The following is a 72,089-nucleotide window of genomic DNA, read 5'->3' on the forward strand; positions in this document are numbered from 1 at the left end:
GCAACTCTATGACATAGTCATAAAGTTCAAACCATTCAACTGAGACGGTTTATAAATCCTTCTCGACTACCTTGGAGCTTTTGGTATAGGAACTAGGTTGTTATATTTATTGATTACTTTCTTGTCTCTCAAAGAACCTATTCTTTGAGTTCTATCTCTCGTTCATTTGCTCTTAGGCAAATCACATTGTAGGATTACAATGAACTACCCAACAAAACAACATTTGTTAGTTGGTTTATAGAAGCGATATCCAAAAGTTAATTTAAGGATATCCTACAAGATTGTTATCAAACAAATATTGTTTATTAACACACAACCCCAAATCTTAACATGTTTTAAGATTTGTTTTTCTTTCCAACTACATCTTATGGAGTCATGAAAATATTGGAAGATCTTCTCATTGACAATCATTTTGTTTTAGAAGTATATATCCTATATATGGGTAATAGATAACATCTAACGAACTAAATCTTATTCGAGTTCGTTCTTCTCCTAATGGAGAAATACATTATCTTATGATGCTATTTTCCTTGATATCTTTCAAGGAAACTCATCTAAAGTGTTACCTTTCCTTGGATCAAATCTAAGGAGGTAAATACTTTAGATATCTTACTCATCAACTTACATTTCTTGAATTCTTTGAAACATTTTGCAAAGTATTTGGACTTGTGTTTATTCAAAATAAACTATAGTCCAACCGAGAGTGATCTTCGGTGAATGTTATCCAACATGAGTAGTATTATGTTTGTGGACAAGTGCCACTAACATCTAAGTGAATTAACCTCAACAACTTTGTGATTCTTTCTTCTTTCCAAAAGAATAAAGACTCAAACATTTCGCCTCTATACAATTTTAACAAGAAGGTATTGGATCCGGATCTAACAATCCAAAGCGTCCATCTATGACCAACTCGTAATTTATGTTTTAGAGGTATCATAACTTTAGTTGGGATTAGTCACTACCTTGCAACCTTTTGGGTTTTAAGCATCATTATTTTCTAAACAGTTAACACTACCATATTATCTCTACTATAGAGATAATTAATTAGATTACCATAATCCAATCATTGATTAATAAAGAACATTGTTTTCTCAAACAAAACATTTATCCATTTCACATAGTGACGGAATTTAGTTCCTTAAAATTGGAATATAAAGACAATCTATGTTTTTCCAATTTCTTTGGTAGTTCATATGAGGAAGTAAGTACCATCTGCTTTCGCAGAGATCTACATTTGATTCACGTTTCGAATGTGAAGTACTTTCTCTTCTCTCATTAATCTTCTACTTCTTATTAGTCACACTTTTACAACGGTTGTAAAACATAGTTACTAATACGGAATCAAGCATTCAAGTAGAAGAACCAACTGTTTTGAACTATTCAAGAACAATTTACAACACCTTCGAAAGGTGTGTTCTTGACACTTACAAGATATTTCTTGCAAATACCCTTTCCAATGTCCATCCTTTCATAAAGAAAGTTTGTTCCCTTGGAGTTAATTTAATCTTCTTCATTTGACTTCTCCTTTGACTACAATAGTCATGGTCCCTAAACTCCCACTATCTCTCTTGAAACTTATTTCAATTGTGTTATACACATCAAACATTTTGGAGAGCATGTGATTATTGTTCATTATATAGTTTACAATAAACTTAGTGAACCATAAGGATAGGGACACAAAGGTGAAGTCCTTGCCTAGTTTCCGTCTCATTAAGTGGTTTATCACTTCAACACTTAATGATTCAAAATCATTATAAGTCCATGTTAATGGACTATTTTTGTCAACCAACCATTATGTTCTAAACATAATTACAAACTTTCAAGAGTTGTACAAGGCAACTCTTATTTCTTCATACAACAAATTGTAAGTGAAGAGTCATGGCACATTAAGTGTCCATGCCTTTGTGCTTTCTTCTCAAGTTCTTTGTTCATTTAACAAAGAAACAAGCACTAGTGTTTGCATTGACTAAGGGTTGTTCAAAGCAACTATTATTTCTTCATACAACGATTTGTAAGTGAAGAACTAATAACACTAAAAGTGTCCTTGTCATTATGCTAATCTTCGTAAGTTCCTTTGTTCATTTAACAAAGGATTAAGCATTGGTTGTTTGTGTTGTCCTCTTCATGATAGACTTTTCTAACATGTTCTTCCAATGATACATTATCATTAGGAAGATTGTGAGGATGAGACTACTTAGATACATATGCAATCTTTATAAGACATTCTTTGGGATTGTGGTACTAAGTCCGGAAACTAAAACATTCGGTTTTATTTGTCAAGTGTTGGATAGCGTTTGCAAATATATTGGTAAACAAATACATAACGAATATAAATTGATTGATTTTAAGCCATTTGATCCGGGTCTTTAAATCAAATAGCACCACCCACTATTTTTGGCAAATTCCATATCCCTCAAAGGAATTCGAGAGTTTTGGATGAAACTCCTAGTAGGTTATGGGAGGCTCACTATTACCAAGCCCACCTCACGATGATACGATGTTTGGCTAGCAACAATAATAATGAGAGAGTACGCTTACTCATTTGCAACTAATGCAAGTACCCATCTTATTTGGCCTCTAGAGAATGTAACCTCACAATGATATGATGTTGGCTCCATTGCACTTAGTTAAGTCATTCCCACCATGCTTAGTGCGTGAAGGGGTTCAAGAATAGCCTCACGATGATACGATGTCGGCCATCCTCGTTGCCTACACTCACCTCATCATATGTGTATGGATTCCTCCTGAGTATAAGCATGCACTTTGTACTCCCCCATGATAGGGTGAAGCCGGTGTACAAGTCATAAACGATTGGATCCCACCATGGTGGAAGGCCTACGAAAGAGTGTTCTAAGCACTCTCACGCTTATCAACTTAATAATGGTTTGGTTGAGGGTTTTAGGTCTCATCACATATAAACATACATTTTAATCTCTATTAAAACTATTTTGGTCCTATTACAACTATTGGTCCATATGATTGTTTTTAGTTGTATATAATACTCCCACTATGCTTATAAAACGGTTTTTAAAGCAAGAGTATATGATACTACTAACATAACCTTTGCATTCATTTGATGGACTATATAGTTGCCTTAGGGCCTTAGGATGATTATGAACCTTTGTTTAGATTCAACACGAGCCTTGTGTTGAATCTCAGTCTAGGGATGGAGATTGATTTTAGTTACGCGTTTAATCACATTAAGGCGTGTTGTCTTAGGGGCGTTGGACCCAACTACTTCATTTTCATGCATATCATATAAAGCAAGAAAGAAGTACTTCAAAGTAAAGGTGAGCTTATGCTCATTACAACATTTGCATAAAACAAATTACTTTAAAGTAAAGAAGAGCTTAAGCCCTTTTACAACATTTGATCAAATCAAATTACAACCAAAATCTAATCTACACATTCCCATGGTTCAAACAAATTTGAAACGGCCTTTCACATAGCTCAATTATATTAGGCTTAGGTTCATAATCACCCTTTAATTAATTAACACTTTAACTAATTAAATTGAATGCAACATTTTCATTTGGTTTTTGTATCCATAAAATTGATTTAAATGGAGCTAAACAAAATGAAAATCCAATTCTCATTTAAAGAGACAAAACAATTTTGTTCTCTACCTTATTTGGGCCATAAAGCAATTAACCTCAACTTTTGGGCTATATTGCAAAACTTTTGGGGTCACTTTGTAAAGACACAAAAGTCCACTACTTCATGTAATTACAATAGAACCCAAAATTTAATCAATGCAAAAACTTCATTAAAGGAGCAAAACAATTTGTCCTTTAGCGTTTTTGGACCTAAACGTAAAAACGTAAACTTTTGGGTCAAAGTGCAAATACACAAAAGTATCAAAACTTTATGTAATTGCATAAAAGACCCAAAAGAACCCTAATAATAGGGTGGCCGGTTTTGGAGTGTTAGTCCACAAAATTTTGAAATTTTTTTTTTAACAAATTCATAAAGCCTTGCAAGTGGTTTGTGACATAAATACATGCAAGTGGTTTGTAAGGTGTGTAAGGTGTGTACTTACACACCCATCACAATTTCTATCACCTTTCAAAATTTCAATAAATGTTTTTGATAGATAAGTCACACCCACCAACATAAAACAAAGACTTTATGAAATTAATCAAAACTTTGAATCAAAACACAAACCTTTTTTTGTTCTTGGCAAAAATGTCAAGAACAATGAAGAACATTCATGAAAAATCCAAAATTTTTCCATGAACAATTTTCACCCAAAAACATTCCAAAACCATTTAAACTTAAGGGAAATAACATCTAACCAAACTAGGGTACATAGGGGTTCCAAAAGTCACTTGAAAACACTTTTAACAAGTCAAACAAGAACCCAAAAATCACCCTTTGTATTTGGCCGAAAATTCCCAAAAGCATGGCACCAAATTTTAGCTCCAATATTCATGCTCATATGAACTACATCTACAACATTTGAGATGGCAAATTTCCTAGCAAAATTTACATTCAAAAACAAGAATAAAGCTTGTAACATATTACAACTTTTAAATCACAAACTATGAACTACAAAACCCAAAAGGATTCACCAACTACTAGGCCTAGGCTCTGATACCACTTGAAGGAATATTTTGTGAAAACATGTTCATTTAAGCAACATCTATAAGCATGCAATTAACAATTAAAGGCGGAATCATGCTAGCATGCACTTAAAAACAAAACATTAACCAAGAAATTCAAAGCCTAGTAGATTGGTGAACCAAAACTCAACTCAAAACAAAGTGAATTGAAACTTATACCTTTGTAGATTCCTCTTTGCATAAGCAAAGGCTAATCACCCAAAGAGAGGGCCTTCATTCCTTGCATCTAAAATCTATGGATTTGGATGGAAGAATAGGTTTCTCCAAGTTCCCAAAATTGAGAACCTCTAAGTCTCTTCACCAAGGAGAGATTGGAGAAGAAATGAGTGACCTTGGAGTAGTGGGATTGCAAGATGCACCCCCCAAGGTGGCCGGCCTCTTTAGAGAGAAATGGAGAGACATGTTCTCTCCAATTTTCTCCAAAACAAACCCTAAATGAATTTTGGCTATAAAGTCATATTTATACCTTTATTCATTTGAGTGGCAAACTTGTAAATAAGTCCAAGTTCACTACCCTTAACAATATGGCCGGCCTTAGGGTGTATTTGGGTTGTTTGGGCCTTTGTGAATCATTATTCATTAAGTTGTCATACAACTTAAGTTAATGGGCTTGACGTTCGAAGCCCATTGGGCCTTAAGGTCCAAAACTATCCCGAGGTCTTTAACGAACTTATTCGTTTGATTAATTAACATATTAATTAATCCTTGCCATAAATAAATGATTAAACCATTTAATCATTCTTACTCATCTCCATTGTTTCTTCATTCTCCTCCTTACACGGTGTGCGATCCATTAGGTTCCTTTTAGCGAGGCAGTGGGCGATTAAAACCATTTTACATCGATTGTGAATTGAAACTTACTTTCAATTCTCCCTTTAGTGATTACACACATTTAGGGCTTCCACAAACCATGAGTGACACCTTGCAGCATATCATGGTTACCCAAGCTAATCAGAAGAGGTAGAGAAAACCTATTCAGTTTGGGATTACAAATGCAATACGGTCTTTCTCTAATACAATACTCTTGACCACATTGTTTGGTTTGATAGTTTATTTATTCATGTCTACTATCCAATGTGATTCGTGTGCTTATATGATTACCTTGAATGTGATTTGGAACGTTTTCCTAAATCTCATCCATACTTTGGCCAAAGATTCTTAATCATATCATAGAGTATTCTCCCTCAAACAGTTTGAAGGTTAGAGATCCCTTGTTGCGCATTCACTTGCCTCCATGACTAACTGGCTTAACCCCAACGATGCCGTGGACACTCCAATGGAATGACGTTTGACATAATCAAAGATCAAGGACTTAACCACAAGACAACTGTGATGCCTCAGGTCAAAGGACTACTTTGCATTATCCCAACCATGAGTTCTCATGTGACATGAGTATGAGAACTCTTCGTTGATCGCGTTCAGTGAATTCATTCTCTACTGAGCACCTACGTACTTGTCTTGATGTCACACACACCAATAACTCGAGACTAGTCACTCTCCCTGAGAGAAGACATAGCACGTACCGATCTTGACGGACTGTCAATGCCCAATTGGCAATCCTATGATCAGGAACATTTAGGATGTGTCTACGAAAGAATGGTCTCATGAATCTAACTTCATTAGATTACATTCTCCCAATCACATATTCCTTGGACTTTATCGTTTAAGCATATAACATTTATATGAGACGGCTCAAACAATAATCTTTGCCTTTTATAGTTAAACTAGATTAGTTTAACATGTGAAATATCCGTAAAGTATCATCATATGATTGGATTTAGGGCACATTTCCAACACCGAGGTCTTTAACGAACTTATTCGTTTGATTAATTAACATATTAATTAATCCTTGCCATAAATAATTAAACCATTTAATTATTCTTACTCATCTCCATTGTTTCTTCAATCTTCACCTTACACGGTGTACGATCCATTAGGTTCCTTTTAGCGAGGCAGTGGGCGATTAAAACCATTTTACATCGATTGTGAATTGAAACTTACTTTCAATTCTCCCTTTAGTGATTACACACATTTAGGGCTTCCACAAACCATGAGTGACACCTGGCAGCATATCATGGTTACCCAAGCTAATCAGAAGAGGTGGAGAACCTATTCAGTTTAGGATTACAAATGCAACACGGTCTTTCTCTAATCTAATACTCTTGACCACATTGTTTGGTTTGATAGTTTATTTATTCATGTCTACTATCCAATGTGATTCGTGTGCTTATATGATTACCTTGAATGTGATTTGGAACGCTTTCCTAAATCTCATTCATACTCTGATCAGAGGTTCTAAATCATATCATAGAGTATTCTCCCTCAAACGGTTTGAAGGTTAGAGATCCCTTGTTGCGCATTCACTTGCCTCCATGACTAAGTGGCTTAACCCCAACGATGCCGTGGACACCCCGATGGGGTGACTTTGACATAATCAAAGATCAAGGACTTAACCACAAGACAACTATGATGCCTCAGGTCAAAGGACTACTTTGCATTATCCCAACCATGAGTTCTCATGTGACATGAATATGAGAACTCTTCGTTGATCGTGTTCAGTGAACTCATTCTCTATTGAGCACCTACGTACTTGACTTGATGTCACACACACCAATGACTCGAGACTAGTCACTCTCCTTGAGAAAAGACACAGTACGTACTGATCTTAACGGACTATCAATGCCCAATTGGCAATCCTATGATCAGGAACATTTAGGATGTGTCTACGAAAGAATTGTCTCATGAATCTAACTTCTTTAGATCGTATTCTCCCAATCACATATTCCTTGGACTTTATCGTTTAAGCATATAACATTTATATGAGACGGCTCAAACAATAATCTTTGCCCTTTATAGTTAAACTAGTTTAGTTTAACATGTGAAATGTCCGTAAAGTATCATCATATGATTGGTTTTAGGGCACATTTCCAACACTAACCAAGTATGAACTCAATTTATGTTACACACACTTCCTTTTATAGAGGAAGTGCAAGGCAAAGCATGGGTAAAATGGAGTGGTGTTGAAATGATTCAAAGGTGAAAGTGAAGTAATGATGCAAAGCATGGGTAAAATGGAGTGGTGTTGAAATGATTCAAAGGTGAAAGTGAAGTAATGATGCAAAGCATGGGTAAAATGGAGTGGTGTTGAAATGATTTAAAGGTGAAAGTGAAGTAATGATGCAAAGCATGGGTAAAATGGAGTGGTGTTGAAATGATTCAAAGGTGAAAGTGAATTGATGATTGATGCAAGAATTAAACATGGATGAAGTGCACGGCAAAGGTTTGTTATGGTACAAGGAACCCTTAATTTGTGTCCTAAAATGCATGTGAAACCTTCAATGTTGCTGGAACTTAGGGACATTTAGGATTTAGGAAAGATCAAACCAAAATAGGAATCCTCATCTTTAGGTCTTCAATTTCGTCCATTCCTTTAGTTCCAAGCATGTGATATTTATTCCAAGCCCAAAATTGCTCCAAAAGGCTCCAAGATGCACATTTTTGCATACTTTGTCCTTAGAACCTGAAATTGCACAAAAATAACTTTAAACACTAAAACAACTAAGGAATAACAACATAAATGTATGAGAACAAGCTAACTCAGTCGCATAAATATGCTCTTATCATGCCGCACCATTCAAAAACCATCACCCCATCCTTCATCATACTTCACACCAATCACCCATTGACTACTATTGATACTTTCAGCTATTCTTTCGTACAAGTCATCACTCAAACCTTCACCCACACCTTGTGTCGCAGTAAAGAAGAAGAAGGAGGACCCTTGGACGTGCTTGCCATTCAAGCTTGGATTGCTAGAACATTCTTAGGTGTAATCCATCTTTTGTTTTCAATGTTTAAGTTTAATTATCTTTGTTTTGCGAACATGAGGAGCTAAACTCATTTTAGCTAAAGGAGAATTCAAAGCCATGAACATATTTGCAATATAAATTGATTACTTCCAAATGTGATTTCATAAATCGTGAATGCAATTTACTTAATTGTTTGATTCAGAACTTATTCTTGTTTGTTGATTAAGGATGCATACTTAGTTTGCATGCATGAATTTGAAGCTAGAATATAAGGGAGTTTCACCTAATTGTTATGAACTTATATTCATAAATAGTGGAGGTTGCTAGTCACAATCGTGTTAAGTAAACTCCTGGCAGGAGTATCATGTTGTTCATCGTTACGAATGCCTTGTCAATGCTTATGATTTTCACAAAGCTTAATGATCTTTGATTGTATCTCTATTATGTTGTTCATGTAAGGAACTATTGAAGAATAATTTGGTTGCCGATGCGTTATCCATCCAATTCAATGACTTAAGGAAAATATAAGGGTTAATTAGTGCTGTTCACGGTTAATGTGGGGTGTTTAGGTTTATGGTTTATTGGAAAAGCAACTGGAAATCTATTTGTATGCAAGTGTGTCATGTGTGTAGAAGGACCCTCTAGCTAGCCAATCACCCATAATTTCCCCCAATTTCATGCCAAACTTGTTTAAGTGTTTAATCTACTTGTCTTTACTTTAAATTCGTCAAAAACCCAATCTCCTTTACTTTGTTTTGTCAAATTAGTTAGAATCTGTCCAAACTTGTGTTTTTAAGTGTTTTGAGTCAAGTTAAAATCAATTTTCGTCCAAATCACCCTTTAGTGTCTAGTTTGAGTCTATTTGATTATTTTGTGCTGTTTTGAGTCTTTTTAGTTTGTTTCGAGTTCTTTGAGTCTAGTTAAGTGTTTTCAAGACTAGTTTTGTGTTTTTGAGTCAGTTTTAAGTAGATTAGCAATCCCTCATAAACCCCGGCCTAGAGCGATCCCTACTTACATCTTTACTACAATTGTCAATAAGTGTTTTAATTTGCGTGCTAGTTTATATCACATCACCGACACCCACTCTTACCCTCGGCACTACCACTGTCCGTTGCTCACCTCATCTCTCCACCCATCTCTCCGTCGCTCACCTCGTCTCTCCATCCCCCTCTTCAGTCATCGCGTCTTCATCTCCAAGAGGTAATTTCTTCTTAATTTTTTTTTTCACTTTTATTTATTTACCATGTTAATTAGGGTTTATAGATGAAGGGGTTTTTTTTGTTTTTTAATTGGAGATTAGAATTAGGGTTCGTAAATTGGGGGTTACATTTAGGTTCTTAAATTAGAGTTTTTAGGGTTCTTAATTGAGGTTAGATTTAGGTCTTAAATTAGGGGAACGATTTTGGGCAGTGAGGTTAGATTAGGGTTTTCTTAAATTGGGGGGTAGATTAGGCACTTTGTGCGGACCTTTTGCCCTATGTGGTGGAAGTCTTGGAAGGCGATGCTGGAGGAGGTGAAGAACACGATGTACAATCATTTATGGGTAAGTATCGTCGCCTTTTTAGTGCTTTTCATGTAAAATTTATATATTTATATTTATTAATGTCTTTTATTACTAATACTTTCATAATATTTGTTACATTGCAGACAAACTACAATTTTGATAACATCAACAATGACATGTTGGCGTACCTCAATCGGCTCTTTTCCGAACATTACAAGTAGATGGAAGAGTGATCTACACCTGTATTTCAAGATGTTTGATGATCCACAAGTCGCTCTCGATGAGGGTTGCCCGAAGGAGTTCAAGGACAGAGAAGATAGTTGGGTTTGGCTTTACAGTCATTTTCAGGAGCCGAGCTATGTGGTGCGTTTTTAAATAAGACTTCTTTCATTTTACTTTTTAAAATTTTTACTAATGTTTATTATCTTTTTTTTATTTTCTTTAAATATTACAACTAATACGTTTATTTTGTGTATAACAGAAGAAGGCGAAGGCGAACAAGATCAATTGAAAGAAGAAGCCTATTCTCCACCATTCAAGTTCGAGGCCTTTCTTATATAGGATGGACGCATGGCAAAAGGTATATATTAAAGCTTTCATTTCCAATTTTAAAATGTCGCTAATAATTTTTTTTGTTTGTTTCCGTACTAATATTTTCCTTATCTTTTTCTAATCTAGAAGGGTTCAAAATTCCCGGAGATCGACTTATGAGTTGATCGAGTCCCTTCATGTAATTAATTTCTTATGCATTAAAGATTTATACTAATTATTTCAAATAGTTTGCTATTAATATTCCATGTTTTATTTCACAGGCGACTATGGTGAAGAATGGTTAGTCGGTCTTTGAGGAGTCCGCCTCCCAACTTCCTCTGGATACGCCAATCGAGTCTGTGGATCCCCCTGAGGATGTGAGCTTTCACATTCTTACAGAGACGTTGGACCAGGCTTTCGGTCAGATGCCAGGGACATATTGTCGACGAATGGGAAATGCTAGGAGGCAGGAAAGTGAATCTTCTTCATTCTCGTAGTCGAAGGACAAGGTTACGGCTTTGACGTAGGAAGTCACTAGCTTGAGGAGTGAGCTCACATCGTACAAGACTCAGATGTCATTGATTGTACAGGCCCTCAGATGCTCCAGGATCCATCTCCCCGATTTTTCTGCACCACCGCCGTCAGAGCCCCTCCACCCCGAGCATACACAGCAATCAGACCCGTCGACCTCTAACCCCGTCCCCAACCCCACCCCCTTTTAGCAGCAAGATTACCAAGAATCTCTGAACGACTTGCCCATAGTTATGCCTCATTTTTTTCGTAGTTGCTTTATCCTGCTTTCTTTTTAAACTTTGTATTTGTACGTACATTTTTATTTATATTATAAATAAATTATTTTTCTATTCATTAATTTTTTTTTTGTCAATTGTATGAAATATATTGTTTAATAACATTTTTTTTTCTATTTATTAAATTATTTTCTTCTTTTTTTTTTTTTATAAAAATTTACACTTGCACAACGAAGATATGTTGTTTTGCAAAACCATGTGCGTCTTACATGTTTCGTTGCGCAAACATTTTTGAGACGAACCATAGAGGCCCCCAAAAATTTCTCGTCACAAAGCACACTTCTACCCTCTTATATCATGTGATGAAAACCTTTGTCCGTATACCTTTCTTGTGATGAGCAGTAAAGTGTCGCACAATCATTTTGCTGCGCGACAAAACTGCACTCTTCATCATGCAAGGTCTTTCTTCACGACCTTTGCACGACAAATTCAGCACGATGTTTTCTACGTCGTCATAGGTTTTATGTGACCTGGAAATGCTTTGAGCAACAAATACTCCCTAGTGGCACAAAGTATTTAATGTGGTAGTGTATGTAAAATGTCCCACTCTAACTTTTATAACTTCTGTATTATATATGATTATTTAGCGCTGGACAGTAAATTTCATGAGTGATTATTGTATAATCTTACATAGAGTACCAATACCCTAAACAAGGGCACCATAGAATTATTCTTTGCGAAATTAATTTGTTAGAACAATTTTTGTTGTTTGTGTGTATTAGGTGTGAGTCGAGTGTTTTGTCATAGTGATGCAAGCACACAAAATCTGTAGAGACCTACAATGTAAATATGTTAAAAGAAAAATGCTAAGGGCACTCTCTTAAGGTGAGACTCTCCATAGACTCTTCATCACCTCATAATTTATCCCTAATTCCCGTATTAATATTATAAAATATTAAGTTAAAAACATTAGGTATTAGAGAGTTCATAAAAAGTCTCACTTTTGAGAGAATCTTTTTAATATTTATCATGTTAAAAACTTAAAAGTAAACTACTTCATTCTTAGATATGAATGATTGGTGATATTTACTCTTCCACAGAAAACCCAAAATTGTTTATCAAAAAGACATGAAAAGAAGATGACCAAAACTAAAGTGGAATAATGAGACAGCTTGCCCAATTATGGCTAATTTGACCACCTCAAACCTAATCAGTTAGACTCAATAAAATAAATATCATCCGTGAACTCAGTCTTGGATATTATGTATGCAAATTTAAGCCCCATAATTATAATGGTCTGAAAATATTTCCACCTTGAAATGTGAAGCGTGCATGCATACATGCATATATTATAGAGTAAATTGTAACTATGGTCCTTTAACTTTAGGTCAATTGTAACTTTGGTCTCTCAATTAAAATTTCATTAGATATAGTCCTTGAACTTAATAAAATGTGGAGCATAAGTCCTTTTGTTCTAACACTGTCAAATTCTCAGTTTGAGATGCTTACATGGCTGGCAGATGGGGCCCACAAGTAAAGTAATAGGGAATAGTATCGAAAACCCTTGACCAAAAAAAAAAACAAAAAAAAAATTGAAAACCCTTAAAACATAGTTCTCTGTACAACAGCAAGACTGTCACGATTACCACCAATTGACTGCATCTCTCTCAATTTTGCTTTGCCCAGCTCCTCCCAAACCCTCTGAAAATAAACCCTATTAGTTTGCCCCGTCACATATGGTTCTCAAAACCCAGAACAAACCCAAATTGACGATGAATGGAGTAGCACTACCTGTAATCCCGAGGTCCCCATCTACCCGAATATAGATTGAAGGTAGTTTAGTGGGGTAGGTCTGCGATGTGTGATGGCTTTAGTGTGTAGCTACGAGAGATATGGAGATCCTGGAATGGGGAGGATGAAAGATGGGAGGGGGCAATCATGTTTTATTTTTATTTTTTGTTTCTTTTGTAGAATATTTATAATAAAAATCTAACTTATATAACTAATTTTTTATTCCATTTGGCACCCATTTAAAATAATGTGGGTCCCATTGTACTGCCACACAAGCACATTAACAGTAAACATAACGGAAGGACCACTGCTCCATAGTTTGACAAGTTAAAAGACTATATCTAATGGATTTTTAGTTGAGAGACCAAAGCTACAATTGAAGTAAACTTAAGGAACTATAGTTACAATTTACTTTATATTATATTGTTCGCTCATCAATCATAAAGGGTATGTACGTGTTAGCTGAGCTGCTGCAGCCTGCAACTGGGTGGACAATCTGAAAGCATGCACATGATGTTTTTCTCATAATTAAGTGGATTCAAGCTTGTGGTAGCACTGTAACTTGACATTAATTTTACATCATGACAGCATCGACAAGATTCAGGTTCACACCAAATCTTACTTCCCACGACCAAAGTTTTAAAACTGGAACTTCACCACATCATTATTACATTTATTTATTTTAATCTTTGAGCCAGATGGGCTCTGTAAACATGATTAGTAATTAACAAGGATGGCCATTAATTTGAAACCCATGATTAGAAATTCCATGTAGTAGTTATATGACTTATGTCCCAATGATGATACGACCAAGCCTTTGACTGAGAGGCTGGGAAAAAGCAAAGGAAAGAAAAAGGCAGAATGATAAAAGGGGAAACCCTAATTGCTTGCACCACAAAGAATTTTTTGTCTTAATCATGTCACTTGCCTCCTCTGCTAGTGCTAGTGCTACTGCTACTACTATCTCATACAAATATATTGCCCATCAAAGAATTAAGGAGGATTTGATCCTCCATGGCTAGTAGGCTAGTTTTTCAATGTGACCGGAATAAACGTTGGTATGCTATATGTTATTATACGAGTGGAAATAGGTTGTTTTTTTTTTTCAAGTCTCCACTTGTGTAATAACAACTGACATATGTGCCCGTGTTCCAAGCACATTAAAAAATATCTCCTAGATAACATCATAGATGCACCCACAGGCAGATCCATGTATGGACCCAGGACCACCCAGAAGTTTGAGGAAGCACTTGTGAGGACCTTCGAGGACGACCCAACAGGTCTGGACAGGTGGTGGAAGAGAGAAGACCACCATGGTTGTACAAATGATATATATGCAACATAAGCTTTGAACCAAGAAGAATGTACTCATGACTCAGTGTTCTTGGACCTTCGTTTCAAAGAAGAAGAAAGACTTTCTCTCTCTATTTCCCATATGACCAATTCCCCATTTTACTTTTTTTTTAAATTATTTTCTAATCAAGTTGTGCCACCTAACATTTTAATTAATAAAGAGAGAATGTATTACTCAACCAATACTTATACCATATGTCTGACACTATTATTTCTTTTAAAACTCATTATAAAGTAATACGACATCTGAAAAATATTTTGTAAAATATTATGAACTCTAAATCACTTGAAATTTTATCTCATACCATCAAATTCACTAAATGAAGCTAAAATTGTGATATGGTGTATGTTATATGTCAAATAATAATCTCACCCACCTTAAAAAGTTAAAAAATTAAAAAGTTAAAATACTATTTCCCCACCCACTATTATTCCCAAAATAACCTTTAACATATACATACATATGAAATTATAAAACAACATATAATTCCATAATGCATCTAAGACGAAAAGGAAGGGATTGTTTGATTTGCTTAAAGATTTTCGTAGGTGAGTTTTGTGTTTCTCAACATATGTTGGCTAGATTCAAATAAGTAATAAAAATAAGGATATGTTGGCCAAATGCTTTTTGCTGATCTTGAAGTCACTAGTATGCAAATTCAATTGGAAAACCATAGAGGTATCCAAATTCAAAAGGAAAACTTCAACAACGACAAATTCAAATATACGATGCGGTAAATTCAAATGATCCCCGTACAAAATTATTCTTTTACCTCTTCAATAGAAACATAATCTTTTACCTCTTCCATAGAAGCGTCATCATCTTCTTCTTCAATGAAAAGTCTTCTAATTCCATTGCTTTTTTGTTTAGCTTCTCTGAATGAAAGGAGATGTGGAAAGATGAGTTAGTGTTTAAGGTAGACTAAGTGTGGAACCCAACCCATTTTTTTAAACGCAAAAGAGGATATTAATTTCCTTATCAGTCAATTTACAAATGGATAAATTCTAATTAAAAATCAATAAAATGTGAATGGGAAAATAAGACATTGGGATGAGAATAACATCACTCATGATTAAAGGCAAACGCAAGATGGAAAACATTGCAATTTCCAAATTGGAACTTCGACGCAAGTGGCCCTTTACCATAGTGGTAGAAATGTGTTGAGTGCTTGCATGATGGTATGGATTCGAACCCTTGTCAGTGATTAATTTAACATCTAATCTAACAAAATCTATCATTTGATAAAAAAAATAAATAAAAAAATAAATAAAAAGAACTTTTGCAGTTAGTTTTTGTTTTGTAAACATTGACACGTAAACAAAGTATATATTTATATGAAACAATATTATTCACTATAATTTAAAAGGAGGGAACTCCGAACTCCAAACTCAAGCATAAAACTCCAAACTAGCAAAGCCCCATCAAACAACCAACTATGGTAATATTATACCTTAATTTTTCATGTATAAAAGTTATATTTTTTTTTTTGGGCAAAGTATAAAAAGTTATATGGATACCAAAAATTAATGTGGGTCCGCTTATACTTTTTTTTCTTTTTCCATTCCTTGATTTTTAGGATTTTCACAGTGATTCATGTGAGTTTGATTTCTACATATAAAAAATTAGGTTTTCTGAGCTTTATTTTTATAACACAATTACTACAATAGAGTGAATTTGATTCATTTTTCTTAATAGAATTGAAATTATTTTCCATATTGTCACATCCCAGCCCGGGTCCCCACCACATATCGAGCTCGACTCCGCCGTAGCATGATATTGTCTGCTTTGGGTCCCGACCACGCCCTCATGGTTTTGTTTCTGGGAACTCACACGAGAACTTCCCAGTGGGTCAACCATCATGGGATTGCTCTCGCGCGAACTTGCTTAACTTCGGAGTTCCGATGGAACCCAAAGTCAGTAAGCTCCTAAAAGGCCTCATGTTAGGTAGAGTTGAGAATATACATATAAAGCATAGAGGATCCACTCCCCTGGGCGATGTGGGATGTTACAATCCACCCCCCTTAGGGACCCGACATCCTCGTCGACACACTTACACCACACGGCAGAGTGACTCAACACAGTCGAAACGTTCAGAGAACACGTCATCATGGGTTTCCAAATGATTAATGTCATCGAAAGGTGTAAAGAAAAGGTAAGGTGCGAGAACAATTCTTTTGTCTAAAACTTTAAGGATTCAGTTGCATAGGGTTGTGGACTTTACCGTTGATCTTTGACCGACGGTTGACTTTTGGTCAATGGGTCTCAAATCATTCTAGATCGTCATTGGGATGTGTTTTATGTAAGTTACATATTTTATTGATAAGAGTTTTGAGACGTGATTGAATATTTGTTCTAGGTGATGATCGTTCGTGACATCTCGATACTCGTGCTAGGTAGAGACGAGAATATACATACAAGGCATAGAGGATCCACTCTCTTAGGCGATGTGGGATATTACAATATTATTCAAATTTTTCAACCCATTGTGGATTTTCATTTTTGATAACAAAAATCAATTTTTCGACACATCGTGGAAGGCTTAGTAAAAACATCAATAAGAATCATGCATACTCATTTTATTTCAAACTCATGTTGTCATTAAATGAGATCTTAAATTTACATCTCTCATATTGAATTCAAACTCCTATTTACATCTCCCAAAAATATAAAATAAGATGTAGATATGATTTTTCTATCTCAAATTTGCATCTTTCCCTTAGAGATGCTAATAAATTAAAAACCAAAAAATGATTAATCCCACATTACCCGAGATCAATAGAAAGGCTGAGCAGGACCACTTTGCACAGCTTTCGTTCATTTGCAGAGCGTTCCCCCAGAAAAAAATAGTTGGCTCTAAATTAGGAGCAAAAGAAGTTTCCAACTTTCCAACGACACACACCCTCTCTCTTTAAGTAACTTTCACCACCATCTTTATAGAGGTAAGCAGCGGCTGCAAATCCTATACATTTTTATTTTTGTTTTTCCGGTTCTAAATCCTATGCATTTTGACTCTCACCTCCTCAAATCAATCGACTTTTAACCAATAAACCCATAAAGTTTCCTCACCCAATATCGATCCTTCCATACCATACCATACACCTCTCTTTGCCTCACACACCACCAATATCTTCCCTCAGTTGTTGAAGTATCAAAAGAGAGAGAGAGAGTATATGCGGCCATGAAAAATTATTGGTGTAAGAGAAGGAAGCAGCAGATAGGAGTGAGAACAAGAGAGGTGGCTTGCTTGTCTCTGCTGGTGTTGATGCTGTTTCAGTTGGAGACTCCAAGTTTTGCAGCGGCAGCAGCAGCAGCTGGATATAACAATTATAAGGTAAAGTCCAGTACTAGCAGATTCAAAGCAATCCCAACAACAACAGCTTCTGAAATCAATCCCCTTAATCCTCCACCCAAAGTTGTTTTCAAGACAAATGCAGATCATAAAGTGGGTGATCATGATGCCGAAATCTTTGGTGTTGATAAGAGGACCATCTATACTGGCCCAAATCCTCTCCACAATTAGACAAGTTTTGATTAATTCATCAGTATCTTCTGTTTGGGGAGACCCTCTTTGTCTCTAATGCTTGAAATTTATATTTCCACATCTCCAACTTTAAATTACCTTCGAATTTTTGGGGCATTTTTCTTCCATAAGGTTGTGCTTAAAACTGTCCAAAGCAATGTTTTCCATGTGATCTTACAGATGTATATCAATGTTTACCTTTGAGATTTTTATGAGAAATTATACTTGAATTTTATATTATTTGTGCGATATCCTAATCTGTTTAAGTTACGCTACAAGGAAAAAAAATTGAATCGGAGTGCAAGAGCAGCACATTCTTCTATCTAACTTGACTGAGCCGACCACTGTAAATTGTATTCAAGTACTCGTAGGAGTAAATTTTTGTCAGGCAATTATGTATAAACATGAATGCCATTAATGGGGTTGGTGGTGTAATGAATATTGGTCTGTTAACTCTGCTTTAACTCTTCATTGTGTCTGAAACACGAGCAATAAACCATGTGTCATTATATAACTAGAGGGAAGTTTTATTTTTTAAATTGTTAATTTCTTAACACAAGTATCTCACAACTTATACACTGACACGTGATGTACGAACACATTGAAAGATCTCTCCTTGATTTGGTGGTCTTGTTCTATGTAGCAGCTGCTATTGATATTGGTGTAAAAGATTGGATCCTTTTTTTAAATGGACTTTTGAAATCATCTGGATTTGGTTGTCCAACTATAGTTGGCTATATGAACATATATGCATGCATCTAACCAATGTCTCATTCTCCCAATGTGTGTTACCAATTTTCCATTTCTGAAAATGTAGATTTAGCAACAATTTATGTTTTTTTTTTTTATAGTAATTAGTTTGGCTACTCAAACAATGAGAAGGAATTCCTTCTCAAAACACTTTATGATCAATTTAGAGAAATGTGTGCTTATGATTGGAACTATTAAAATGATAAAATGTAAAGGTCATATCTAAAAAAACAAATAAAATAGGAGATTGTTTAAACATCAAACGGTATAAAAGCAAATAATCAGATTTAGTAAAAGCATTACGACCATATGTCTATTTGCTATAGTTAATAAACATCCTTATTTTAAATTAATTTTTTACATAAATAATTTTGTAAAATAATTTATAATATCAACTGTTCTGACCATCAAGAATCAATTGGTATAAATTTACAATTATATGTGGATTTTGTTGTTCTTTTACTTCTTTACTTTTTCTTTGGCCCGAAGTTTGTCGCACCTTTGGGAAAACACCAATATGAGTGCTTTGACTGAAAAAAAAAGAGTGCTCAAGTGCACCGTACATAGGTGTGACATGCACTAGCTAACAAGCGATTTTTCATTATGTTTAGAATACGGAATTGTATACTATGTATCACTACGCTCAAAACACGGGGCATTTCTATGTTTTATGGTTTTTACCTTTTTTTTTCTTTTGTTTTTTTAAAGATCATCTCCAGTTACGGGTTATGTGGAGATTTATAATACATATGTATTTCTCGTCAGCCAGCAAGCTATCTAATGGACAATCCTAAAGGAATATGAAATTTGGGAAAAAAAGTTTAAATATTTATGTATATGTATGTTCTTTTTTTCTTTCATCTCCAAGAGAGAAAAGAAAGTGATAATCACATGGATCGGGGAGGATGTGATATTAAATTTGACTTTTATCTCCGTCGTTGAATCAAAAACCATATTTACATCTATGATAAATATAAAATGAATGTAAATGTGATATTTTACATCTCAATTTTACACTTATCAATTGGAGATACTCTAAAATATTTTTTGCTCGGTCGGAAGATTTAAATGTTGATCCATCCCCATGTGTTGCAACAGAGTTATCTTTATTTTACTGAATTTATTTCTGAGGAAAAATATCATTAACAGTACATTTAGATGAGAAAATTTAGGATTACTAATAAATCAATAAAAGAGTAGTTAGTAATGCTAGTGATGGTGGCGGCATCAATGATGACGGTAGTGGCAGCGGCAACACCTATGGTGGGGGTGTTGGCCAAGAAAATGTGATTATAGTAGTGGTGACGGTGGTGACGTGATGGGTGGCAGTGGCAATGGTGGTGGTAGAGGAATGGTGGAAACATGATCATGGTCAAAGAAAAAATGTGGTGATAACAAAGAAGATGATGGTGGGTTGACAACGATTACAATGGTGGGAGTAGCGATGATGCCCATGGAAATGTGGTGGCAATAGTGGCGGTGGTGATGGTGGAGGAATTGTAGGTGCAATAGTTGTGTACATATTAAACTACAACATTTATTTTTATTTTTATCTAAATTCTAAGTTTATTTCTCTCATCCAACACGATAGTACTTAAACAATTGGTCGTAGTGAAAAAAATTAAAATGTATCTAGAACCTCCCATGAAAAAGGGTTACTATATTATTTTTCATGTCGTTTGCTTCAAATATAAATAGGAAAAATACTTCTCTCTACAAAATTGGGGAGGATTTCCTACACAAAGACAATTGGTGGCAGATTTACGGAACATCCTGCTTATGATTGGAATCAGTCATATCGTAAATGACTATGTAAAAATTAACTATGCAAATACTCAATAAAATATGAGATAATTTAGTCATCAAACTGTATAAAAACAATGATTATAATAAATAAAAATATTATGAACCGTCTATCTATTTGTTACTATTAAATGCTTAAAAATATTTATTTTAATATAATTTTTGCAGCGATAATCTTTATAAAATATTTTATATACAAATTGTCCGTATCATAAGCATATAATTGTCTTAATCGACCACAAACTTATTTTGAGGAGTTCCTCTGTAATTTTGTGAAACCAAGTATGTCTCTATGGGTAGTGTGCGATGAGAATAGCTTATTTTAAGCCATATTCTTATAAATGTTAATGATAACTCTGGTAGACTCGTGTCGAATTTGTCCAAGGCCATCCGTCAGTCTTAATTTCTTTGTCTACAATGATTAAGGGGCAGGCCCCATGCAGTTCTCATTTTATTCTCCTTTGCATTATATGCCGATCTACATAATGAGATAAGACTTTTTTGTTGTTGTTTCTATTGTTGATGTGGTTGTTATTGCTATTGCCATTGCTGCATTATTTGCCAACCATATATAATTGTCGATTTATACAAAAAACCGTGGAGCAACAATTTATATGTTATTTTCTCAAAAAAAAAAAAAAAAAACAATTTATATGTTATGTCCTGATTGATAGGAGAATGACTTATATAGAACAGACTTATCACGGCTTATTGGTCTAATAATGTAGTGTTATGTGTTTTTTTTCCATGTGAGTAGTGACATAAGTTATTAGATTAGACTGTTACATGGGCCGTGAACCCATTTTATGCAAATTCTAGCCTGTAGGTTTTTTAAATTTAATTAAATTTAATACATACTAAAATTCAAAACAAATTGTTTTACTGTTCGTTAGCATAGTGAAGAGATGATTTTGCCCCTGTTTAATTTTTATTATTGCATGTCTCCCACGGTTTGATAAAATATTACACACTTTATTTTTTTCTGTTTCTTCTTCTCCTTTCTTGCCCTTCCTTCTCGTTGTTCTCTCTGCAACTCCAATGTGGCCGGCAACTAAAGACCAACAAACCTACCAAAAAAACCCTATCCCCACATTCAATCTAACTATTAAATCTATCTCTAGAAATTCAATCATCTACACCCTTCGATTATTAAGTTGGTGCCCTGTTGGAACTAGAAAAACGACAAAAGCCTCTGTGAATCAAAGTTCAATATGCACTTGAATTGCAAGGAGAATTTCTTATTGAATTAAAGAGAAGCAATGGCGTATTATAGCCTTACAACGAAATTGAAAAGAAAGCAACAACCCATGATTTTACAGCTCCTAAAATCGTGGTATTTGACTAGGTTGAAACATAAAATGCAACAACACTTGTTCTTAAAGAATAGGAATTATTATCAACTACATAAAGCAAATCCTCAAAGCAAGGAAGTCTAACCTTAGTGGATGATAGAAGCATATTTATGCAACTTTGTTATTTTATTTCTTTACATTTATTAGTTAATTTTCATTTATTTTGGTAATTTAAGTTATTTTCGTATTATTGTAGGTCCAGTTGGTAAAAATGACAATAAATAGCCAAATGGAGCAATTTGGAGTAGTTTTGGACTTGGATTGGATAGCATCTGGGGGTAGCATATGGGTTGGACGTTTTTTGGTGTTTAAATGGTGTTAGACATGTGCTAAACTCTGGAGAAATTAAAGTTGAGGCTTGGAAGGCAAGAAATTACACAAGAAAGAGGAATCCTAGTTGGAGAGGAACATTATCTTATCCTATATTATCTTATCTTATCCTATCTTATCCAACATTATCTTATCTTATCTCCAGCTGCAAGGAGGAATCCTAATCACATTCCAACACTTTCTGATTCTTAGAGTTCTAAAATAATTTAAAATGCCAAAACCTTTTCTCCTTGGATTCAGCCATTCCATATATGTGAAATTCCTGCAGCGATTTAAGGATGGATACTTAGTTTGCATGCAGGGATTTGATGCTAGAATATAAGAGAATTCCACCTAATAATTATGAACTTATATTTGTAAGTAGTAAAAGTCACTAGTCATCATTAAGTAAATTCTTGGCAGGAGTATTATGATTTTCATAGTTACAAATGATTTGTCAATACTTATGATTTTCATATAACTTAATGATCTTTGAGATGTATCTCTATCATGCTTTTCATAGTTAGGGAACTTGAGAAGAATAATTTGGTTGTGTCGCTGAGTCCAATTCAATGAATTTAGGAAAATCTGAGAGTTAATTAATGTTGTTTACAGTTAATTTAGGGCATTGTCATTCATGGTTTATAGGAAAATAACTGGAAATCGATTTGTATGCATATGTTTCATGTGTGGAGAAGAATCTTTTAGCTATCCTTTCATCCATATTTCATTCACAACTTAATTTAATTTCTACCATTTACTCTTGTTTTCATTAAATTCTTCCAAAATCCCCTCAGTCATTGTTTTGTTGTTAGTTTAACTTAGTTTTCAGTTTTTTAAGTTTAATTTATGTTGGTTAGTATCCCATCTAATCCCCGGAATAGAAACATCCATACTTACTCATACTACGATTGCATAATTTATAGGATTTAATTTGTGTGTTAGTTTCTACCACATCAAATTTTGGCGCCGTTCCCGGGGATTAGTAAAATTGCTAATCACTAGGTTTTTTTTTTCTTTTGATTTTTGATTTAGTTTTATTTCTTTGATTTTAGGTACTAGAGAAACAAGACATGGTAATTGCTAATCTTCAAGCTCAAATGACAAATCTTACTTATCTTATGTTGCAGTATATCGAAAGGTCCACAATGCAAAGTGTGGCTACATTTGGCATGTCCTATAGGCAAGGATATCAACCTAATCACCATCCTCAATTAATTGAGAATGGACGTTAGGATAGTGTCAATGCTTGGGGTTATCAAGGCCATAATCAATCAAGGAACGACTTGTTCCTTGGTGAGATCACTAAGAAAGTGAACACGAACATCGATGTGTTTGCTACGACCATGCATTACTAGATTCTTTGAGAGTTTGATGGTTAATATGTTGTCGCAATACACCACTATAGACTTGCATTGATTATGACTAAGCTCCCTTAAATTCTCCTTAACCATACTGCGTGACAAGCACTAGATGCCGCAGAAATAAACTTGGCTTCAATGATGGAAAGTGTAACCATCGGCTGTTTCTTCAAGGACCAGGACACAGCACCTGAACTCATAAAAAAAACATATCTCGAAGTGCTTTTTCTATCATCCTCATAACCTGCATAATCACTATACATGTAGCCGATAAGTTCCCGATTTCCTCCCTTCTTGTAGAATGCCCCAAAACTGATTGTTCCCTTCACATATCGCAACACCCTTTTGGCCGCTTGTAGATGCATCTCAGTGGAACGCTCCGCATATCTGCTGATTAAACTAACTATGACCATTATGTCAGGACGTGTGGCATTCAAATACATGAGGTTCCCAACTATCTATTTGTAAAGTGTGTTGTCTACCCTTACTCCATCTTTGTCCTTCAAAAGCTTAGACCTAGGAACTATTGGATTATGCACTAAATTACATTGATCCATATTAAATCTATCCAACACCTCATGTGCATATTTTCACTGGCCAATAAAGACACCATCTAGCCGTTGCATCACCTCAATACCAAGAAAATAACTCATGTTTCCAAGATCAGTCATATCAAATTCAACCATCATGGATCTTTTGAAATCTTTGAACATAATTTCATCATTTCCAGTGAATATGAGATCATCAACATAAAGACAAATAATTAGAATTTTACCTTCATCTACTATTTTGAAAAATAAAGTATGCTCATAGGGGCACTTCTTGAAGCCTTCCTTGACAAAATAGGACTCTATACGACTGTACTACGCTTGAGGTGCTTGTTTCAGTCCATATAAGCTTTCTTAAGCTTGTACACCTTGTGTTCTTAACCCTTTTTCTCATAGCCAGAAGGTTGAGCAACAAAAACTTCTTCATTCTTCATGTAGGAAGGCAGACTTGATGTCTAGTTGGTAGATCATCGAACCTTTTTGCGCAGCAAGTGAAATCACAACTCGAATGGTATCCAACCGAGCCACTGGTGCGAATACCTCAACATAGCCCACTCCATACTTTTGACTGTAACCTTTTGCAATGAGCCGAGCCTTGTACTTGTCCATTTCTCCATTCTCATTGAGTTTTGTTTTATAAACCCACTTCACCCCAATAATCTTGTCGCCGAGTGGTAGTTCTGTCATTTCACAAGTATCATTTCTTTCTAGTGCTATGGGTCTAGTAGCGCATTATATGTGTTTATTTAATTAAGTTACAATTGGTGTCAAACGTACGCTTGTTTGTTCTTTTATTTTGGTCGAACACAGTCCAAATTCATTCCAAATAGAAAAACAATGTAATTCTGACACCCAATAAACTTTTTATCTTTTGACTATTCATTGTTTTGGTCTTAGTAGCACATTATATGTATTTATTTTCTTAAATTCCAATCGGTATCAAACGAACGATTTTTTTTTTATTAATGTCGAAAACAGTCCAAATGCACTCCAAGTAGAAAAACTAAGTACTTTTGACAACCATTAAGCTTTTGATCTTTTCACCACTCATTCTTATGGTCCTAGTACTTCCTTATATATGGTTATTTTCTTAAGCTCCAATCAGTGTAAAATGCACGCACTTTTTTCTTTTAATTAATGCTGAAAACAGTCCAAATAGACTCCAAATACAAAAAATTGTGTAGTTTTGGCACCCAATAAGGTTTTGATATCTTGACTACTCATTCTTATGGTACTAGTAGCGCATTATATGTGTTTATTATGTTAAGTTCCAATGGATGTCAAGCTCAAGCTAGTTTATTTGTATTAATACCGAAAACAGTCCAAATGTACTTAAAATAGAAAAAACTGTGTAGTTTTGAGTCCAATAAGCTTTCAATCTTTTGAGTACTCATAATCATGATCCTAGTAGCACATTATATGTGTTTGTTGTCATAAGTTCCAATCAGTGTCAAACGAATGTTTGTTTTTTTTTTCTTTTCATTTTGCTAAAAATAGTCCAAATACACTCCAAATAGGAAAATTGTGAACTTTTGATACCCAATAAGCTTTTGATCTTTTGACTACTCATTCTTATGGTCATAGTAGCGCATTATATATATTTACCTGCTTAAGTTCCAATCCGTGTTAGACACATGCTCATTTGTTTTTTAATTAATGCTGATGACAATCCAAATGCACTCCAAATAGAAAAACTGTGTAATCTTCATACCTAATAAGCTTTTGATCTTCTGACTACTCATTCTTATGGTCCTTGTAGCAGGTTATTTGTGTTTACTTGCTTATTTCCAACCAGTTTCAAACACATGCTCCTTTTGTTTTTTTAATAATGCTGAAAACAGTCCAAATGCACCCTAAATAGAAAAACTGTGTAGTTTTGCCACCTAATAAGGTTTTCGTATCTTGACTACTAATTCTTATGGTACTAGTAGCGCATTATATGTGTCTATTTCTTAAGTTCCAACACGTGTCAAGCTCACACTCGTTTGTTTTTATTAAAGCCGAAAACAGTCCAAATGCACTCCAAGTAGAAAAACTGAGTACTTTTGACACCTAATAAGTTTTTGATATTTTGACTACTCTTTCTTATGCTCCTAGTAGCTCATTATATGTGTTTATTTGCTTAAGTTGCAATCAGTGTCAAACGCATGCTCGTTCGTTTTTTACTATGGCCAAAAATAGTCCAAATGCTCTCCAAATAGAAAAACAGTGTAGTTTTGGCACCCAATAAGGTTTTGATATCTTGACTATTCATTCTCATGGTACTATTATAAGAGTTTATTTTCTTAAGTTCCAATGGTTGTCAAGCTCATGCTCGTTTGTTTTTATTAATGTTGAAAACAATCCAAATGCACTCCAAATAGAAGAACTAAGTACTTTTGACACCTAATAAGATTTTGAGCTTTTGAACTTTTGACACCCAATAAGCTTTTGATCTTTTGCCTACTCATTCTTAGGCTCCTCGTAGTTTATTATATGTGGTTATTTGCTTAAGTTCCAATTAGTGTCAAACACACGCTCGTTTGTTTTTTTATTATGCCGAAAACAGTCCAAATGCACTCCAAATAGAAAAACTGTGTAGTTTTGGTACCCATAAAGATTTTGAAATCTTGATTACTCGATCTTGTGGTCTTAGTCTGACACGTCCCAACCCCGATATTCCCCGAATACCCGGATAGGCATGTGCTGGCCGACACCGAAGGGTGACGAAAGCCATTTATTGAATACAAGAGTAATGATTAGGAAGAAATATTCATGAATAAACATTAGGATCTAGAAGTAATAAACAAAGTTTAATGAAATGTCTAGAGTGCCCAACACACGTTCTAAAACAAGATCATAAAAGGAAAAGTCATTACAAGATATCACTCAAGTGAGTGATAGACTGCTACTGATAGGGGAATGCCTCGTACATCATGTCGTAATCCTCGTTTCTAAGACCTGAATAGGAGGGGCTCAAAACAAAGGTGAGTGGACCAAGTTCATATATACAATAATAATAAAACTACTAGCATAATAAGTGATGAATTGAATAAAAATCCTAGCAAGAGACATATCGTGAAACACAAAATATCAAAAGTTTCATAAATCGTCTCGTAGCGCTATGTTCTACTAGTAAGATCACTCAATAAATATAGATCTCCCGGCCCTATGCCAACACCATGGTCTCTGCGCCCGTAGCCAGGGATTACCAACTCCCGGCCGAATGCCTGCTCCTTGTCCCTCAGCCCGCAACTAGGGATTATTTCTCCCAGCCAATCTGCCAACACTAGATCCTCGCCCCAGGCGGCATATTGTCTACTAGGTACGCACAAATAGTTACGCCTCTCATAAATAACCACTTCATAGTATAAAGTCATCCATCGTCTATACTATAAAGAGGGGTTTCTAAAACATGTTGTAGCATCCTATCGTCATCCATTAGATAGTCTACCAGTTCATGGTTTTTATAGAAAATACAATATAGGCCAACAATTAATTTCTTACAAAATAATGAGACGATAATCAATAATTCAATAAATCTGCTTAACATAAAATCAGTTAATAACTCACAAGGCATGTATTTCATTTATGCAAATAAACTATGAAATTATGCAAATTTTAGAAAGGGTCCACTTACAGATACTTCTTAGCAATAGAGTTGTGCGGATAAGGATTACAAATTCCCTCACTAGCAACTTCACCTAAGCACAAAAAATGAAATAAATAACTAAAAGGATTTTCTAAAGGATTTGGACTTGAACCAAATTAAATAAAGGATTTGGGTTGAATGGGTTAAGGTCTAATGGGTTTTAGGATCCTAAGGCTTTTGGGTTAAAAGGGTTTAGGGTGAAGAAAGGTAGTTTGGGCTTAACCCAAACCTACACTCACACACACGCACATTGAACACACACACACACGGCCCACATACATAGTACACAAACACACACCTGCACATACAACATACACACACACCCACACGTGCACAACACATGCACACACATCACACAAACATACACACATGCACAGCATGCATAAGCATGCACGACATGCACAGCATGCATAAGCATGCACGACATGCACACACACTCATGGTATACAAACACACACAACACACACACGCATTACATATCACACACACCACATAGTCCAAAACACACACACACATGGGCCATGCAGGGCACGGCCCAATCACACACATATAACCCACACACATGCACAGCCTACAGGCCAAAAAATCAAAAGGGAAATGGCCTAGTTCCAAGACTGGGTTGATGTGATAAAAGTTAAGCACTCAAATTAAACCTTTTGATAGGAGCATATTTATGCGACTTAATTGGCTTGTTCTCGTGCATTTATGTTATGTTTCGTTAGCTATTTTAGTGTTTAAAGTTACTTTTGTGTGTTTTCAGATTCCAAAGCCGAAGTGTGCAAAATGATGTAATTTGGAGCCTTTTGGAGCAAAAGGAATGGATGAATTGAAGACTTGAAGAAATTAGGATTCCTAATCAACGAAGGATTCCTAATTGAAGAAGGATTCCTAATTGAAAAAGGATTCCTAATCGACGAAGGATTCCTACTCCAAGAAGGATTCCTAATGGAAGATGGATTCCTAATCACATGAGGATTCCTAGAAGAACAAGGATTCCTACTCCAACAAGGATTCCTACTTGAAATAGGAAAGTTAAGCCAAAGTTTCCTACTTTGGTTTGATTTTTCCTAAATATCCCTAAAAGTTCCAGCAATTATGAAGACTTCCTAAGCATTCTAGGACATCAAATACACATCTCTTGCACCTTTTGAACCCTTGCCGCACCCCCCTTGGTATTTCCTCTTCCTTGCCGTGCAAGGGAGAGGATTATTTCCTAATTCTAAGCTTTAAAACACTTTCCTTTTGTGTTTTAAACCCTAGCCGAATTTCCCTTGCCTAATTTTCTTTAATTCCTGATTTGATTTCCTATTTTTAGAAGCCTTTGACTTAAATTTCTGTTTACCTAATTAGCCTAGGGTTTTTAATTTCCTAATCCCTTTAAATAAACATGTTTGTGCAGCCACAAACATCCCCATTCATCCAGAAACTCACCATTCACGCCAGAAACTGAACTCCATCTTCAACAGCCCCATTCTACCACCATTCACCCAAATTTCTGCCACAAAACCACCCTAGCCGCACCACCCATCAACCCTAAACACTTCCATATGTCCTCCATCCATTCTACATCATCAAAACAGCCTAGGAACCACCAACATCCAATCTGCCGCAAGCAAGGAAAGGGGACAGATTCACTAAATTGTTTGGCTCTTCATTCTGAGTTGTTGAACAATTTTAGGTGTATTCTATCTTATATTTCAATGTCTAATTCATGTAATCTTTGTTTTGCATTGAGTATGATTGGCTAAATTCGTTTTGGCTAAGGGTGGATTCAAAACCATGATTAGATATGTGAAATAAGTTGATTACTTTCAGTTATCGTTGCATAAGTCGTGAATACAATTTGCTTAACCGTTTGATTTAGAACTTATTCTTGTATGTTGATTGAGAGTGCACGCTTAATTTGCATGCTTGAATTTGATGCTAGGATATAAGTTTGTTTCACCTAATCGTTATGAATTTATATTCGCAAGTAGTGAAGGTCGCTAGTCACGATCGTGTTAAGTAGATTCCTGGCAAGAGTATCATGCTTTTCATAGTTACAAATGCCTTGTCGATGCTTATGATTTCCAAAGAACGTAATGATTCTAACTTGTATCTTTATCATGTTGTTCATATAGAGAACTTGTTAGGAATAATTTGTTTGTGATGCATATTCATCCAATTCAATGATTATAGGGAAATCTGAAGGTTAATTTAAGCGGACCTAATTAACTTGGAGTGTCGAGGTTCACAACTTATTAAATTGATAACTGGAAATTGATTTACATTGCATATATTTCATGTGTGGAGAAGAACCCCTTAGCCATTCCATCATCCATTGATTCATCACAATTTTGTCTTACAATCTGCCCATTTAATTATTTTCGTCCAAAATCAATCCCACCTTATTCCTTTAAGTCATATTACTTAGAACTTGTCTTAGAATATGTTTTTAGATGTTTTAGGTCATTAGGAAACCAAAATTCGTCCAAGTTGTGTTAGAGTCCCAAAACTGCCCAGAAAGTGGTTTTTAGGCAATTTTGAGTGTTTGTTTGCTGTTTTGAGTCTTTTGGTTTGTTTTAGTATTTTAGATTTTAGTTTTGCATTCTTTGAGTCTAGTTTAGTATTTTAAACTTTGTTTTACAGATTTGAGTCAGTTTAGAGTGTTTTAGCAATCCCTCCTAATCCCCGGTTTAAGAACGATCCCTACTTATCCATACTACATTTGTCAACAAAAGGGTTTAATTTGTGTGTTTAGTTATTTTACGCAACACCTTTTTGTTGTCGAATCGTAGTATAAATGCAAGTAGGGATCGTTCTAAACCGGGGATTATGAGGACTTGCTAAAACCTCTAAACTGACTCAAAAACATAAAAACAAAGTTAAAAACGTTTGAATAGATTCAAAGGACTCAAAACAGGTTTAAAAGACTCAAAACAACTTAAAAACACTCAAAACTGCCTAAAAACACAATCTGGGCAGATTCTGACCTTAACACAATTTTGGACGAATTTAGTGTTTTGGCTTGAACCAAAACACTCAAAAACACAAACAAAACCTAAATTGAACACTTTGAAACAAGAATGTAAAAGGGGGGTTTTGAATTGGACGAATTTAAAACAAACAAACAAGTTATAAAATTAGGCAGATTATAAAATGAAATTGATAAATAAGATGATGGATGGATTAGTTAGAGGTCAGTTCTTCACACATGACACACTTGTACATGAATTGATTTCCAATTGTTTTTCAATAGATTATGATGCTCAACACCCCAGATTAACCGTGATGCACAAATTAACCCTCAGATTTTCCTTTACTCATTGGATTGGATGAATGCATAGAACAACCCAAATCATTCTCTAAAAGTCCCTTACATGAATGCATAATAGAGATACAATAAGAGATCATTACGTTTCATGAAAATCATAAGTGTTGACGAGGCAATTGTAACTATGAATGCATGATACGTTTGCCAAGAATTCAATTAACACGATTGTGATAAGCAACCTTCACTACTAATGAATATAAACTTGTAATGATTAGGTGAAACTCATTTATATTCTAGCGTCAAATTCATGCATGAAAACTAAGTATGCATCCTCAATAAACATACAAGAATCAGTTATGAATAAAATAGATAATTGAATTGCAATCACAACTTAACAAATCACAGTTGGAAGAAATCAATTCATATCTCAAGCATGTTCATGGCTTCAAACTTCCCACTAACTAATTAGGGGTTTAGCCACTCATAATTACAGCAAAATCAGAAAGTAATAACAAAATAAACATTGAAAACAAAAACGAAGTACACCTAAAATGCTCCAATTTGCAAGCATGAAATGCCAAGGGCCTCCTTCTTCCCCACCTTGCTACGGCACAAGAGTCTAAGGATGTTTATGGATGACTGGAATGGTCAGAAATAGGTTTAGGTTCGATGGGGGCTGCGGCAAGGATGTATGGTGGTGGAAAGGGATGTAGAATGGTGTATAATGGTGGAAAGGATGCAGCTGGATGTATTTCTGAATGGGCGGGAGGTGGTGACGAATTTAGGCTTTAAAACACATATATATAGGCACGGCAAAGCTAGGGTTTTCACAAATCTGATGGGAAGAGGTTAGGGTTTTGGAGATAAAAGGCTTAGCCCATCCAAGGGAGAAAAGAACTAGGGTTTGTGCAGATTTTTAGTCTTCTAGAAGTATTAGGTGCCGCACAACCCTAGGGAAATCAAATTAGGGTTTAAACTTAGCAGATTTTAAGGCTTAGGGCCTAAGGGTTCAGCACAAGTGTTCCAATCAACCAAGAAAAGGGTTTTGGCCCACTTAGTTTCTGAAAAGGCTTTGTAAAACCCAAATCCACAAGGAAAAGGGCCTAACAAATCAGAATCCAAGAGGGAAAAGGCTTGAGAGGTGCAGCAAGGGTTGGAACAAAGGTGAAGAAGGATTAGGAAACTTCCAATCCAAGAATAGAAACTTTCAAGAATGGAAACCTCCAACTTTAGAAACTTTGGCTTCCAATTCTAAACTCTTTGTTCTTCATGTTCATTTCTTCATTTCTTGCCTCATTTGATCTTCAATTTTGTCCATCCATTTGGCTCCAAGCATGTGATATCCATTTTATGCTCAAAACTGCTCCAAAAGGCTCCAAAATGCACCTTTTTGCATACTTTGTCCTTAGAACCTGAAAACACACTAAAATGGCTTAAAAGACTAAAATAACTAAGAACTAACAACGTAAATTCATAAGAACAAGGTAACTAAGTCGCATAAATATGCTCTTATCATGGGCTAAAGCCCGAGGTATTTGAGAAGGTCGAAAGGCCTGGTGGCTTTGGGTGTGTTCGGGTGCAAATCAGGGAAGAACTCCGGAAGGGAAAATGCTTTGGTCGACGGTGAACAATTAAACCACAACTCAAAACAAGTACTAAAATGAAGAGGAAAGAGAGTGGAGTAATTTCCATACCCTAGTTTCGCTGTGAATGGTTGTGAGAGCTCGGAAAGAAACCTCGAAAGTCACGGGTTCGCCAGAAAATATAGGTGAGTTTGTTGAAGTATGCCCACAAAGCCACTCATTTGATGTAATAGCTTTTGGAATACTTATTGTATTAAACCATTATATGTTTAATAAAGGGCAAAGCTTATTGTTTATCACTATTTATTGTATCATGTGTTTAAGCAATAAGGGAATCCAAGGAATGCATTTGATCTAAGAGATAAGTGATTTAAGTAAGTTAGATTAACGAGACCTTTCTCTTATGTTCATTCCTAAAATGTTCCTAGCCATAGAATTGCCAATTGGGCATTGACAATCCGCTAAGGTTAGTATGTGTTATGTCAACTCAAGCGTGAGTATGACTAGTCTCAAGTCATTTAGTGTTGGACACTATGTTGGAAATGTGCCCTAAAACCAATCATATGATGATACTTTACGGACATTTCACATGTTAAACTAATCTAGTTTAATATCAAGGTCAAACATTATTGTTTGAGTCGTCTCATATAAATGTTATATGCTTAAACGATAAGTCCAAGGAATATGTGATTGGGAGAATGCAATTTAAAGAAGTTAGATTCATGAGACCATTCTTTCATAGACACATCCTAAACGTTCCTGATCATAGGATTGCCAATTGGAGTACGTGCTGTGTCTTCTCTCAAGGAGAGTGACTAGTCTCGAGTCATTGGTGTGTGTGACATCAAGACAAGTACGTAGGTGCTCAATAGAGAATGAGTTCACTGAACACGATCAACGAAGAGTTCTCATATTCATGTCACATGAGAACTCATGGTTGGGATAATGCAAAGTAGTCCTTTGACCTGAGGCATCATAGTTATCTTGTGGTTAAGTCCTTGATCTTTTATTATGTCAAAGTCACTCCATCAGGAGGGTGTCCACGGCATAGTTGGGGTTAAGCCACTTAGCTATGGAGGCAAGTGAATGCGCAACAAGGGATCTCTAACCTTCAAACCGTTTGGGGGAGAATACTCTATGATATGATTTAGAATCTCTGGCCAGAGTATGAATGAGATTTAGGAAAGTCGTTCCAAATCACATTCAAGGTAATCATATAAGCACACGAATCACATTGGATAGTAGACATGAATAAACTATCAATCCAAACAATGTGGTCAAGAGTATTGTATTAGAGAAAGACCGTATTGCATTTGTAATCCTAAACTGAATAGGTTCTCTACCTCTTCTGATTAGCTTGGGTAACCATGATATGCTGCTAGGTGTCACTCTTGGTTTGTGGAAGCCCTAAACGTGTATAAACACTAAAGGGAGAATTGAAAGTAAGTTTCAATTCATAATCGATTTGAAAGAGTTTTAATCGCCCACTGCCTCGCTAAAAGGAACCTAATGGATCGTACACCGTGTAAGGTGGAGATTGAAGAAACAATGGAGATGAGTAAGAATAATTAAATGGTTTAATTATTTATGGCAAGGATTAATTAATATGTTAATTAATCAAACGAATAAGTTCGTTAAAGACCTCGGGATAGTTTTGGACCTTAAGGCCCAATGGGCTTCGAACGTCAAGCCCATTGACTTAAGTTGTATGACAATTTAATGAATAAAGATTCACAAAGGCCCAAAAACCCAAATCCCTTATGTGGCTGGCCATGTGTGTTGAATTAGGGTTTTTGGTTCTTTAGGTCATTTAAAGAAGTGACTATAAAAACAACTTTATAGCCTAAAATTCATTAAGGGTTTCTTTTAGGAAATTGGAGAGAACACAAAGCTCTCATTTCTCTTTAACGAGGCCGGCCCCCTTGGAGGGATTAGCTAGCAATCCCACTCCTCCAAGGTCACTCATTTCTTCTCCAATCTAACCTTGGTGTAGACACTTAGGGCACGTTTGTTTGACAGGATTAAGAGGGCTTGGACTGGACTAGACTATAGTCCGACGTTTGGTGTGCATCCGGATTAGCTTTAATGAGCTTAACCCGGACTTGCTTGGATTAAAGACCTCCTTAGCCATTCTTAACGAGCAACCCCAAAATTGGGCGGATTCGTAAGCCAAAGCAAACCGAGAGATTTTATGCGTCTTCCCTTCGTCCTTATCTCTGCGTTCCCTCAACGTCGTCCTTACCGTGCTCCCTCATCTCTGCGTCTTCCGATCTCTGCATCTGCTCGCCCTCATCTGAGTTGTCTGGTAAACTTCGATTCTTCTATTAATTTCGTGTATTTGTGTTGCAGATGGTAATTTTACTGAGCTTTATTTGATTTTGTTGTTTTGGGTTTGAGAATTTTTCAATCATAGAGATCTGCACTTAAACAAATTAGGGTTTTGATATTTAGGTGAAATTGAAATTAGAATTTGGGGTTTTCTTAAGATGAGATGGAACTTGGGAATTTAGGATGTCAAAGTTGTCAAAATTGCAAGTCCTACCCACATGCTGTTTTGGATTTTTAAAATTTGGGGTTTCAACAATGGGAGTCTTCCATGTGTGTACTCTGTGTGTGTGTGTCCGTGCATGTGTGTGTACTCTGTCTGTGTGTGTCTGTGTGTGTGTATATAATGTGTGTAATCTGGATGTGTGTCTGTGCGTGCGTGCGTGCGTGTGTGTGTGTGTGTAATCTGTACGTGCGTGTGTGTATATAATGTGTATAATCTGGGTGTGTGTCTGTGCGTGTGTGTGTGTGTGTGTGTGTATAATGTGTATAATCTGGGTGTGTGTCTGTGCGTGTGTGTGTGTGTGTAATTTGTGTGTGTGTGTGTGTGTGTGTGTGTGTGTAATCTGTGTGTCTCTGTGTGTGTGTAATCTCTGTGTGTGTGTGTGTGTGTGTATAATCTGTGTGTTTCTGTGCGTGACAGATCATGATTTCATCTTCATTGGTTTCTAAATGTTTGCTTCTTGTTCAATTGTTCATTCAACTCATGGCATGAATGTTTATTGTAGTTGTGATTTATTTAACATAATCTTCTATCTTGTAAAAGTTGTTTTGGTATCACAGAAGAGAGTTGAAGCTCCAAAATTCTAAAGCAAAATCACAGGAACAATAATGCTACTAGCTCTCAAAACTTTGGCGTGACCACCAACTGACAACATTTTGAAATAGGCGTAAATTAAAAATAAATGATAAATAATACATCGTCGCATTATTTCTGAACATAATTTGACAAATGTAGTGTGTTCGTTTTAAGATATGTATAATCATATCGCACGATAATTATTAATAAACAAAATGGTGGGAATGTGCCATTTTCTAGATTTTGGGAGCAATCTAAGGCCCGTGTGAAGGAGAAATGTAATCTGTGTGTGTGTGTACTGTCTGTGTGTGTGTGTAATCTGTGCGTGTGTGTGTGTGTACTCTCTGTGTGTGTGTGTGTGTGTGTGTAATCTGGGTGTGTGTGTCTGTGCGTGCGTGCGCGCGCGCGCGTGTGTGTAATATGTGTGTGTCTGTGTGTGTAATCTGTGTGTGTCTGTGTGTGTGTAATCTCTGTGTGTGTGTGTGTGTGTGTAATATGTGCGTGACAGATCATGATTTCATCTTCATTGGTTTCTAAATGTTTGCTTCTTGTTCAATTGTTCATTCAACTAATGGCATGAATGTTTATTGTAGTTGTGATTTATTTAACATAATCTGCTGGAAATACGTAGTTGACCCAAGTGTTGAATTAATTCTTGAAGCTAATTTAGTCTTCCAAATATTTTAGTGCTTGCAGGTTGGTCAAATGAATAATAGAGATCCCCATGCAAATAAATTATGCTTGGAAGATGCAACCAAATCCAAATATTTTAGTGCCTGCAGGTTGGTCAAATGAATAATAGAGATCCCCATGCAAATAAATTGTGCTTGGAAGATGCAACCAAATACATAAGACAACAGCTGTAGGCTATGCACCAAGATAGTTGACTTGTTTTAATTTCTTTATTCTGCCTTAGCATTGGTATTATGTAACTTGTCTATAGTAAATATATCCACAGAGGCTAGGATTGATGAAAGTTTAGTGAATGATGTTTTAAGAGTCAATCAATGGCAAAGATTGACTTGTCACAAGTATCTTCTTATGTACTTGTATTTGTTGAAGTTGCATGTATTGGGCACTATTCTTTTTCTTCTTTTGGGTGACAGAGTTTAAACCAAGCTACATTTGCAAATTAAACTCAACTATTTATAAATAGTATGTCCCAATTCTATTAGCAGGTAATAGAAACAAAACAATTGTCCTCTTTTTTTAAGATTCATAATATACATGGCAAAAATATGCTCCAATTAACCCATATCATGAGCCCATATCATGAGATTTGTAGCATTACTCTATTACACAATGGCAAAAATTTGTAGTCCTAGTCTAAGCAAACACAAATCTGGTGAACAGTATTGTTTTTATTATCCTGCTTCTTAGTCCGACACTGCACCAAACGCTTCACTAAGTTAGTCCAGCTTAGTCTAGTCTAAGCCAGTCCAGCTTAGTCCCTGCAGCTAGTCCAGTCCGAGACAGTCCGGCGCAACAAACGCACCCTTAGAGGTTCTCAATTTTGGGAACTTGGAGAACCATATTCTTCCATCCAAATCCATGGATCTAAGAAGCAAGGAATGATGGCCCTCTCTTTGGGTGATTAGCCTTTGCTTATGCAAAGAGGAATCTACAAAGGTATAAATTTCTCAACTCACTTTGATTTGAGTTGAGTCTTGGTTCACCAATCTACTAGGCTTTGAATTTCATGGGTAATGTTTTGTTTTTGAATGCATGCAAGCATGATTCCGCCTTTTAATTGTTAAATGCATGTTATAGATGTTATTCAAATGAACATGTTTTTCACAAAATAAGCCTTCACACTAAGACAAACACATAGGTGCTCGAAAGAGTAATCGAGTACACTGAACAACGATTAAAAGAGAGTTCGAACATACATGTCATGTAAGAACTCGTTAGTTGCAATATGCAAAGTAGTCATTTGACCTGAGACATCATAGATGTCTAATGGTTAGGTCCTTGATCTTTGATCATGTCAAAGGCATTCCATCGAGAGTGTCCACGGCATTGTTGGGGTCAAGCTATCTAGTCATGTAGGCATATGAATGCACAACAAGGGATCTCTAACCTTCCATGGTGGAAGGAGAATACTCTAAGATATGATTCAGGAGTCTTTGGCCAAAGCATACGAATATGACTTAGGAAGTATGTTCCAAATCATATTCAATTGAATCATATAAGAAGTATCACATTGGATAGTAGACATGAAACAAACTATCACTCAAACAATGTGATTAAGAGTATTGTATTAGAGAAGGACCGTATTGCATTGTAATTGTAACTGGATAGGTTCTCCAACCACTTCTACTTAGCTTGGGTAGCCATGACATACTGCTAGGTGTCACTCATGGTTTATGGAAGCCTTGAAGATTAGTAAACACTAATCTTCAACAAAGGGAGAATTGAAATGTTATTTCAATTCACAATCGATCATTAAGAGTAACAATCGCCCACTGCCTCGCTAATTGGAACCTAATGGATCGTACACCGAGTAAGGATGAAAGTGAAGAAACATAAATGAGATGGATAAGCAATTAAATGGTTTAATTGAGAATGGTCAAGACTAATTAATTAGTTAATTAATTTTACCAAAGGTTCGTATTGGGCTTTTAAGTTAGTTTTGGGCTTCGGGGTCCAAAAGGGTTTGGTCCACTAGGCCCATTATGTTTAAGTTGTATGACAACTAAAACAAATACGGGCAAATAGCCCAATCACTTAAGATGGCCGGCCATAGCAAGGTAGTGGGAAGTTTTGCGTAATTGCAAGTTTACCACTCACCTAAGAAAAGAGATATAAAAGCATCTTTATAGCTTTTACCACATTAGGGTTTTCTTGAGACAAAGATGAGAAACACTTTCTCTCTTTTTCTCTAAAAGAGGCCGGCCACTTAGGGAAGAGATAGCTAGCAATCTTTTCTTCTCTAAGTCATCCATTTCATCTTCACACCTCATCCTTGGTGTGGAGACTTAGAGACACCAAATCTTTGGTGTTTTTGGAGATCCTTTCCTCACATCGTCAAGGAGCATCAAAAGGAAGAAAATCACAAGGAAGATCCAAGGAGCTAGGAGGTGACTTGAAGGCCCTCCACTTGGGTGAATCCCTTGTGTAAACAAGGATGAGCTTCAAGGATAATGAATCTCTAAATCCTTCATTCTCTTTAACGTTGTTGAAGAGTCTCATGGTTCACCATTCACTAGGCTTTGAAAGTCATGGGTTTTAGAATTGTTTTTTAATGCATGTCTACTTTAATATGTTAATAGTTTGCCTATGTGTTCAAATATTCTCACATGTTCTTAGCTAGGACAAAATTTTTCCTTCAAGTGGTATCAAGAGCCTAGGTCTAGTTTATGGTGAATCCTTTTAGGTTTTCTGTTTTTCATGGTTTGTGATTTAAATGTTGTAAATGTTACAAGCTTTGTTCTTGCTTTTGAATATAAATTTTACTTAAAAATTTAGCATCTCAAATGTTGTAGATGTAGTTCATTTAAGCATGAATATTAGAACTAAAATTTGGTGCCATGTATGTGGGGAGATTCGGCCAAATCCAAAGGGTGGACTTTTGGGTTCATGTTTGTCTTGTTAAAAGAGTTTTAAAGTGACTTTTGGAACCCCTAAGTACCCTAGGATGTTAACCCTCTTTTGTGTAGTGAAAATTTGAGTTTTATTGAGTGAAAACACTCATGGAGCTCTTATGAGTTTTCATGTGTGTTCTTCAATGTTATTGATGTTCTTACCAAGAACAAAAAGTTTGGGTGTTTTGATTCAATATGTTTGTTGCTTTGAATAAAGTTTTGGTTTATTATTGATAGATGATGGATGATTGGTGATGGATGATTTATGCTTTTATTGTTTGACAAAACATTTTTCTTACAACCCATCCTAATCAACTTTTCCTCACCTACCTATCCACTTGCTCAAAACACTTTCAAATTTTGAATTTTTCACCAAAAAACCTTTCCCCCCCCTCTTTTTTCACTACCAAAGCCGGCCACCCCTTAGTGGGGGTACTTTTGGGGCTTTCATGCAATTACATAAAGTTTTGATACTTTTGTGTATTTGCACTTTGACCCAAAAGTTTGCGTTTTTACGTTAAGGCCCAAAAACGCTAAAGGACAAATTGTTTTGCTCCTTTAATGAAGTTTTTATTATTGTTGAAATTTTTTGGGTTCTAGTTGTAATTACATGAAGTTGTGGACTCTTGTGGTTTTACAAAGTGACCCCAAAAGTTTATGTTTTAAATTTATGGCCCAATAGTTGTGGTCATTGTTTCTCGGCCCAAAAGATGATGAGAACAAAATGGTTTTGTCTCTTGAATGAGAATTGGATTTTCATTTCATTTAGTTCCATTTAAATCAATTCTATGAGTCCGAAAACCAATTGTTTAAGTTGCTTTCTTAGTTAATTTGATTGATTAAGAAAATGGTGATTATGAACCAAAGGCCTCGATAATTGAGCTATGTGATTGGCCGCTTTACATTATGAATGCTTGGGTTAAGTAGTTTAGATTTGAATGTAATTTGATTAGTTCAAATTTGTTGTAAATGGACATAAGTCCATCTAATGTGTTGTAAAAGGGCACAAGCCCTTCTCTTTATTTCAAGTATTCCTATTTGTTTATTTGTATGCAAATTGGAATAGTTGGGTCCAACGCCCAATAGGAAATAACGGTTTAATTAGATTAAACGCATAACTAAAATCAACAACTACCTACCTTAGACCTAAGGTCCAACACAAGGCTCATGTTGGATCAAATCAAACGGTTCATAATCATCCTAAGACCTAATATGACTATATAGTCCATATGAGGATGCAATGCATTCGTTAGTAGTTCCATATAGTCTCGCTTGTTTCATCGAAATAATGGGAGTATTATATACTACTAATTCATATTAACTTGGACCAATGGTTGTGATAGGCCCAAGTTCTTTTAATAAGATTAAAATAAAATTGATGTAGCCCAACACTACTCCCTCAACAAAACAAATATTAAGTTGATAAGCGAGAGATGCTTTGAACATCTCTTCGTAGGCCTTCCACCATGGTGGGCTCCAATCGTTTGTGACTCCTACACCGGCTTCACCCTATCATGGGGAAGTTCAAAGTATGTGCTTACATTCAGGAGGAGTCCATATGTACATACATGATGTGGTGAGGTAGGCAACGAGGATGGCCGACATCATATCATTGTGAGGCTATTCTTGAACCCCTACACGAACTAGCATGGTGGGAATAACTTAACTAAGTGCAATGGTGCCAACCTCATATCATTGTGAGGCATCATTCTCTAGAGGCCAAATTAGATGGGTAATTACAAGAGTTGTAAATGATTAAAGCGTTATTCTCTCATCATTATTTTTGCTAACCAACATCGTATCATCGTGAGGTGGGCTTGGTAATGGTGAGCCTCCCATACCCCGCTAAGAGTTCAACATAACTCTCGAATTCCATTGAGGGATGTGGAATTTGCCAAAAATAGTGGGTGGTACTATTTGATTTAAGACCCAATTAAGTAGTTTTTTTTTTTTTTTTTTAAAAAAATCAACAATCTAATACGATTTCTATTATGTTATGTAGTTAACGACATGCCTAAAATTACACCCACCATTATACTTGACAAAAGGGGCCTTTGGTATCGCCACATTGAGAATGTCTCAAAGGTGAAAGACATATTGTATGTGCTTAAGCAATCCCCTCCTCATGTACCTCCTACGAAACTAGCTTCAAAGGAGGAGTGTCAAAATTATTATAGACACTATAAGGATAACTTACAAGCCAAATGCTTAATCCTCACTTCACTTAGTGAGGAGCTTATGAAGCTACATAAGCACATGGACACTTCTTGTGCCATGGTTGAAAGTTTGCATAAGATGCATGACATTGAGACTAGTAATGTACGATTCTCAAATGTTTGTAGTCTATTGAATGCCAAAATGGCAAAGGGGACATCAGTTCATAAACATGGACAAAAGATGGAAAGGATCTTTCAAGATCTTGAGAGTTTAGGAACTTCCATTGATGGGAAAATGGCCCAAGACTTTTTCCTTGCATCTCTCTCGGATGATTTCACTAAGTTTATTGTAAACTATAAAGTGAATATATTCAATCATACTTTTACCGAGATGATTGACATGTGCTGTAAATTTGAACAAGGTTTCAAAAAGGACAGTGGGAGTGAGAATGCAATCACAAGGAAAAGGTTACATAAGAAGAAGGCAATAAAATCCAAAGGAACATGCTTTCATTGTGGAAAGGATGAACGTTGGAAGAAGAAATACAGGGTGCGCATTATGAGCCTTATGACACGAACTTTAGAAGGGACTATTTCTATCATAGAGAGTGCTTTTACAGTGAGCTCTAATTCCTGGATATTTGATTCAGGCGCTAGTCAACATATCTGCAATTCGTTGCAGGGACTAACAGAGAGCAGGACACTGTGCAATGGGGAGATAATTGTGCGAGTTGGGAACGGCACTAAGATCTCTGCAAAAGCAATAGGCACCTACATGCTTAAACTACCTTCTGGGGAAGTCCTGGAACTTAAAAATTGTTTATATTTTCCTTCATGTATAAAAAATTTGATTTCTATCTCTAAACTTTTACGAGATGGGCACTCAATATTGTTTGACAAAATGAGTTGCACTTTATACTTGAACAGTCGTATTATCTCTCATGGTAATATGATAGAGGGACTTTTTCACCTAGAGACAAGTAGTGGGATGCACTGTATTGAAAGCGGGAATACCTCAAAACCCAAAAGGGCTAGAGAAGAAGTTAACTAAGAAAAGATGTGGCATCTTAAACTTGGACATGTGAGCCTTGATAAGATTTGCAAGATGTCGAAAGACAGATATTTCCACCCATTAGGTAATGACCAAATGGGTACTTGTGAATGTTGCTTAAAAGGGAAGATGACCAAATCTCCATTCACAGGGAAAGGAGAGCGTGCCACTGAAATTCTAGGGTTAATCCACACTGACATATGTGGACCTATGTCTACTACGTCAAGAGGAGGCTTCTCCTACTATATCACATTCACCAACGAACACTCTCGGTTTGGCTATGTGTATCTTATGAAGTATAAGTCAGAATCCTTTGAAAGGTTCAAAGAATTCAAGAATGAAGTTGAGAAGCAGACTGGGAAACAGATAAAGATCCTAAGATCAGATCGAAGGGGATAGTATCTAAGTAGCGAGTTCCTAGATTATCTCAAAGAGTGGAATAATATCACAGTGGACTCCACTGGGAACTCCATAACTTAATGGAGTTTCTGAAAGGAGAAATCGAACCTTGATGAACATGGTTCGTTCTATGATGAGTTCCGCCGATCTACTAGTAACATTTTGGGGATATGCTTTATATACAGCAGCTTACTTGCTTAATAGAGTACCTTCCAAGTCAGTTTCACAGACGCCCTATGAGATATGGCATGGGAGAAAGCCAAGTCTTAATCACATTAAGATTTGGGGTTGTGAAGCATATCTCAAGAAGCTTGAAGCGAGATCAGTTAGGTGCTATTTTGTGGGATATCCTAGAGAAACTATGGGATATGAGTTATACCATCTTGACGACTAAAAAATATTTGTCGCCAGAACTGCTAAGTTTCTAGAGGACGAATTGAAGGAAAATTTTTGTCCTAGCTAAGAACAAGTAAGAACATTTGAATACATATGCAAACTATTAACACATTAAAGTAGGCATGCATTCAAAAACAATTCATAAAACCCATGACTTTCAAAGCCTAGTATATGGTGAACCAATAAACTCTTTAACAACATTAAAGAGAAGGAAAGATTTAGAGTTTATTTACCCTTGAAGCTCATCCTTGATTACACAAGGGATTCGCCCAAGTGGAGGGCCTTCAAGTCACCTCCTTGCTTCTTGGATCTTCCTTGTGATTTTCCTCCTTTTAGTGCTCATTTGCTTCTTTGAGGATTTGAGGATTTGTTCTCCAAAACATCAAAAGCTTGATGTCTCTAAGTCTCTTCACCAAGGATGTGATGTGAAGATGAAATGGATGACTTAGAGAAGAAGAGATTGCTAGCTATTTCTTCCCTAGGTGGCCGGCCTCTTTAGAGAGAATGAGAGAAAATGTTACACCTCATTTCACCAAGAAAAACCCTAAATGAAAATAAAGCTATAAAGTTGAATTTATACTTCATCACATGTGAGTGGCAAACTTGTAATTAATCCAAGTTTGACACTTCTCACCCTAATGGCCGGCCATATCAAATTGATTGGGCTAATTGCCCATTTTGTTTTAGTTGTCATACAACTTAAACATATTGGGCCTTGTGGACCAAAACGCTTTTGGGCCCCGAAACCCAAAACCAACATATAAGCCCAATACGAACATTTCGTATAATTAATTAACTAATTAATTAACCTTGACCATTCTTCAATTAAACCATTTAATTGCTTATCCATTTCATTTAATTTCTTCACCAACATCCTTACTCGGTGTACGATCCATTAGGTTCCATTTAGCGAGGTAGTGGGTGATTGTTACTCTTAACGATCGATTGTGAATTGAAACCACATTTCAATTCTCCCTTAAAATCAGTGTTTGCTAATCTTTAGGGCTTCCACAAACCATGAGTGACACCTAGCAGCATATCATGGTTACCCAAGCTAAGTAGAAGTGGTTGAAGAACCTATCCAGTTACAACTACAATGCAATACGGTCCTTCTCTAATACAATACTCTTAATCACATTGTTTCAGGTGATAGTTTGTTTCATGTCTACTATCCAATGTGATACTTATCTATATGATTCAATTGAATATGATTTGGAACAAACTTCCTAAGTCATATTCATATGCTTTGGCCAAAGACTCTCGAATCATATCTTAGAGTATTCTCCTTCCACCATGGAAGGTTAGTGATTCCTTGTTGTGCTTTCATATGCCTATATGACTAGGTAGCTTGACCACAACAATGCCGTGAACACTCCAATGGAATGCCTTTGACATGATCAAAGATCAAGGACTTAACCATTAGACATCTATGATGCCTCAGGTCAAAAGACTACTTTGCATATTGCAACTTTCAAGTTCTTACATGACATGTATGTTCGAACTCTCTTTTGATCGTTGTTCAGTGTACTCGATCACTCTTTCGAGCACCTATGTGTTTGCCTTAGTATCCAACACTAAATGACATGAGACTAGTCATACTCACACTTGAGTCGACATAACACATACTAACCTTAGCGGATTGTCAATGTCCAATTGGCAATCCTATGGCTAGGAACGTTTTAGGAATGAACATAAGAGAAAGGTCTCGATAATCTAACTTACTTAAATCACTTATCTCTTAGATCAAATACATTCCTTGGATTCCCTTATTGCTTAAACACATGATACAATAAATAGTGATTAACAATAAGCTTTGCCCTTCATTAAACATATAAAAGTTTAATACAATAAGTATTCCAAAAGCTATTACATCAAATGAGTGGCTTTGTGGGCATACTTCCAACACGAATTTGTTCTCAAAGGAACTATAAGTAAAATGATGGAAATTATTGAGATTAATGATGAACCACAAACAAGCACTCGACAAGTTAACAACCCTGTTCCTGAACCCCTAGCTTCACGTAGATCTGAAAGGGTTAGCAAGCCACTTAAGAGGTATGGCTTAGATAATGACTTTGGGGAATTGCACCTTCTAGGTGACAATGACACAAAGGAGGACCCTAGGGACTACACTGAAGCAATGTCCGACATTGACTCAAAGAGATGGCAAGATGCCATGAAATCTGAGATGGATTCCATGTATCAAAATCAAGTCTGGACTCTTGTAGACCCTCCAAAAGGTATAGTACCTGTTGGAAACAAATGGGTTTTCAAGAGGAAGCTAGGCTCTGATGGGAACGTGGAGACTTATAAGGCTAGACTAGTAGCCAAGGGTTATAGGCAACGAGAAGGGATTGACTATGAAGAAACCTTCTCTCCTGTAGCCATGATTAAGTCCATTCGGATTTTGCTTGCTATAGCTGCGTACCATGATTATGAGATATGGCAAATGGACGTGAAGACGGCTTTTCTGAACGGCTACCTAGAGGAAGAGCTCTATATGACTCAACCCGAAGGTTTCGTGTCCAAGTCTGAAAGGACTAAGGTATGCAAGCTTCAGAGGTCCATTTATGGACTTAAGTAAGCCTCCAGGAGTTGGAACATTCATTTTGATACTGAAATCAAATCGTTTGGTTTTTCTCAAAACGAAGACGACAATTGTGTTTATCAAAAGGTCGTTGGGGATGCAGTTGTATTCCTAATGTTATATGTAGATGACATATTACTATTCAAGAATGACACTACAATACTTTCTTCTGTAAAAGTGTGGTTGTCCAAAACCTTCCACATGAAAGATTTGGGAGATGCATCTTATGTACCTGGGATAAAGCTCTATTATGATAGATCCAGAAAATTAATTAGGTTATCCCAATCTATGTACATAGATAAGGTGCTAAGTAGGTTCCAGATAGAACAGTCTAAGAAAGGTTTTCTTCCTGTAAGACATGGAATTCATCTTTCTAAGTCCATGGGACCTAAGACTCCTGAAGAGATACGGCAGATAAGTGTTATTCCTTATGCTTCCGCCATAGGAAGCCTCATGTATGCCATGATATGCACAAGGCCTGATATCGCATATGTTGTGAGCATTACTAGTCGATATCAATCTAACCCAAGAACAAAACACTGGGCAGCTGTCAAAACGGTCCTTAAGTACTTAAGAAGAACTAAGGACATGTTCCTCGTTTATGGGGGAGCAACAGAGTTGCGAATGGAAGCCTATACAGAAGCAGATTTCCAATCTGACGTCGATGATAGAAGTTCTAACTCTGGATATGTATTCACTCTAAATAGTGGGGTTGTTAGCTGGAAAGGCAAGAAACAAGATGTAATTGCTGATTCCACGACGAAGGCAGAATATGTCGCTGCAACTGAAGCCTCAAGGTTAACATCCATTTTGACAGGCGCTTTAATATCATTAGAAGATATGCTGCCGAGGGGAAAGTCAACATCCTCAAGGTTGCCTCAGCCGATAACGTAGCAGATCCACTGACAAAGCCAATGTCTCAAATCCAACTTGACCGCCATATGGAAAAGATGGGTATTAGATACATGGAAAGGTGGCTTTGAGTGCAAGTGGGAGATTGTTGGAAGTATGCCCACAAAGCCACTCATTTGATGTAATAGCTTTTGGAATACTTATTGTATTAAACTATTATATGTTTAATAAAGGGCAAACCTTATTGTTAATCATTATTTATTGTATCATGTGTTTAAGCAATAAGGGAATCCAAGGAATGTATTTGATCTAAGACATTAATGATTTAAGTAAGTTAGAGATAAGTGATTTAAGTAAGTTAGATTAACGAGACCTTTCTCTTATGTTCATTCCTAAAAGGTTCCTAGGCATAGGATTGCCAATTGGGCATTGACAATCCGCTAACGTTAGTATGTGTTATGCTAACTCAAGCGTGAGTATGACTAGTCTCAAGTCATTTAGTGTTGGACACTAAGACAAACACATAGGTGCTCGAAAGAGTAATCGAGTACAGTGAACAACGATCAAAAGAGAGTTCGAACATACATGTCATGTAAGAACTCGTTAGTTGCAATATGCAAAGTAGTCTTTTGACCTGAGACATCATAGATGTCTAATGGTTAGGTCCTTGATCTTTGATCATGTCAAAGACATTCCATCGAAAGTGTCCATGGCATTGTTAGGGTCAAGCTATCTAGTCATGTGGGCATATGAATGCATAACAAGGGATCTCTAACCTTCTACGGTGGAAGGAGAATACTCTAAGATATGATTCGGGAGTCTTTGGCCAAAGCATACGAATATGACTTAGGAAGTATGTTCCAAATCATATTCAATTGAATCATATAAAGAAGTATCACATTGGATAGTAGACATGAAACAAACTATCACTCAAACAATGTGATTAAGAGTATTGTATTAGAGAAGGACCGTATTGCATTGTAATTGTAACTGGATAGGTTCTCCATTCTACTTAGCTTGGGTAGCCATGACATACTGCTAGGTGTCACTCATGGTTTGTGGAAGCCCTGAAGATTAGCAAACACTAATCTTCAACAAAGGGAGAATTGAAATGTTGTTTCAATTCACCATTGATCGTTAAGAGTAACAATCGCCCACTGCCTCGCTAATTGGAACCTAATGGATCGTACACCGAGTAAGGATGAAAGTGAAGAAATATAAATGAGATGGATAAGCAATTAAATGGTTTAATTGAGAATGGTTAAGATTAATTAATTAGTTAATTAATTTTACGAAAGGTTCGTATTGGGCTTTTAAGTTAGTTTTGGGCTTCGGGGTCCAAAAGGGTTTGGTCCACTAGACCCATTATGTTTAAGTTCTATGACAACTAAAACAAATATGGGCAAATAGCCCAATCACTTAAGATGGCCGGCCATAGCAAGGGTAGTGGAAAGTTTTGCTTAATTGCAAGTTTGCCACTCACCTAAGAAAAGAGATATAAAATCATCTTTATAGCTTTTACCTCATTAGGGTTTTCTTGAGACAAAGATGAGAAACACTTTCTCTCTTTTTCTCTAAAAGAGACTGGCTACTTAGGGAAGAGATAGCTAGCAATCTTTTCTTCTCTACGTCATCCATTTCATCTTCACACCTCATCCTTGGTGTGGAGACTTAGAGACACCAAATCTTTGGTGTTTTTGGAGATCCTTTCCTCACATCGTCAAGGAGCAAAGGAGCATCAAAAGGAAGAAAATCACAAGGAAGATCCAAGGAGCTAGGAGGTGACTTGAAGGCCCTCCACTTGGGTGAATCCCCTGTGTAAACAAGGATGAGCTTCAAGGGTAATGAATCTCTAAATCCTTCCTTTTCTTTAATGTTGTTGAAGAGTCTCATGGTTCACCATTCACTAGGCTTTGAAAGTCATGGGTTTTAGAATTGTTTTTAAATGCATGCCTACTTTAATTTGTTAATAGTTTGCCTATGTGTTCAAATATTCTCACATGTTCTTAGCTAGGACAAATTTTTTCCTTCAGAGTTTCCCCCATGTCGTTCCCGTCCTCAAAACCTTGGAAGAACAACATGGTTTTCATCACACAACTTCCAGAAACCAAAATGGTAAATTAAAAAGGTAAACAACTTACATAGCCCGAAAAGAATGGAGGGATCCGTCGGAGGTCCCTTCTCTGAGTTCCTCGACCTCACTGCGACGGAGAGGGAGAGACACGGTGCAATGGAGATGATGATGAAGATGGTCTAAATAGAGTTGCATGCATGATGCTTCGTAGGTCACGGTGCATAGAGTGAAGGGAGAGAAGAGAAATCCCGTGAGAGAGAGAGAGAGATGTCTGTGAGGAGGGACTCGGGAAGAGTAGAAAAGAGAAGAGAGCTAATAATCTGCCACTCGGTAGTTTAAGAGTAATAGGGAATCTAGATCAACAACTAGGATTAAAAGAGAATAAGGGATTAAATTGATAGGTTTAAATATGTCCCTGGGAAAATAGAAATATACTTAAAATATGGGGGTGGTTGTAACAATCGCGCATTATATCTGTTTAGTTTCTTATGTTCAAATCGGAGTCAAACGCGCGTTCGTTTGTATTTTTATTAATGCTGAAAACATTCCAAATGCCCTCCAAATAGTAAAACTGTGTAGTTTTGACACCGAATAAGCTTTTGATCATTTGGGTACTCATTCTTTTTGTCCGAGTGGTGCATTATATGTATCTATTTGCTTAAGCTCTAATGGGTGTTAAATGCATGATCATTTGTTTTTATTAATCCCGAAAACATTCCAAATGCACTCAAAATAGAAAAACTGTGTACTTTTGGCTCCCGATAAGCTTTTCAACTTTTGCGTACTCATTCTTGTGATCCTAGTAGCGCATTATATGTGTTTGTTTGCTTAAGTTCCAATCAATGTCAAATGCATGTTCGTTTATTTATTTATTATTTTTTTTTGCGGAAAACAGTCTAATTGCACTCCAAATAGAAAAATTTTGAACTTTTGACACCTAATAAGCTTTTGATCTTTTGACTACTCATTGTTATGGTCCTAGTAGCACATTATTAGTGTTTATTTGCATAAGTTCTAATCAGTATCAAACGCATGCTCCTTTGTTTTTTAAACAATTTTGAAAATAATCCAAATGCACACCAAATGGAAACATTGTGTAATCTTGATACCTAATAACCTTTTGATCTTTTGACTACTCATTCTTGTGGTTCTAATAGTAGATTATATGTGTTTATATGCTTAAGTTCCAATGGATGTTAAATGCACACTCGTTGGTGTTTATTAATCTAAAACAATTCAAATGCACTCCAAATAGAAAAACTGAGTACTTTTGACACCCAATAACCTTTGGATCTTCTGACTACTCATTTTTTTGGTCCTAGTGGTGCATTATATGTGTCTATTTTCTAAGTTCCAATAGGTGTCAAACGCATGCTCGTTTGTTTTTATTAATGCCGAAAACAGTATAAATGCACTAAAAATAGAAAAACTGTGAACTTTTGACTACGGATAAGCTTTTGATCTTTTGGGTACTCATTCTTATGATCCTAGTAGCGTGTTATATGTGTTTGTTTACTTAAGTTCCAATCAGTGTCAAACAAATGCTCGTTTGTTTTTTTATTTTTGCTAAAACAATCCAAATGCACTCTAAATAGAAAAATTATGAAGTTTTGGCACCCAATAAGCTTTTGATATTTTGACTACTCATTGTTATGGTCCTAGTAGCACATCATATGTGTTTATTTGCTTAAGTTCCAATCAGTGTCAAATGCATGCTCGTTTGTTTTTAATTAATATCGAAAACAATCCAGATGCACTCCAAATAAAAAATAAATAAAATAAAATAAAAAATATAAATAAAAACCGTGTAATCTAACCTAATAAGCTTTTGATCTTCTGACTTCTCATTCTTGTGGTCCTAGTATCAGATTATATGTGTTTGTTTTTTTTTAATGCTGAAAACAACCCAAATGCGCTCAAAATGCGAAAACTATGTGCTTTTGACACCCGATAAGCCTTTCATCTTTTGAGTACTCATTCTTATGATCCTAGTAGCGCATTATATGCATTTATTTGTTTAAGTTCCAATCCAAATGCACGCTTGTGTATTCTTTTCTTAATGCGGAAAACAGTACATATGCACTCTAAATAGAAAAACTCTATACTTTTGACACACATTAAACTTTTAATCTTTTGGCTCCTCATTCTTATGTTCCTAGTGGTGTATTATATGTGGTTATTTGCTTAAGTTCTAAGTGGTGTCAAACGCACGCTCGTTTGTTTTTATTAATACCAAAAATAGTCCATTTGCACTCTAAATAGAAAAACTCTATACTTTTGACACCCATTAAGCTTTTAATCTTTTGGTTTCTCAATCTTATGTTCCTAGTAGTGTATTATATGTGGTTATTTACTTAAGTTTGAATGGGTGTCAAACGGACGCGTAATTGTTTTTATTTATTCCGAAAAAGTCCAAATGCACTCCAAATAGAAAAACTGTGTACTTTTGACACTCAATAAGCTTTTGATCTTTTGACCACTCATTCTTATGGTCCTAGAAGAACATTATATGTGTTTATTAGCTTATGTTCCACTGAATGTCAAAAACACGCTCGTTTGTTTTTATTGATGCCGAAAATAGTCCAAATGCAATCAAAGTACGAAAATTGTGTGTTTTTGACACCTAATAAGCTTTTAATTTTTTCAGTCAATAGTCATTTTTATGGTCATAGTAGTGCATTGATATGTGTCTATTTTCTGAAGCTCCAATTGGTGTCAAAGACATGCTCATTTGTTTTTATTTATCCCAAAAACCGTTCAAATGCACTATAAATAGAAAATTGTGTACTTTTGACTCCCAATGAGCTTGTGATCTTTTGACTACTCATTCTTATGGTCCTAGTAGGGCCTTTGATATGTTTATTTGCTTAAGTGCCAATTGGTGTCAAAAGCACCCTCATTTATCTTTATTAATGCCGAAAACAGTCCATATGCACCCAAAGTGGAAAAACTGTGTATTTTTAACAACTAATAAGCTTTTGATCTTTTGGCTACCCATTCTTATGGTCGTAGTATCACATTATATGTGTTTATTTTCTTAAGCTCAAATGGGTGCCAAACGCACACTCGTTTGTTTTTATTAATGCCTAACAAACAACAAATGCACTTCAAATTGAAAAACTGTGTACTTTTTGATGTGGTGAAAACTAACACACAAATTAAACCCTATTAAGATAGTTGTAGTACGCGTAAGTAGGGATCGTTCTAGGCCGAGGATTAGTTAGGGATGCTAATCAACACAAATTAAACTTAAAAACTGAAAACTAGACTCAAACAACTCAAAACAAGCTAAACTGACTCAAATAACACAAAACTAAGTTAAATTGACTCAAAACAAGAACTAGAGGGTGATTTGGACGAAAATTAAACTAAAAAGACTAAAAATACTAAATGGGGGTTGTTTTGATGAATTTAAAGTAAACATAAGTACTTGCAGAAACAAACTAAAGGTAATACGAAATTGGATGTTTTTAGGGGTGTAAGGCTAGCTAGAGGGTCATCTCCACACATGACACATATGCATACAAATTGATTTCTAGTTATTATTCCTATAAACCATGAATGACAATGCCCTAAATTAATGGTGAGAAGCACAAATTAACTTTCAAATTTCCTAAATTCATTGAATTGGACTCAGTGACACAACCAAATTATTCTTAACAAGTTCCCTATATGATCAGCATGATAGAGATACATATCAAAGATCATTAAGTTCTATGAAAATCATAAGCATTGACAAGGCATTCGTAACTATGAACTGCATGATACTCCTGCCAAGAATTCACTTAACACAATCATGACTAGTGACTTTTACTACTTGTAAATATAAGTTCATAACGATTAGGTGAAATTCTCTTATATTCTAGCATCAAATTCATGCATGCAAACTAAGTATGCATCCTTAATCAACACACAAGAACAAGTTCTCCATAAAACAGATAAGTAAATTGCATTCACGATTTATGAAACAATAACTGGATGTAATCAATTCATATCACATATATGTTCATGGCTTTGAATTCACCTCTAACTAAAACGAAATTAGTTCCTCATGTTCATCATAATTGAAAACCAAATTAAAATAAACATTGGACTAAAACTAAGGATAGAAAGAACCCAGAAACGCTCTAGTACTCCAATGGCAGATTTGGCAAAATCCTTGGCTACAGGGTCACAGCACAAGTCCTTCTTCTCCTTGCAAGCACGACACAAGTCTCTAAAAACTCTTAGAAACCTGGGGCACTCTTATGTAATTTTCTCTCTGAATTTCTCTCTTCTATGTGGTGCAAAATTGTGGTCAGAGATGTGTATTTATAAGGCTAGGGTTCGGCACAATTTCTGAAGGGAAAAGTATTGCATAACAATAATTTGTAAAGGAGAAGGATAGCACAATCCTAGGAGGAAAAGGAATATGATACACAGCAGGTTTCTAGGCTTCTAGAAAGGGTGGTGCGGCACCAATTTAGGGCAAAGGAGAGGGCTTCTAGAACCAGATATTTAGGTAATTTAATGTGAAATCGATTCCCCCTTGTAGCTGGAATTAAGGTAGGATAAGATTAGGATAGGATAAGATAAGGTTGGTTAAGATAATGTTCCTTCCTTTTAGCTGATTCCTTATCTTCTTTGTCTTGACTTTATTTTCTTCATCTCATCAGCATACTCCTAGCCTCTTGAACTTCAAAAATGTCCATCAACCTTGCTCCATGCATGCGCTATCCATTCTTGGCCCAAAACTGCTCCAAATTGCACTTTTTTGCTAACTTTGTCATTTGAACCTGAAAACACATGAAAATAGCTTAAAACACTTTAATAAGTAGGAATTAGCTATGAAAATGCAAGAAAACAAGCTAACTAAGTCGCATAAATATGCTCCTATCAAATTCCCCCACAGTTAGCTTTTGCTAGTCCTCGAGCAAAACGAAACAAACAAAACATAACCTAGACCTTCCAACAATTGCCTCAGGGATTTCCAATGAAACATGACATGTTAAAAATCACTACTATTTCAAATTTTAGCTATCTTTACCCTCGAGCTCACACTTAATCGCAGTCACCACTCACTAGCTCATATTTCATCAATTAAAACAATGTTTTGAATGTAGTAACATACCTTAGAGAATTCCCTCAATTCCTCACCGGATATACTCTCTATTTTCACTCAGATTTTTCTGACTACACTCCCTATACTAAGTATATGTGAGAAGATTTATGTAAATATGTAGACTAGCACTCACATATGTTATAACAAAGAAGGCACTTTCTGGAATTATTAATGCATGTATATATGACCTCATGAACGGAATGCCACTACTTAGAAGCGAGAACCAGGGATTCCATATGCTCGTACCAATTCTAACCTCCACATTATTGAACACACAACAATCAAGATAAAAGTCTATGGGTTGTAATGGGGCTAAGGTATTAACTAACAAAGAATGGTCAAGGATAAACAAAGGTTCTTAAAGTGATAGTGTTTGGACCCGAATTTACACCATCGGTCCGTGCAATCAAGGCCGTTGAGTGAGCATAGCTTCCAACCATTGGATGGAAAAGTGAAGATAATTTTATTATTATTAAAGGATAATATTATGGTTTTTATCATAATAATTATCTTTTAATATGAATTATCTTGAAATTCTCTCATACGGGATAAATAGGATGCAAATTATATCTCCAACTTGGAAGCGAGCTATGCAGTTCGATTTGATTTGGGATTCTCGGCATTTAGACGTATGCTTGGAGTCGGTTAACCATGCATGAAGGTTACCTTTTGATTAGTGGTGGTATCTGAGATAATGGTGTGGCATATTCCAATTTAGGATAATTGTTAGCATAGAAATATATGCTAATAATTAGCATATCCTTCAGGTGGAAGCACGGCATGGGCTAATGCACCTAGATGTGAATATGGGTACTAATATTGCATGGTTTCTCATGATGCTATAGGAAGAGTTTCATGTCCATGCAAATTGACTTGGTTTCGTCAAATTCAATGGCCAATAGCCAATGATGATGGGTCATTGTTAAACGGCTAATTGACGTTGGGATGGCTATCAAGAGTTTTTATTTGTATGGAGTGCTTATCTTCAGGGGGTTCAAGTTGTGGCCAGCTACGGATGGTACGTGAGAAACACATATAGAACTGCTAACTCCTCCCTATAAATACAAGATGTCGACATAGATAGCTCTGTCACTGTAGAATCAGCCGGTCTCGCAGCATCTTCCGTTGGCATCAACAACACTACGGCGAGGACGGTTGATTACCTATCCAAGTCTCGGTCGAGAGGGATTTTTGAATCCTTATTGGTCGAGGTCATCTTATCAGCCTTCTCGGCAAAGTGAGGTGTTACACTTATTACATTCGGCACATTGAAAGCCGAATCTGATTCGTGAACTTCGTAAGAATAGTAGCCTTGTCTTTAGGCTTGAAAATCCAAGAGGCCGAGATGTGTTCCTTTCTCGGCCGCAATCGCAAGACGCAGAAGTCAGTAGTGCGACCCAACGTAACATCAACAAATTTTACTCCTCGGCCGACGAGTTGTCACGCCCTGCATTCACCAAAGGACGTAGATTACTTGCTGAGAAAAATTATTTCCTGACATGCTGCTTACAAGAAGATAAGGGCCAGCCGTGTTGAAATAGGTCTTCACGTGGCCTAGCCTATTCACCCTGTGAGATGGGCATTCGGTGGGACAAAGAGGCCATTTGGTGGTATCCACTCATTCGACCGACTTCATGGAAGGCCTTATTTGAAAAAGAACCAGGTGTTAAAAGCGGTTGAGGTTAGAAAATCCAGATGAGGAGTCTCAAAGGTGTTGTAATAACCAACTATATAAGCCAAGGTCGAAGTCGAGACAAATATATAAGCCGAGGTCGAAGTCGAGGAAAGTAGGATATATATATATATATATATATATATATATATATATATATATATATATATATATATATATATATATATATATATATATATCCTAAATGGTGGCCTGATGCCGTGCGTACATGTGTGTGCGCGTTTATATATATACATATATATTTCCTAAACGGTATATATAAAGGGGGCACATGTGATATAATCGACGGATTAGACTTAATCTTACCGAGGATGAGTATATATAAAAGGGCTGCTTGCCGAGAGTTTTTTTAGGCCGAGCTCGGCGTACTTATCGAGAAATACTTCCCAAGTTATGTAACCAAGTCTTTGGGCTTAGACTTAACTTTTGAAACTGGGGGACATAACTGGCCGCGGGCTTCAAATAAGACTGAAACAGGATGTGGCTTTGGGTATCATGGACGACAGAGCGTGCAGGCCTCAATGAATGTATGGGTACAGATCAGTTCATGCCATGCGGTAGAGTGTATATATATATAAGCAGGCCGAGCTCGGCCAAAGGTTGATTATCATGCCATAAAACATAGCACTTGCTTGACCCCGGTCCTTCTCGGTCACACTTGCTCAACTATTAGCATGATGTGCTTTTCGTTTGCCGAGAAATTTTTATCTTCTTCGGCGATACCACGAGATTTTGGTGGGTACGAGACTTAATTTCCTTAACCATTCGGCTTACGAATCGAAGCTCAAGGAAACTGGGGGGCAATGTTTGGACCCCAATTTACACCATCGGTCCGTGCAATCAAGGCCGTTGAGTGAACATAGCTTCCAACCATTGGATGGAAAAGTGAAGATAATTTTATTATTATTAAAGGATAATATTATGGTTTTTATCATAATAATTATCTTTTAATATGAATTATCTTGAAATTCTCTCATACGGGATAAATAGGATGCAAATTATATCTCCAACTTGGAAGCGAGCTATGCAATTCGATTTGATTTGGGATTCTCGGCATTTAGACGTATGCTTGGAGTCGGTTAACCATGCATGAAGGTTACCTTTTGATTAGTGGTGGTATCTGAGATAATGGTGTGGCATATTCCAATTTAGGATAATTGTTAGCATAGAAATATATGCTAATAATTAACATATCCTTCAGGTGGAAGCACGGCATGGGCTAATGCACCTAGACGTGAATATGGGTACTAATATTGCATGGTTTCTCATGATGCTATAGGAAGAGTTTCATGTCCATGCAAATTGACTTGGTTTCGTCAAATCCAATGGCCAATAGCCAATGATGATGGGTCATTGTTAAACGGCTAATTGACGTTGGGATGGCTATCAAGAGTTTTTATTTGTATGGAATGCTTATCTTCAGGGGGTTCAAGTTGTGGCCAGCTACGGATGGTACGTGAGAAACACATATAGAACTGCTAACTCCTCCCTATAAATACAAGATGCCGTGCAACATTTGAGGCCCTCCAATTCAACACGCAAAATTGCCCTGTGCAAACTCTCTCAACAACTTTGAGATTTTCTATTTTCTCTTTTCACTGACACATCTTCCGTTGGCATCAACAGCACTGTGAAAGCAACCGGTGATATCTTAAGTCGGCATAGATAGCTCTGTCACCGTAAAATCAGCCGGTCTCGCAGTATCTTCCGTTGGCATCAACAGCACTACGGCGAGGACGGTTGATTACCTATCCAAGTCTCGGTCGAGAAGGATTTCTGAATCCTTATTGGTCGAGGTCATCTCATCAGCCTTCTCGGCAAAGTGAGGTGATACAGTTATTACATTCGGCACATTGAAAGCCGAATCCGATTCGTGAACTTCATAAGAATAGTAGCCTTGTCTTCAGGCTTGAGAATCCAAGAGGCCGAGACGTGTTCCTTTCTCGGCCGCAATCGCAAGACGCAAAAGTCAGTAGCGCGACCCAACGCAACATCAACAAATTTTACTCCTCGGCTGAGATCGGCCGACGAGTTGGTACGCCCCATATTCACCGAAGGACGTAGTTAGCTTATAGATTACTCGGCCTGTGTGCCACGTAGGCTTAGTAGTTTTTAGAGTTAACAGATAGTAAGCAAAGTAATGAAATCAACACATAGAATTCAACTTTTGATTGCAGAAACCAACTTTAAACACCCATGGGAGATTCACAAAACACTTAGGGCCAGATTCAAACTTTTGGACCGTTTCTTCAACAACCAATACTTGTGAGTTCATTCTCACTTATTTTGAATTCTTTCTTTTTTCTTCTCTTTTTTACATTTTTTTTTTGTTGGAAATAACCTTCCCCGACACGTGTTTTTTGCATAATGTTTGATCAAAAGGAATTCCCTCTAAGTCATGCTCCACTATACTTTAAGAATAAGGGTATGGATAGTCCTATTCTAGGCTAGGTAAGGATAATGTGGCTAACAAATAAAATAGGCTAAATAAGGCTCAAAGGGGTTAAACCTACAAAACATATGCAAGGGATTAAGGCTTTTTGGCTTTGGTGGTAACTAAACAACTTCATCTTGTTATATGTTATGCACTCAATTTTAAGCTTTGAATGAAACGGGCATGAGTTCTAGTATTTGGAACTAAAATGATGAAATAGCATTCTAAGTAGCAACCAAGCAAAGAAATAATGAGATCTTCCAACGACCTTAGAAAACAAAAACATCACAGATTAATAATTCTCCAAATAAAGTTTAGGCGCAAGTCTCTCAGGATTGTAGGGTTAGTTTGAGTTCCTTCCTTGAAGCATGTTACAAAAAACTTATATTTTTTCTTTTGTGATTACAAGTGAATTCGTTAATGACAACTACAACCAAGTATTAACCAAAGAGCATATCAAACTTCCACCCATGTTTGTAATTTTCTTTAACAGTCATGCAATTAAAAACCAAATCCTCATCATTGTGTTGGAAGGTACCATAAGACACAAACACACAAAAACGACTCTTTTTGGGTTTTTCAAAACTTTTTCTAGTTTTTTTTCAAATTTTCGTATTTTTCTTTAAAAACACTTCAAAACACACTAAAAACACTTCAAAATAGTGAGACACAACTCTAGAGGTGCTAGGTTATAAAATCCCACGACAATCAATGAAAAATCATTTGTTTACCCCCCCCCCCCCACACTTAAACCAAACATTGTCCTCAATGTTTCAAACAAAGACTAACACGCAAGCAATCAAACAACACAACTAACAAACATGACAATTATGGCAAAGTAAAAGCAATAAAGAGTAGGGTTAAGAAACACAAATCTGGTTTTGGAGTCGAAGATTCCTAGGTCTTCTTTATTTGAACACATGGGTTGCCTCCCAAGAAGTGAAGGAAATTTTGTGAAAAACATGTTTATTTGAATAACATCTATAGCATGCAATTAACAATTAAAAGGCGGAATCATGCTTGTATGCACTCAAAAACAAAACATTACCCATGAAATTCAAAGCCTAGTAGATTGGTGAACCTTGACTCAACTTAAAACAACATTTGTTAGTTGAGAAATTATACCTTTGTAGATTCCTCTGTGCATAAGCAAAGGCTAATCACCCAAAGAGAGGGCCTTCATTCCTGGCATCTTAGATCTATGGATTTGGATGGATGAAATGGTTCTCCAAGTTCCCAAAATTGAGAACCTCTAAGTCTCTTCACCAAGGTTAGATTGGAGAAGAAATGAGTGACCTTGGAGTAGTAGGATTGCTAGCTAAACCCTCCAAGGAGGCCGGCCACTTTAGAGAGAAAGGAGAGCTTATGATCTCATCCTTTCCCCAAAAGAAAAACCCTAAATGAATTTTGGCTATAAAGTCATATTTATACCTTAATTCATTGGAGTGGCAAACTTGTAAATAAGTCCAAAACTCACTCCATCTCTAAATGGCCGGCCTTAGGGTATTATTGGGCTAATTGGGCCTTTGTGAATCATTATTCATTAAGTTGTCATACAACTTAAGTCAATGGGCTTGACGTTCGAAGCCCATTGGGCCTTAAGGTCCAAAACTATCCCGAGGTCTTTAACGAACTTATTCGTTTGATTAATTAACATATTAATTAATCCTTGCCATAAATAATTAAACCATTTAATTATTCTTACTCATCTCCATTGTTTCTTCAATCTCCACCTTACACGGTGTACGATCCATTAGGTTCCTTTTAGCGAGGCAGTGGGCGATTAAAACCATTTCAAATCGATTGTGAATTGAAACTTACTTTCAATTCTCCCTTTAGTGATTATACACGTTTAGGGCTTCCACAAACCATGAGTGACACCTAGCAGCATATCATGGTTACCCAAGCTAATCAGAAGAGGTGGAGAACCTATTCAGTTTAGGATTACAAATGCAATATGGTCTTTCTCTAATACAATACTCTTGACCACATTGTTTGGTTTGATAGTTTCTTCATGTCTACTATCCAATGTGATTCGTGTGCTTATATGATTACCTTGAATGTGATTTGGAACGACTTCCTAAATCTCATTCATACTCTGGCCAGAGATTCTTAATCATATCATAGAGTATTCTCCCCCAAACGGTTTGAAGGTTAGAGATCCCTTGTTGCGCATTCACTTGCCTCCATGGCTAAGTGGCTTAACCCCGACGATGCCGTGGACACCCGCGGATGGGGTGACTTTGACATAATCAAAGATCAAGTACCTAACCACAAGACAACTATGATGCCTCAGGTCAAAAGACTACTTTGCATTATCCCAACCATGAGTTCTCATGTGACTTGAATATGAGAACTCTTTGTTGATCGTGTTCAGTGAACTCATTCTCGATTGAGCACCTACGTACTTGTCTTGATGTCACACACACCAATGACTCGAGACTAGTCACTCTCCCTGAGAGAAGACACAGCACGTACTGATCTTACTGGACTGTCAATGCCCAATTAGCAATCCTATGATCAGGAACGTTTAGGATGTGTCTACGAAAGAATGGTCTCATGAATCTAACTTCTTTAGATTGCATTCTCCCAATCACATATTCCTTGGACTTATCGTTTAAGCGTATAACATTTATATGAGACGGCTCAAACAATAATTTTTGCCCTTGATATTAAACTAGATTAGTTTAACATGTGAAATGTCCGTAAAGTATCATCATATGATTGGTTTTAGGGCACATTTCCAACAATCTCCCACTTGCACTAGAGCCAATCAGCTTGGTCATCAGTGATGATACCTCTTCTGTAGTCATTTCATAAATGGCTGAGTAGTAGGCTTAAAGAATGGATATCTATATGTTATCCATAGAAGCAACCTTGAGAATAACGACGTCACCATTATACATGATTCTTAATCATGTGGTTCAGTCTCTTATTTGAGTTTGGATCTTGATGAGACCTTGATTCCCTGGCTTGAGCTATCGCCCCATTAGTGTCGTATGCATAAAGGATTCTATTTACGCATTATTTCTTTGGGAGTCAAAGGGTACGTTCCCTTTGAGAAGGGCAACTTGCTAGTCTCACTAGAGTCGTCCTTCTAATTGAAGTTTATCATCATATGAGAAACTTCCTAGCATCTCTTGTTTATTATTAGGGATTGATATAATCGAATTATATCTTGAAATATATCATTATAGATTTCTATCCCATGTATATAAACTATGTCTCCCATATCCATTATATCGTTATAGAATGTTTAAAGTCATAACTTTAACGAAGAAGTATTCTTTTCATTTCCAAAATTAATATATCATATATGTGTATATATATATATATATATATATATATATATATATTTAAATTTAGGAATATGATTAACTCCCACTAATCTTTTGTAAACCTAGTAAACAAAAGATTCATTTACATCTTTATGAGAAATCAAACGATTTGATCTTTCTCTCATAAGACGCTTATAGCTCCCACTAGCTTGCTAAGATTCATGATGGATGGATCTCTACAACTTACATGTCTTGTGATTCATAGTATTAGACATATATTATCAAGACTATCTTAATAATGTTTTTGGAAACCCATATTATGTCCAAACATTGAATCACCATTTAGTTGTAGCTAGCAATCTTCGAATTAATTGAAACCAAGACTACGTTAAAGATGGTTTCTTCTAAGTCAACCAATCTCTTTAATTGTAGTCACCTTAAGCTACCAATTAGCTATGGAGGTTTCATTATTTCGGGTCAAATGGTACTTTACCACTTCCTTGAGTATATATCGTATATACACTCAATGTAGTCATAAGGATTTTCATTCTTATTTCTTTCGAATTAAGAGGTGCAACTCTATGACATAGTCATAAAGTTCAAACCATTCAACTGAGACGGTTTATAAATCCTTCTCGACTACCTTGGAGCTTGTGGTGTAGGAACTAGGTTGTTATATTTGTTGATCACTATCTTGTTTCTCAAAGAACCCATTCTTTGAGTTCTATCTCTCGTTCATTTGCTCTATCTTAGGCAAATCCTGGTGTAGGATTACAATGAACTACCCAACAAACAACATTTGTTAGTTGGTTTATAGAAGTGATATCCAAATGTTAACTTAAGGATACCCACAAGATAATTCTCAAACAAATATTGCTTATTAGCACACAACCCCAAATCTTAACATGATTAAGATTTGTCTTTCTTTCCAACTACATCTTATGGAGTCATGAAAATTTTGGAAGATCTTCTAATTGACAATCATATTGTTTTTAGAAGTATATATCCTATATATGGGTAATAGATAACATCTAATGAACTAAATCTTATTCGAGTTCGTTCTTCTCCTAATGGAGAAATTCATTATCTTATGATGCTTCTTTCCTTGATATTTTTCAAGGAAACTGTTCTAAAGTGTTATCTTTCCTTGGATCAAATCTAAGGAGGCAAATACTTTAGACGTCTTACTCATCAACTTACATTTCTTGAATTCTTTGAAACCTTTTACAAAGTATTCGGACTTGTGTTTATTCAAAATAAACTATAGTCCAACCGAGAGTGATCTTCGGTGAATGTCATACAACATGAGTAGTATTATGTTGTGGACAAGTGCCACTAACATCTAAGTGAATTAACCTCAACAACTTTGTGATTCTTTCTTCTTTCCAAAAGAATAAAGATTCGAACATTTCGCATCTATACAATTTTAATAAGAAGGTGTTGGATCCGGATCTAACGATCCAAAGCATCCATCTATGACCAACTCATATTTTATGTTTTTGAGGTATCACAACTCAGTTGAGATTAGTCACTACCTTGCAACCTTTTGGGTTTTAAGCATCGTTATATTATAAACAGTTAACACTATCATATCATCTCTACTATAGAGACAATCAATTAGATTACAATAATCTAATCATTGATTAATAAAGAACAATGTTTTGTCAAACAAAACATTCATCCATCTCTACTATAGTGACGGAATTAAGTTCCTTAAAATTGGAATGTAAAGACAATCTTTGGTTTTTTTTTCAATTTCTTTGGTAGTTCATATAAGGAAGTAAGTACTATCTGCTTTCGTAGAGATCTTTATTTTATTCATGTTTCGAATGTGAAGCACCTTTTTCTTCTCTCATATATCTTTTACTTCTTATTAGTCACACTTTTACAACGATTGTAAAACATAGTTACTAATATGGAATCAAGCATTCAAGTAGAAGAACCAACTGTTTTGAACTATTCAAGAACAATTTACAACACCTTCGAAAGGTGTGTTCTTGACACTTGCAAGACATTTCTTGCAAATACCCCTTCCAATGTCCATCCTTTCATAAAGAAAGTTTGTTCCCTAGGAGTTAATTTTATCTTCTTCATTTGACTTCTCCTTTGACTACAATAGTCATGGTCCCTAAACTCCCACTATCTCTCTTGAAACTTATTTTAATTGTGTTATACACATCAAACGATTTGGAGAGCGTGTGGTTATTGTTCACTATATAGTTTACAATAAACTTAGTGAACCATTTGGATAGGGACACAAAGGTGAAGTCCTTGCCTAGTTTCCGTCTCTAGAAGTGGTGTAACACTTCAACACTCAATGATTCAAAATCATCATAAGTCCATGTTGATGGACTATTTTTGTCAACCAACCATTATGTTCTAAACATAATTACAAACTTTCAAGAGTTGTTCAAGGCAACTCTCATTTCTTCATACAACAATTTGTAAGTGAAGAATCATGGCACATAAAGTGTCCATGCCCTTGTGCTTACTTCTAAAGTTCCTTGTTCATGTAACAAAAAAAACAAGCACTAATGTTTGCATTGACTAAGGGTTGTTCAAAGCAACTCTTATTTCTTCATACAACGATTTGTAAGTGAAGAATTATGACATTAAAAGTGTTGTCCTCCTTATGATAGACTTATATAACATTTTCTTCCAATGGTACATTATCAATAGGAAGATTGTGAGGATGAGACTACTTAGGTACATATACAATCCATTTAAGACAATCTTTGGGATTGTTGTACCAAGTCCGGAAACTAAAGCATTCGGCTTTTCTTTGTCAAGTTTTGGATAGCGTTTGCAAATATATTGGTAAACAAATACATAACGAATATAAATTGATTGATTTTAAGCCATTTGATTCGGGTCTTTAAATCAAATAGCACCACCCACTATTTTTGGCAAATTCCATATCCCTCATTGGAATTCGAGAGTTTTGGAGGTAACTCTTAGTAGGGTATGGGAGACTCACTATTACCAAGCCCACCTCACAATGAGAAAGTACGCTTACTCATTTGGATCTCTTGCAAGTACCCATCTTATTTGGCCTCTAGAGAATGTAGCCTCACAATGATATGATGTTGGCTCCATTGCACTTAGTTAAGTCATTCCCACCATGCAAGTTCGGGTAGGGGTTCAAGAACAACCTCACAATGATATGATGTTGGCTATTCACGTTGCCTACCTTGCACAACATCAAGTATGCATATAGACTCCTCCTGAGTGTAAGCACGCACTTTGTACTCCCCCGTGATAGGGTGAAGCCGGTGTACGAGTCACAAATGATCGGAGCCTACCATGGTGGAAGGCCACGAAAGAGTGTTCAAAGCACTCTCACGCTTCTCAACTTAATAATGGTTTGGTTGAGGGTTTTTAGGTCTCATCACATATAAATATTCATTTTAATCTTTATTAAAACAATTTTGGTCCTATTACAACTATTGGTCCATTTGATTGAATTTAGTTGTATATAATACTCCCACTATGCTTATAAAGCGGTTTTTAAAGCAAGAGTATATGATACTACTAACATAAACTTTGCATTCATTTGATGGACTATATAGTTGCCATAGGGCCTTAGGATGACTATGAACCTTTGTTTAGATTCAACACGAGCCTAGTGTTGAATTTCGGTCTAGGGATGGTGATTGATTTTAGTTACGCGTTTAATCACATTAAGGCGTGTTGTCTTAGGGGCGTTGGACCCTCTACTCCATTTTCATGCATATCAAATAATACAAGAAAGGAGTACTTCAAAGTAAAGATGAGCTTATGCTCTTTACAACATTTGAATAAAACAAATTACTTTAAAGTAAAGAAGATCTTATGCTCTTTTACAACATTTGATGACACACCCCGTCCCGAAGGAGGGTGTGCTGGCCGTCACGTGAGAGTGACGTAACCATTTACACAGTTCGGAAGCTCTTAAAATACAATTACTAAATGGAAACCCCCGAGGGTGAGTCCTACTTTTGTGAATTCTGTCAGAACGCCGTTGGGTTCCTCGTGGCCACCAAAGCTCTGCTAACTTAAACCTGGAGGGGCGAAAAACAAAATTGAGTGGGTCAGTAAAACCAAAGCTTTTCAAAAACATTTCGCCAAAAATAATTCTAACCCCTCTCCGTAAAACCTGTATACTTTCCCAGAAAATAGTATATATAAACATATATATAAGCAAATATCTCAAATCACTATCCTTTAACACTTTTCAGAAAAATATGTCATGCCAAGTGTCCAAAAACATAATATAGATGCATCAATATAAATCAGGTGAAAATAAATCAACCGGAGACCCTGAAGTGGTCCTGTACGGCTGATTCTAAAGCTCAACATCCAATCCAACCGGAGTCACCTCGTGACCTGTACGGTTCAACTCTGCATGTCACTCGGAACTACATATAGTAGTCTGTACGATGATAGGTGTATAAATACGCTCTAGTGCTTCTCTCATCAATCATCAGCGCGCATAACTAAGGTCACCCACTAGTCGGAATCACATTTAGTGATCTGTACGACTAGCATGTCGGAACCCTCACATCGTCTGTACGACATCCACCTACTTGGATCCAAGACGAGCGTGCGGTGTGGTGAATAACAATATAAGCACTATCACCTAGGTACAGGTCATGAGCTTTCAATGCAATCCATGATAAATAACTCAGCTGAAAATAAATAAACTCACCTGAGCGTCCACCGCGTCATTTCACACACATATATATATATATATATATATATATATATATATATCAATTATCAAACTAAATATCTCAACAGTTTCATGCATGGCAATTAGATTCATAATTTTCACATAAACGTATTTTCTGGGAAAAACAGTTGTATATAGGTAAATACGAAATCAAAACTGCCCACTCACCTGGAGTTCGCCCTACAACTCTCTAGCACAATACGCCAAGGCGTCATGATGATCGGTGCCTAAAACAATAATCAAACCCAACCTCAGAATTCATATCGAGAGAATATATAACTTGTATAAAATACGTCACTACGTAGTTCGATCCGGAAGATCCGCCACTCATATTTTAAATCCATAACTTCCAGAGGTCCACAATATATCTCTAGGATAACATCCTAAAATTTCATTACCATCCAACGGTCGGATCTCCGTCAATTAACAAAACTAAGTGACGGTTAACATTCTATATTATGGACTTACAACTCTAATTCCGGAAGATCCGTAAATCGGATTCCCAATCCGTAAGTTCCTATAATCCTCAAATATTACGTATTACAACGTATCAAAGTTTGGTGATGATCCAACGGTTGGATCATCAATTCACATTTTTACCTAAATACGAAAACTATAAAACGTTATTTAAACACCTAACCAACAATCCTTAATAACTTCTCATACGGTGCTCAATTTGGGTATATGAATATACCACATTGACCTACTCGACGTCACGGACGTCGACAAATTTTTAAAATAATTGTTTACTGTGGCACGCGCCCCCACGCGCCCAGGAAGGCACGGGTCCATGCGCGCCCACGCGCACCTTCTTCCTCGCGAGTTCGCCGGACTGGTTTTTCCGGTGGCCGGAAAACTGGGGAATTTTCAAATGCTTCGTTCTCCTTCGTTTCTCAACCATTTTCTTCGTATAATATATCAATTTAAAGCCCTCAACATGTAGAATCCAAGCAACTAAATCTCACCGGAAAAATCCAAGCAAAACCGGCCAAACTTAACCCTCGTGATCCCGACGTCCAAATCCTTCCAACGAAGCACTCCGAGCTTCCTTGGGACCTCACTAAGCTCACTATGAGCTTGGATTGTCCTAAAAATCAACCAACAAAAAGTTCATGAATAGTGCCAAACTCGGACCTCGAGTTTTCAACGTGAAAACGAAGGATTCCTTGCCTGAAAATGGTGTCTTTGGGTTCTTAGAGTCTTCACGAGCACAATGGTGCCCTTGGCACCTTCGATCCGTGAAGTTTCAGGGTTTTGTGGTGAGGTCCGTACATTTTGAGAAAGAGAGAGAGAAACTGAGAGAGTAGTGAGGGAGGAGAGAGAGAAGGCACGGGGGAAGGAGGGAGGTCTTGAGCGAGTGTGTGGTCCAACCACAACCATACATGCCAAATTTAATCCCTACCCACACAAAATACAATCCAAATTTAATCCAAACTTATAAAATTAATCCAAATAACGTCACACCCACGTACCTTAATACCTGCTAAGGGTAAATCCGTCTTTTCACGTCCTCGATGAATAAAATCCCAGGACGGGCTGTGACATTTGATCAAATCAAATTACAATCAAAATCTAATCTACACATGCCCATGGTTCAAACAAATTTGAAACGGCCTTTCTGACACACCCCGTCCCGAAGAAGGGCATGCTGGCCGTCACGTGAGAGTGACGTAACCATTTGCACAGTACGGAAGCTTTAAGATACAATTTATAAGTTGATACACCCGAAGGTGAATCCTAATTTTGTCCATTCTGTCAGAACACCGTCGAATTCCTCTTAGTCACCACACCTTTGTGATTCCTGAACCTGGAGGGGCGCAAAACCAAAATTGAGTGGGTCAGTAAAACAAATCTTTTCAAATCCAACTTTTCTCAAAACATTGTAACCCCTCTCCGTAAAACTTGTAAACTTTCCCAGAAATGTAAAATATAAATATACATATATATTCTCAAAACTTCATTTTTACTATCTCAACATTTTTCTTTATCAATCATGCCATGCCATGTCTAATTCAATAGTTAAGTATGGATGCATCAACAATAATCATATCAAGTGCAAGAAAGTAATCAACCGGAGGCCCTCTAATAGCCCTGTACGGTTGAACCTAGAGCTCAAAATCTATCACTCTCACTCTGCCGGAGTCACCTCTGTGACCTGTCCGGCCTTCTGCACATAAGTCGGAACCACCTAATGTAGTCTGTACGACTTAATGGTTAATATTACGCTCTAGTGCTTTCTCATCAATCATCTGTGCACATAATCTAAGGTCACCCACCAGTCGAAATCTCACTAACACTCTATGACTGGCCCGTCGCACCCACTCCGCGTGGACTGTGCGACCAACATCTACTTGGATCCAAGGCGAGCGTGCGATGCGGTGAATACTATAAGCACTAAACCATGGTGCAGGATTTGAGCTCAATATACATCAACATCATCATAACAGTAATTAAATACTCACCTGATACTCACCTGTGCGTCCGCCGCACCATTCATTCATATGCATCATATCTCAATTCATACTTTTCATATCATTTCATGCATGGCAATTCGATTCACATTTCTATATACTTTTCATATACTTTTATGCATGGCATCTCAATTCACATTTCAATATACTTTTCATATAATTTTATACATTTTCATTTAAAGCATAATTTCATGCATTTTCAATTTTTGGGAAAACGGCAAGTATATATGTATACGGAAAACAAAACTGCCCACTCACCTGGAGTTCGCCCTACAACTCCCTAGCACAATACGCCAAGGCGTCATGACGATCGGCGCCTAAAACAATAATCAATTCCAACCTCAGAATTCATATCGATAGAATATATAACTTATATAAAATACGTCACTACGTAGTTCGATCCGGAAGATCTGCCATTCAGATTTTAAATCCATAACTTCCAGAGGTCCACAATATATCTCTAGGACAACATCCTAAAATTTCATCACCATCCAACGGTCGGATCTCCGTCAATTAACAAAACTAAGTGACGGTTTACATTCTATTTTATGAACTTACAACTCCAATTCCGGAAGATCCGTAAATCGGATTCCCAATCCGTAAGTTCCTATAATCCTCAAATATTACGTATTGCAACGTATCAAAGTTTGGTGATGATCCAACGGTCGGATCGTCAATTCATATTTTCATCTAAATGCAAAAACTATAAAACGTTATTTGAACACCTAACCAACAATCCTTAATAACTTTCTCATACGGTGCTCAATTTGGGTATATGAATATACCACATTGATCTACTCGACGTCACGGACGTCGACAAATTTTTAAAATAATGTTTTACTGTAGCACGCGCCCCACGCGCCAAGGAAGGCACGGGTCCACGCGCGCCCACGCGCACCTTCTTCCTCACGAGTTCGCCGGACTGGTTTTTCTCCGGTGGCCGGATTCTGGGCATTTTTCAAATGCCTTGTTCTCCTTCGTTTCTCACCCATTTTCTTCGTATAATATATCAAAATGAAGCCCCAAACATGTAGAATCACAATATACTACTTTTAAGTTTCAAAAACAACTAAATCTCACCGGAAAAGTCGAAGCAAAACCGGCCAAACTTGCAGCTCGTGATCCCGACGTCCAATTCCTTCAAACGAAGCACTCCGAGCTTCCTTGGGACCTCATTAAGCTCACTGTGAGCTTGAAATTCCCTGAAACATCAAGATTTACGTGTGCATGAACAGTGCACTTTCACGGGGAGTTTAGAATCTAGGTTTTCCGAAGTAAAACTTACCTGAAATTGGTGTCTACGTGATCGTGGAGGTTCCAGGAGTTCGATGGTGGTCTTAACTCCGTCGTTGGTAGAAGTTTAGGGTGGTTTTGGAGTTTGTCCGTGTGAGTTCGAAGGAGAGAGACAGAGAATGAGAGATTGTGAGAGAAGAGAGAGAGAGACAGGGTACGGGAAAGAGGGAGAGAATTGAGGGGTGTGGGATCCTACCCAATCCCCAACTACAAATTCTAATATAAAATTTAAGTCTAAGTCTCCACTCTACTTACCAAATTTTAGGAGCTTAGATATAACGAACGTAAAAATTATACCTTAGTCACGTATTGGGGGCATGTTCGTAATTTCATGTCCTCGGAATTAAAAATTCCGGGACGGGCTGTGACACTTTCACATAGCTCAATTATCGTAGGCTTAGGTTCATAATCACCCTTTAATTAATTAACACTTTAACTAATTAAATTGAATGCAACATTTTCATTTGGTTTTTGTATCCATAAAATTGATTTAAATGGAGCTAAATGAAATGAAAATCCAATTCTCATTTAAAGAGACAAAACCATTTTGTTCTCATCCTAATTTGGGCCAAAATGCAATAACCTCAACTTTTTGGGCTATGTTGCAAAACTTAAACTTTTGAGCTCATTTTGTAAAAACACAAAAGTCCACTACATCATGTAATCACAACTAGAACCCAAAAATTTCCACAAATTGAAAAACATCATTAAAGGAACAAAACAATTTGTCCTTTAATGATTTTGGGCCTTTACGTAAATACGTAAACTTTTGGGCCAAAGTTGCAAATACACATAAGTACCAAAACTTTATGTAATTGCATAAAAGCCCCAAAAGCACCCCACTTGTAGGGTGGCCGGTTTTAGATAGAGTGAGGAATGCAAAATTTTGAAATTTTTCAACAAAGTCATAAAGCCATGCAAGTGGTGTGTGTGACATAAATTCATGCAAGTGGTGTGTGTGTAAGAGAAGTACTTCTTACACACCCATCACCATTTCTATCACCTTTCAAAATTTCAATCACATTAAAACATTTGATAAAGCACAAAACAAAGACTTTATGAAATAAATCAAAACTTTGAATGAAAACACCAAACTTTTTGTTCTTGGCTAAAATGTCAAGAACAATGAAGAACATTCATGAAAAACCCATAAAAGCTTCATCAACATTTTTCATCCGAAGACATCCCAAAAACACTCAAACTTAAGGGAAATAACATATAACCAAACTAGGGTACATAGGGGTTCCAAAAGTTACTTGAAAACACTTTTAACAAGTCAAACATGAACCAAAAAATCCACCCTTTGAATTTGGCTGAAAATCCCCAAAAACATGGCACCAAATTTTAGCTCCAATATTCATTCTCATATGAACTACATCTACAACATTTGAGATGGCAAATTTTCTAACAAAATTTACATTCAAAGAAACAAGAATAAAGCTTGTAACATATTACAACTTTTAAATCAACGACTATGAACTACAAAACCCAAAAGGATTCACCAACTACTAGACCTAGGCTCTGATACCACTTGAAGGAAATTTTGTGAAAAACATGTTCATTTGAATAACATCTATAGCATGCAATTAACAATTAAAAGGCGGAATCATGCTTGTATGCACTCAAAAACAAAACATTACCCATGAAATTCAAAGCCTAGTAGATTGGTGAACCTTGACTCAACTTAAAACAACATTTGTTAGTTGAGAAATTATACATTTGTAGATTCCTCTTTGCATAAGCAAAGGCTAATCACCCAAAGAGAGGGCCTTCATTCCTGGCATCTTAGATCTATGGATTTGGATGGATGAAATGGTTCTCCAAGTTCCCAAAATTGAGAACCTCTAAGTCTCTTCACCAAGGTTAGATTGGAGAAGAAATGAGTGACCTTGGAGTAGTAGGATTGCTAGCAAAACCCTCCAAGGAGGCCGGCCACTTTAGAGAGAAAGGAGAGCTTATGATCTCATCCTTTCCCCAAAAGAAAAACCCTAAATGAATTTTGGCTATAAAGTCATATTTATACCTTAATTCATTGGAGTGGCAAACTTGTAAATAAGTCCAAAACTCACTCCATCTCTAAATGGCCGGCCTTAGGGTATTATTGGGCTAATTGGGCCTTTGTGAATCATTATTCATTAAGTTGTCATACAACTTAAGTCAATGAGCTTGACGTTCGAAGCCCATTGGGCCTTAAGGTCCAAAACTATCCCGAGGTCTTTAACAAACTTATTCGTTTGATTAATAAACATATTAATTAATCCTTGCCATAAATAATTAAACCATTCAATTATTCTTACTCATCTCCATTGTTTCTTCAATCTCCACCTTACACGGTGTACGATCCATTAGGTTCCTTTTAGCGAGGCAGTGGGCGATTAAAACCATTTCAAATCGATTGTGAATTGAAACTTACTT

The 72,089-nt window shown here is 36.4% G+C and overlaps 2 long non-coding RNA genes across 2 annotated transcripts; one reads left to right on the plus strand and one right to left on the minus strand.

The window, feature by feature from the left end:
• The first annotated feature begins 34,718 nt into the window (after positions 1-34,718).
• Positions 34,719-36,800, plus strand: LOC126598615 (uncharacterized). The gene is made up of 2 exons (XR_007614902.1): positions 34,719-34,775; positions 36,368-36,800. It is a non-coding gene; the product is annotated as an uncharacterized LOC126598615 (long non-coding RNA).
• Positions 36,801-66,586: 29,786 nt separating this feature from the next.
• LOC126598777 (uncharacterized) lies at positions 66,587-69,805 on the minus strand. The gene is made up of 3 exons (XR_007614965.1): positions 69,667-69,805; positions 66,876-66,997; positions 66,587-66,814 (listed from the first exon to the last, which is right to left on the minus strand). It is a non-coding gene; the product is annotated as an uncharacterized LOC126598777 (long non-coding RNA).
• Positions 69,806-72,089: the final 2,284 nt, after the last annotated feature.

This window comes from Malus sylvestris, chromosome 14 (assembly GCF_916048215.2).
Source record: "Malus sylvestris chromosome 14, drMalSylv7.2, whole genome shotgun sequence".
NCBI lineage: Eukaryota > Viridiplantae > Streptophyta > Magnoliopsida > Rosales > Rosaceae > Malus > Malus sylvestris.